General features: G+C 49.4%; 3 protein-coding genes and 1 non-coding gene across 5 annotated transcripts; 3 read left to right on the top strand and 1 right to left on the bottom strand.

Annotated features, from left to right (window-relative positions):
- The first annotated feature begins 5763 nt into the window (after nt 1-5763).
- KRT84 (keratin 84) lies at nt 5764-13954 on the top strand. The gene is made up of 9 exons (XM_012450253.2): nt 5764-6367; nt 7603-7811; nt 8344-8404; nt 9104-9199; nt 10107-10271; nt 10430-10555; nt 11053-11273; nt 11744-11775; nt 13389-13954. The coding sequence occupies exons 1-9, from the start codon at nt 5831-5833 to the stop codon at nt 13733-13735; spliced, it is 1794 nt and encodes a 597-aa protein (XP_012305676.2). The 5' UTR covers nt 5764-5830; the 3' UTR covers nt 13736-13954.
- Nucleotides 13955-23753: 9799 nt separating this feature from the next.
- LOC105715825 (keratin, type II cuticular Hb5) lies at nt 23754-31521 on the top strand. Of its 2 annotated transcripts, XM_012450250.2 has the most exons (9): nt 23754-24249; nt 26413-26621; nt 27188-27248; nt 27391-27486; nt 28134-28298; nt 28560-28685; nt 29069-29289; nt 30047-30078; nt 30505-31521. In XM_012450250.2, the coding sequence occupies exons 1-9, from the start codon at nt 23830-23832 to the stop codon at nt 30696-30698; spliced, it is 1524 nt and encodes a 507-aa protein (XP_012305673.1). In that variant the 5' UTR covers nt 23754-23829; the 3' UTR covers nt 30699-31521. The 2 variants fall into 2 exon arrangements, with proteins under 2 accessions (XP_012305673.1, XP_021521744.1); XM_021666069.2 differs by lacking the exons at nt 23754-24249; nt 26413-26621; nt 27188-27248 and adding an exon at nt 26937-27187.
- Nucleotides 31522-35173: 3652 nt separating this feature from the next.
- On the bottom strand, nt 35174-50622 carry LOC110567225 (keratin, type II cuticular Hb5-like). The gene is given in 13 exon segments (XM_064376787.1): nt 35174-35398; nt 35493-35744; nt 35862-35925; nt 37493-37625; nt 38340-38371; nt 41129-41349; nt 43223-43348; nt 43570-43734; nt 44364-44459; nt 45821-45881; nt 47414-47622; nt 50199-50405; nt 50407-50622. Coding segments are annotated over 13 exon segments (2007 nt in total).
- Nucleotides 46214-46320, top strand: LOC135275454 (U6 spliceosomal RNA). Its single transcript, XR_010343087.1, has one exon. It is a non-coding gene; the product is annotated as a U6 spliceosomal RNA (small nuclear RNA).
- Nucleotides 50623-63858: the final 13236 nt, after the last annotated feature.

Here is a 63858-nt window from a genome sequence, read left to right as displayed (position 1 = left end):
GTGCCGGCCCCCTGATGAGTGTCTGCTGGGCAGGGAGGCTGCCTGGAGCCATCCCATAAGCACTGCTCATCCCAGGAGTGCTCGCCCCCACTCCGCCCTGGATGTGAGCACAGAGACCAGGGCACCCCCTCCAGGACACCCACCAGGGACTCTCCAGTGTTGTACAGCTGTGTCCCCACCCTGCTTTCTCCCCAGGAGAGGAGTATTTCAAAACAGGCAGGACACAAGTGCCTCCTGGCGGTGGCTGGGACGTCTGCATTCCATTCAACTCAGCAAACGCCTCCTGTCTTCTGGGGCCAGCCCTGTGCTGGGTGCTGGGATACAGTTGGAACAGGCCCTGGCCCCCTGCCCTGGGCGAGGAAGAGAACAGTCTGCATGAAGCCAGAGCTTCACTGCACTCGGTTCTGCCTGGAGTCTCCTAACCCCAGCCCTTTCAGAGTGTGCCAGCGAGGACAGGATGGGGAGCAGCCCAGAGCAGCCTAGGGAGACTGTGGGGACATGGAATGGAGCTCTGTGTTTCTGTGTCTGTCTCCACAGAATGTCGTCTCCCATTTCTCTGCCCTCTTCCTCCCAAAGCTCTCAAGTGCTCACCAGAGTTTCTCTCCCTCCCACACAGCCCCTCCTTGCTCCCCTGGCCCCTCCCTTCGGTGACTCTGCCCCCAATGGCCCTTCCTCACAACAGTCACATCTGTGGCCCTAGGTCCACCCACGACTGCCACTCTCCAGCCGGGGTCACCAAGTACCCAGAAAGAATCCTAGCAGGGGCTTGAATTAGGGAAAGAATCCTGTCAGGGGCTTGAAATCTAGAAATGGCACTATGAGCAGAGGAGGGGGAGCTTAGGGTCACTGAACCTGGAAGAGGCTGTCCCAGCCATCCTAGCACTAAGTTCAATGCCAGGCACACATTAGCAACCAATAAAGGTGTGTTAAGCAAACTGAACTAGACATCTACCACTAGAAACGTTTTCACTCTGGACAGGTGACAGCTGTGTGGGCAATGTGAGACATTGAATTAAACCTGAAAAATCATCCTTTCTGGAAGAAGTGTTAGGGGTGGATAGAAAACAAGAAGGGAGTACTTTATCTCCCCTGGGGAGGTGTGTTCACTCATCTGAGAGGGGAGAGAGGAGGGGGTACTGGCAAGGGGGGACCTAGCCTCTCACACACGCCCCTGCCCCCCGCCCCGCCCCTGCTGGGGGGGGTCTCTGGAGCTTCCTTTCCCAGCAGGAGCAGGTCTCAGCATGAAAACCTCCCCAGCCGGTGCCTTTCTCCAGCTCAAACTCGTCCCTAGGTGAAACAGAAGCCCTCTGAAGCCTTCGCAGCCTCTGGGCTTCCCCTAACATCCCCCTTCCCACACACACACACCCAGCCACAGTGCAAACAGGATTCCCAGAACCTCCATGCCCAACCAGGATGTCTTCCCTCCCTCACGCAGCCCTTCCCCTCCCTTTCCTCTGCTCAGCGTTTCTGCCTCCTCCCTGCTCCACAGATAGCATCCTGATGACCCAGCAGCCAGGCACAGTAACGCAGCCGTGGAACCTGGGCTTAGCCCGCAGGTCTCTGGAGTGACCCTCAGGCTGACTGACAACAGCAAGAAGAAACTGTTGCAACAGCAAAACCTCCCGCCCAGAGTTGCCAGGGCAACTCCACCCCCTCTCCCCACCTGCCACCCCCTAAAAAATGACTGAGGGCTGTGTTATGCATCGTCTGGTGAAATAATGCTTCCAAACTGCAAACTGCTGATGGCGACAGCTCATCACAGAGCAGGCGTTATGCTCGACTGGTCCCAAGTGCAATTATCCCCACCCCATCCAGCCTGATCAGGGTTGAGGGAAGCTGGGACACAGGACAGGAATGGCTAATGGGGTATGAGTGCATCTGTCACTGGAGTGGGAAGGAGGTGGGTGTGGATGGGAACAGGGATGACCTTGTAGAAGTGAAGGGAGGATTGTGCAAAAGAGAGAAGGAAAGGAACGGAGGAAAGAGCAAGGGAAAGGAATGGAGAATAGTAGCAGCTGCCAGGCACTGCACGGTGCACATCCCAGGCACTTCCCATTTAATCCTCATCATACTATGAAGCAGGGAATATTCCACATTACACATGAGGAAACTGAGGCTTAGAGGTTGAACAATTTCCCCAAGGTCATTGGTATACCATAGGGGTGGAAGGGACGACCGGCATTATTTAGAATGGCCAATGCATGTTGAAAATTGTTAATGAGCTGGTTGTATTTAGTTTTAAAGTTCTCTGCAGATAAGTTTCCCCTAGTGCCTGCCACCCTGCCCTTGGTATAGCGCTATCCAAAATCATACTGCTGGTCAGTGACAAAACTGAGTTTACCCAGGTCCATCCGACTCTAAAATCAATATCCAGTCTTTTGGGTCCTCACCACGGTTCTCTAGGCAGGCCATGTCTCCCACTCCCTTCCCCTTTCACCTCCACCAGGCAGCCTCTGGTCCCCCTGCCCCAATCTCCTGGAACCCCTTGCCTGGCCTCAGAGGAGTGGGATGCTCCATCAAGAAGCCTGGCTCAAACCCCAAGAGGCTCGAGCTGGAGGGCAAACTGGATTGGTTCTCCTGTGAACTATTGAGTTTCTGCACCACCATCCCCTCCAGGGCCATTCCTGTCCATTTGGGAACTTGGAGTCTCTTTTTCCTGAAATATCTGCAAAACCAAATGCCCAAATTCCTCTTCTTTATACTCCCTGTTCCTTTCTCCTCCTGCTTTTAATCTTTGCAACCTCTTCCATTCACTCAACGAAACTATACAGAACGCCCCCCCATGTGCCCCACTCTACTGAGCCCTGAGGACCCCGAGGAGAGCAAAATGCACAGTGGTGTCTGCCTCCTAAAGCTTTGCTCCAGCCAGGGCAAATCAACAGTAACAGGCAATTCCACACAGGAGAGGACCTCCGATGGTTTTAAGTACTGAAGAGAGAAGGAAGCCAGTCAGGCGGGCAGGGAGGACAGGGAGCTTCCAATAGAAGCTGAGAGGATGACATATGAACAAAGCGCTGGAAGAGTGTGCAGGTATTTGAGGAAAAAGTTGCCAGCAGAGAAAACAGCAAGGGGTAAGCGTCTGAGGCAGGAGTCATTCTGTCTGTTTAATGGACAGCCAGGATGCCCAAGTGGCTGGAGCAGAGTGGGCAGCAGGACAGGTGGAGGGGATGAGGTCAGGGAAGCGGGAGGCACGCTGCATAGTGTCTTACAGAGCATTGACTCTGAGTGGGTGGGAAACCATGGGAGGAGTTTGAGCATGGAAATGGCATGATCTGACATGTTTTTAAAGGATCGCTCGTGGTGCTAAGAAACGTCTGAAGGGGCAAGGGAGGAAGCTGGGAGACGAGCTGGGAGTGTAGTTCAGAAGATCCTGTGGGAAGAGATGGGCCTGGGCCAGCATGGGAGCGGCGGGGTGGTGAGAAGAAGTAGGAATCTGGATGTATTTTGAAGGGAGAATTTGCCAATAAACTGAATGTGGGAAAAGAAAAAAAAATACAAAGAGGACAAAAGGATGACTCCGATTTCTGGCCTGACCTATTGCAGAGATAGTGAGGTTGGCAAGTGGAACATACTTAGTAGGAACAATTAGGAGAACAGTTTTGGTCATAAAGTCAGCCCTCTGTATCTGTGGGCTCCATATCTGTGGATTCAACCAACTGCTGACTGAAACTATTCCAAAAAAAATTGCATCTGTGCTGAACAAGTACAGACTTTTTTCTTGTCAATAGAGTATAACAACTATTTACATAGCATTTATATTGCATTAGATATATCATCCAGAGATGATTTCAAGTATGCAGGAGGATGTGTGTGGGTTACATGCAAATACTACACCATTCTATATCAGAGGCTCAATGAGCATCCATGGATTTTGGTATCCACAAGTGGTCCTGGAAACAATTCCCTGGGGATACCAAGGGATGACTGTATTAAGTTTGAGATGCCTAAATGATATCCAAATAGAGATGTTGGTTAAAATATATGTGCAGACTTAGGGGTAGGGAGTCTGGTGTAGAGATATGCCTTGGCACTTATGAATGAATAGATGGTATTTAAAGTTGCGAATCTGTATAATATCACCAAGGCAATGAGTCTACAGAAGAGAACAGACACACAAGGATTGAGCCCAGGGACTCTGCAGCATCTAGAGGCTGGGGATATAAGGAGGAACTGGCTAAGAAGACTGAAAAGAGTAGCAAGAAATCAAGAGAGTAAAGTGTCTCAAAATCAAAAGAAGAATGTGTTTCAAGAGAAAGGGCATGGTCAGCTATGTGAAATGCTGCTGGTAAGTCAAGTGAAGTGAGAGCTGAGGACAGACCATTGAATTTAACATGGAGGCAGTGGTCTTGACGGGAAGTACACACTTGTTATTTTTTTCTGCTTCATTTCTCCCTTAGACATACAAATGATAGCTGGAAAAAGAAAATACTGCACAAATGAGCTGGATGCTTCTGGTCAAAAGCACACATCCCCTTCCAAGTAGAATTCCAAGCATCCCAAAGAATCTCAAGCATCCAGTCAAACATGCATTTCCCTGGGCACAGGACACACTAGAATAGAAAAGGCAGACACCAGCCTGGCTCAGGGTCCTAAGAGAGCTGCAATATTGGTAACAATGATAATACTTAGCTGCTGGATGTTATCTTTTGCTGGAATGAACTTTTCATTTTTTATCCAGATGCATATTGTGTCTCTCTGTCCTAACCAAAGATTCATCAATAATTCAAGGAACCTAAATGAACAGGCCTATAAATCTGCCCTATGGTATATTTGGGGGCTAAAAATCATGTAGTTAACTTTCCACACATAAACTTTCCAATGCTTTGGGCTCAAATCATGCCACAAACTGCTGACTGCTGGAAGTCCTCAAAATAAATCTTCTACTGGGCATGGTGGTGCACGCCTGCAGTCCCTGCTACTCGGGAGGTGGAAGCAGGAGGGATCACTTGAGCCCAGGAGTTCAAGACCAGCCTGGGCAACATAGACTCTGTCACTTAAAAAAAAAAGATAAGATAAATTGTTCACTACTACCATGAAGATAGAGATGGTCTTTTTCATCTCTGTACCCTAAGCACCAAGCACACTGCTGGATACACAGTAGGCACTCGAAAACTGTTGAATGAATGAATATCTCTGAGTGTCTCAAGTCACAGATGTGTCTACACTAGCCCAAATGAGCTTTACTGTAGATTCAACTCTTGCATAAACAGCCATATCGGATAAAACATAGCAGAAGGCTTTTTGGTTATTTAATTGATCTACAGAAATGCAACAAGCTGTATTTTCTCCGTATCACGTCCCACTTTGAGATGTGCAGACCACGTCTCTCTTTTGCACACACCCGACCCCTGTAGAGGGTGATGTCTTCACAGATGCATCCCTTGTGAGCCTCTTGCTGGAGCTCTCACCATCCTAACTTTCTGGTGGTTAGCCACACTTACAGTGAAAAAGCCTATTGCATTTATGACCAAACCAAATTAATGTCCCAATAATGGCAATTGTGGTGGACTTACGGGGAAAAATAGGACTATAATGTTTATGTGTTTATGTGTTTTTAATATTTATTGGTTTGCTGTTACAGCCCTCATCCTGATGAGACTAGGTGTGTCTGAGTTAACTCACCGTCAAGGAGGTTATAGGCATGAAGAGTTTCTGCTAAGTACCCAAGCTCATAAATGCCTGCAAATGGCTTTTCTCATTTTTATGGGGCCAAGCCTCAGATCACCACACACATAAAAGGGGTGCACGGGATCCACTAGCCTCAGAGGGACTCCCAGCTCCAGCTCGTCCTTTCTAAGCTCACTCTTTCGCTCCCAACCAGGAAGCCACCATGTCTTGCCGCTCCTACCGAGTCAGCTCTGGTCACCGGGTGGGCAACTTCAGCTCTTGCTCAGCAATGCCACCGCAGAACCTGAACCGCTTCCGGGCCAGCTCCGTCTCCTGCAGGAGTGGGCCTGGCTTCCGGGGCCTTGGCAGCTTTGGTAGTCGGAGCGTCGTCACCTTTGGATCGTACCCACCCCGGATAGCACCAGCAGGCCCTCGGCCCGTCCGCTGTGGAGTCGGCTTCAGTGCTGGCTGTGGGATGGGTTTTGGTGATGGGAGAGGTGTTGGTCTGGGGCCTGGGGCTGGCAGCTGCATTGGCCTGGGGTTTGGAGCTGGCAGTGGCATTGGCTACGGCTTTGGCGGCCCTGGCTTTGGCTACAGAGTTGGAGTCCCAGCAGCCCCATCCATCACAGCAGTGACTGTGAACCAGAGCCTGCTGACCCCCCTCAACCTGGAGATTGACCCCAATGCCCAAAGGGTGAAGAAAGATGAGAAGGAGCAAATCAAGACCCTCAACAACAAGTTTGCCTCCTTCATTGACAAGGTACCTATGATAGCTGAATCTCAGGGTCTAGGAATATTACAGCCAAAATGCACTAGAATGCTCTTTCCCTTAAAAAGAACTGGCTAAGTTCTAGGAATTGACCCTGGCCCCAGATCTTTCAAGTGTCTACCTAAGGCATTGTGGTGTGCTTTCTGGGTTGCTCTGCTGCAGAGCAAGGACAAGCCAGAGGCCATGTTGCATGGTAGGATAGACTCAGACAGTGATGACATCTTCTGGAAGACAGAGGAACCTCCAGCCAAACTCGAGGGCATCTGGACACGTGTTCCATCTGGTCACTTAGAAATGTCTCTGAAATAGGCTGGAAACATTGGAACTTTAGCCAGGTGTTGGCTGATACATGTTTAAGAGGTTTTATTCTTTGAGATCCTTTTGTTCCTTATGAAGTTTTCATACTTTCTGAGGCTGAGTGACCTCATCTGTCCAAGCTTAGAAAAGTAGAGAATGGAGTTGAGTAATTAAAAAGAAAAAGGAATTCATACCCCCCAGATGGGGTATCAAAATTCGGCCAAGTTGCCTAGATTCAGGGAAACTGTAGGGAGTGACTGCTGGTACTCACTGGTCTCCAGGCAGGTGAGTGGGAACAGTGATGTGGATCACACAAAAGAACTGACATCCCACTCACCATGTCTATGTGGAGATGGAATGACTGCATCTGAGAATGGAAGAGAAACTCTGTAAGTTTTGGTTTCTTCCTCTCTAAAATGAGGGGCTGGAGTAAAGGGTCTGTAAGTTCTCTTCCAGCTCTATACATCTCAGCCAATGGAATATCTGAGATGTTGGATAGCACTTACAATCAGAATTCCCACCTCTTAGTACCATATCCCACCCCAAATGTAGTTTACTCTGCTCCTCATTCTCTGCCAGGGATTGCTGGCATCAATTTTCAGATACAGGCAAACCCCAGTTTAAACAGAATCAACCCTTCCACCTTCCTGATGAACCAGTGTACACCTTTTTTAGAGGGTAGATAAATGAATAGTATTGAAGTGTTGTGGTTCAAAAGCCCATATTGGTAACTAGGCATAGCTGAGCACAAGGAGGGAGTTGCAACCCGCCCTTCCAGATTCTGCTGAGTTAGAGGAGAAATGAAACTCAGCAGAGGAGAGAACGCTGTGGACACGTGGTCGAGTCATAGCTGGCCATCTCAAGAACTTGATTGAGGTGTGAACCCTCTCAAGCACTTCAAATGCCATTTCTGTGCCCTGTGTGTTTAGGTGCGGTTCCTAGAGCAGCAGAATAAGCTCCTAGAGACCAAGTGGAGCTTCCTCCAAGAGCAGAAATGTGTCAGGAGCAATCTGGAGCCGCTCTTCGAGAGCTACATCACCAACCTGCGGAGGCAGTTGGAGGCGCTGGTCAGTGACCAGGCCCGGCTCCAGGCTGAGAGGAATCATCTGCAGGATGTCCTTGAGGGCTTCAAGAAGAAGTGAGTGACATTTGAGCCGCACAGACCAACGACAGGCCTGGGCTGACCCCAGGTCCCAGAATCCACCACCAAGCTCAGATGAGAGCAGCTGGAAGGATCAGGGTTGAATGCTGGTCGTCACATCAAGCCTGGGGTCAGGGGTGGCAGGTAGTGATATGTGAACAGAGAGGAGGAGGCCCTCCTGAAGAAAAGGTGCCCACGTTCAGCATGTTTTTCAGCTGGGTCCTGCTTGCTCATAGTCAAGCGCAACGATCCTAAGTCATTTCTATCAGAGGAACATAGCAATAGACCAGGGTTTCAGATCCTAAACCCATGTTAAGAAAGTGGAAGAGATTTGGAGAAACCAAGAGGTGCTGGCTTATGAAAGGTCGTGAAGATGCGACAGAGGGGATGATGTTATATCATGCAGATAGCAACAGGATCCCATGCTCCTGCATGGACTGAGAGGTCTCGAGAGGTTCACTGGGGAATTGGGAGTAACTGGCTCTCAGTTCAGAGTAAGAACTTGCCCTCTTAACTTTTATCATCCCAGGTATGAAGAGGAGGTGGTATGTCGGGCCGATGCTGAGAACGAGTTTGTGGCTCTGAAGAAGGTAAGGGGGAACCACAAGCCAGGCCAACTTTTCCTCTGGACTGGCAAATGTTCCCAAGACTCCCAAGGAAACTAACCAGACATCCCTGTGGAGTCTGGGACTACTCACACCAAGACAGCGGAACCCCAGAGATCACAAGAAATTTCCTACAAAGTCCAGGTTCAGCCTCAGATTCTTTAGGATTGGGTCACATGAAAGGAGAGGTGCCCATGTTCAGCATCTTTTCTAGCTGGGTCCTACTTGCTCTATAGTCAAGTACAACAATCCTGAGTCATTTCTATCAGAGGAACATAGCAATAGACCAGGTTTTCAGATCCCAAACCCACATTAAGAAAGTGAAAGCCTCCTCTGGAACTCTCTTTGCAGGCCAGTTCCAAGCCCCTTGGTTCTTCTATAAGGACTTTGGATATAGGAATTCCTAGACCACCATGTGCTAAAATGGTATCTTGGATGACCGAAGTATCTTGGATTATCTAGATTTTCCTTGTCTCTAACTGAACATCAGAAAATCCAGCAGCCCCTAGGGAGATGTTGACATTGTAACAGGGAGAAGAGCAAATGTCACTGAGCTTTGCTTCTACCCAGCGACTTTAACCATCTGTGGGAAATGCCTGCATCTTTGCATCCATCTCCAAACCCAGGTGGGAAGGTGAAGCAGTGCCTAGGCAATGAGCATTTATCCTTCTCTCTTTTATACAGGATGTGGATGCAGCTTTCATGCAAAAGTCTGATCTCGAGGCCAACGTGGATGCCCTAACTCAGGAAATTGACTTTCTAAAAACCCTTTACATGGAGGTGAGGGCTCATCTTCTCTAGGGCATCCAAGGGGATCCGTGCTTGGCCTGGGCTCCCTGAGGGCTTAGTCTGGGCTAGCATATTTTCAAACATTTGCTATCATATATCTTTCCTCCCACTCAAATCTGTACGCCCTATATGCCAATATATCTTCCAATGGGGCGGGAAGGTGAGAGGCTTTTCAGCAGCCTGATGCAGGTCAAACTCTTTGGCTCTATGATACAAATCCTTACTGGCCAATCTAAAGACTAGGATCTTAAAAACATCACTTCCTGTGTACTGACCAGAAGACTGAAAATTTGATTTTTCAGGACAGGTAAGAAAAAAATGTGTTTGACCTAATTAGCCAAACCAGCTGTCTTTTGCTTCATAAGCAATCTGTCCAGTGTGGTATAGACCCAGCCAGAGCTGAATTGCTAGCTCTAAGCAAAAAAGGTGAGGAAAACCTCCTCTGAAACTCTCTTTGTAGGCCAGTCCCAAGCCCCTTGGTTCTTCTATTAAGGACTTTGGATATAGGAATTCCTAGACCACCCTGTGCTAAAATATTGTCAGATCTCAATGGTCTGTGACCAGCACAGCCACTCTGTGGATAATCTAAGAAAAGTTTAAGCCCTAGAGTGGCTCCCACATTCTTCCATCATGTTCTTAGGTCCCCATGGTTTCAATGCTCACTGAGCAAAGTCGTGGGTTAAAGGGATGTCTCTAAGTACATCACAAGAGTTCTAAAGTCAGCCTGAGATGGTTTTCAGACATGTCTTTTGCTTTATCCTCAGTTCGATGGTCTTGCTCTTTTATGAACCAATGAGTGATGATCTCTGCCCTGACTCCACTTCCTGGGCACCCTGTGGCAGAGTCCCAGCTACTAAATGAGACTGAGCACATCTGTCTCCCCAATCCTCCAACACAGGAAATCCGGTTACTGCAGTCGCATATCTCAGAGACATCTGTCATTGTGAAGATGGACAACAGCCGTGACCTGAACCTTGATGGGATCATCGCTGAGGTCAAGGCCCAGTATGAAGAGGTGGCCAGGCGTAGCCGGGCTGATGCTGAGGCCTGGTACCAGACCAAGGTGGGCAGTGGAGGCTGGGGAAGGGAGGTAGGCAGCTCTGTGGGGTAAGACTCATATACAACAGAGCAGGCCCAGGGAGGTCTCAGCCCCCCAGCTCAGTGGGGGCTGTGATCTTGACCTGACCTTTGAACCCTCAAAATACCATCTTCTCTCCCCAGTATGAAGAGATGCAGGTGACAGCTGGCCAACACTGTGACAACCTGCGCAACACACGGAACGAGATCAATGAACTGACCCGCCTGATCCAGCGGCTGAAGGCAGAGATCGAGCACGCCAAGGCTCAGGTGGGCAAAGGAAAGGAGGGAAAGCCTCAGATTAGGGAGAAGCAGGGTTTCAGGCTTCGGGAACTCCCAAGTCTAATGAGGTGAGGAAGACCATCAAGACCCAGAAACAGAGGAATGGAGGCATCAGTCCAGGAAGGCTTCCTGGGGAGAAAACTATGGAAGGGAAGAAAAGCTTCCCACATAGAAGGAAAGGGCTAGGGCAGACCCAGCCTGAAAGGTGGTGCAGAAAGAATAAGTTTACCCTCTAGATGCCATAGCTCTGGGGCAGCTGAAATCAGAAGTGGCAAAGTCAGTGGAGATGGAAGAAAGAAAAGCAACGCCCCACCTCATAGTGACATCAAACTACAGGATCTCTGATGCCTGGGAAAGCAGCCACCATGGGGTCCATCCCTGCCTTGGCCCCAGACTATGTTCCTAATAAGAGGGACACTATTTCTGACCCAACCTGGGGATGCCTGGCACAGCCAAAGCCCCCCTGCAAACTGCCTTCCCTGCAGCGTGCCAAATTGGAGGCTGCAGTGGCCGAGGCCGAGCAGCAGGGTGAGGCGACCCTCAGCGACGCCAAATGCAAGCTGGCAGATCTGGAGTGTGCCCTGCAGCAGGCCAAGCAGGACATGGCACGGCAGCTGCGTGAGTACCAGGAGCTGATGAATGTCAAGCTGGCTCTGGACATTGAGATCGCCACCTACAGGCACCTGCTGGAAGGCGAGGAGAGTCGGTGAGTGCTCTCAGTTTGACAGGAGAGTAGAGTCAGAGACTTGGGCATCTAGAAAAACTAAGTGAGAGGAGGGGACAGTGAAGAACTGAGGAAATACGCAGTCTCTAGAGGTGACGATACCTTCTCTGCAAGCATTAGTTGCATTACCCTTGTCAGGGAATTGGAAGAACGCTCTAGATCTGGACTCTCAAATGCAAGTCTAGACAAGCTGCACCAGAATCATTGGGAGTTCTGCTTGGCTGGTTAGTTTGCTAAAATTACTACTGATACATTTCTTTAAATATTTTAATTTAATGGTTTTGGGGTAGGGTCTAGAACGTGTAGCTTTTCAACGCTCCCCAGATGTGTGTATAATCAGGGGTGAGAACCACTGGTCCACAGGTCTACTCAGACAAGAAAGCCTTTCATGGCAAATAGGTTTTCAGGAAACAACAGTGCATGTGAAATGACTGGTTTCTTTCCCTTTCCAGGCTCTGTGAAGGTGTTGGACCAGTAAACATATGTAAGAAACTTGTTTTTTTCTTCTCTCCACACATTTGTCTCCTCTTCAAACTTCCTTTAAACTCAGTCCACACTGGGGTCAGGAGCCTTCCAGGATGGCCGGTCTGGTCATGACAGTCAGGGGAGCTGGGACCATATGGCCCTGGACTGGGAGCACCTCCTCAGCTGAGGTCTGAGATCTCCCCAGAGCCTGCCTTCCCCAGAGCAAAACATTCACAAAGGTTTGCAAGGCCTCCACGGTGGAGGACAGTTAGTCCTTTTGCTTTGAGCGGACTTGTCTTTCAAGGGAACCATCCAGGGGACTTAGAAGGAGTGGGAAGGCCTCTGCCAGGGGAGGCTGTCATCCCCTGATGGCAGGAAATGCAGCAAGGCCTAACGGAAGTCTCCCTGCTGCTGCAGCTGAAGCATGGGTTGTATCCAAAGCATGCAGGGCAGTGTGCCAGACATGGTATGCTGGGGGCACTAGCAAGGCAGACCCAGCCCCTGCTCTCTAGAAATAGAATCTTCTTGAGATGATGAGTCCTAGCCACCATCAACCTAACCCTGGAAGGATCCCGGAGAAAAGAGCAGATATTGGCATCCCTGTTTCACCCACCCAGAGAAAATACATGATTTACCAGAACTCACAATGCAAACCAGAATTCAAACCCAGATTTCTGACTCTGAAAACACAAATGAACACTGGCATGTGGTGGAACCAAGTGCTAAACTGGGTAGGTCAGACAGTCAGAGGGAGAAGAGTGTCCCTCCCCACTCCCATGGAGGCGGTGAATGGGCAGGGGAAGCCATAGGCAATGGCTTTCTGCAGGAGTCAAGCTTGAGTGAACATCATGGATGGCAAGAAGGATTCTGGGTAAGACAAAAGGGCAGAAAAGAGTGTCTCTCCATGGATAGGGCTGGGCTAGCAAGGTTTAGTTGGATTAGAGTCCTGGGTCATGGAGGTATGTCCAGGGGAGAGAAGAGGGCTACAGGAGCAGAGCCACCAGTCGGTCAGGAGAGAGGTGACAGAGACTAGTGTTAGAGGGGGTTTCCATTTGCTGGGCTAGGGGAAGTGTGGGGACCACCAAGGGGCAAAATACAATTGGAAGAGGAAAGGCCTGCCATGGCTTTATGGAAGCTACTGCTCTAGCTATCTCGATAATCCAGCTCACAACCCTACTGGACTTTTGCCATATGTAAATGACAGTCAACCTATGGATGTATACAAACATCTGGGGAATGGGCTGAATTTGTCATTTTAATCTGGATGTTTGGTTTTTTTATTTGTTTGTTTGAGACAGAGTCTTGCTCTGTCGCCAGGCTGGAGTGCAGTGACACGATCTCGGCTCACTGCAACCTCCAACTCCTTGGTTCAAGCAATTCTCCTGCCTCAGCCTCCTGAGTAGCTCGGATTACAGGCATGTGCCACCATGCTCAGCTAATTTTTGTAATTTTAGTAGAGATGGGGTTTCACCACATTAGCCAGGATGGTCTCGATCTCCTGACCTCAAGCGATCCACCCACTTTGGCCTCCCAAGTGCTGGAATTACAGGGAGGTGCAAAGCAGGGGTAGCATGGAGATGGAGGACTGGGCCCCGGTGTCAGCAGCCTCCCTGATGCTTTCTTCCTCCACAGCTGTCAGCAGCTCCCGGGGCGGCCTGGTGTGCGGCCCTGAGCCTTTGGTTGCCGGCTCTACCCTCTGCCGTGGCGGGGTCACCTTCTCAACCAGCAGCAGCGTCTGTGCCACCAGCGGAGTCCTGACTTCCTGCAGCCCGAGCCCTGGGGGGGCCCGGGTCTCCCCGGCCACTGGGGACCTGCTGAGCACTGGCACCAGGAGTGGCTCCGTGCTTGTTGGTGAGCGCTGTGCCCTCAGTGTCCCCTGCCCCCTGCCCACAGAGCGGGGCTTCAGCAGCTGCAGTGGCGGCCGCAGCTCCAGTGTCCGCTTGGTGTCCACCACCACCTCCCGCCGGACCAAGTACTGAGAGCCCAGCCCCAGACCCGCTGCCCAGAGAAGAACCAGCTCCACGGCTCCTGCTTCTGCCCCCAGGGTGTGTGGGCTCTGGGCCTGAGGGTCTCCAGCTCCCCTTCCTGCCAGGAAGCCACCCCGCAGCTCTCCCCCTGCTATTCTACCTGGCCCCACGTCCTCTCCGAGGATTTTTCACTGTGTAGTTGCTCCATTGGCAGTTCCAGCCAAGCTGACTTCTCCCTGACTCCCAATTTCTTTCCTTTGGATCACTCCTCTCTCTGTCAGCAACAGTGTGGAGAAATGGCTCATTCACTGCAGTAACAACAATCAGTCTGGTGCCCTCACCACCTGTGACTACTGGTTAATTTGGAGAATGGAGCTGACTGTCCACACTGCAGGCATCCTTAAGTCCACATCCTTCACTTCCTTCCTCTTCCTTACCCTAGCAGGAGAAGGTTCTTTCCTTCTCTCTCTGATTGATTCAGAGGATCCCAGTCCTTGGTGGCCCCGGGCTCCCTAAGTCCCGAGGTGGCTCTTCTCCCAGTGCCTTCTGTCCTGCTGTTTCTCTTCCTGGGTTATTGGTATAACTCAGGCATGTGAGTCCACGAGGTGGGGTGCAGGCGGAGAGACGGGCTCTGCAACGCTCCCCGTACTCCTGCCCCTGCTCTTGGTGTGAGGCCCAGCCCTGTCCGCTGCAGGGTTGTGTCTACAAGCTCCAAGGAGGCCTGGGGGCCAGGTGGGGTGGGGTGCCTGTGTGCACTGCTCTTTGTGTTTCTGGGTTTTCAATAAACTTGCCAAGCTCATTTCACAGGGACTCTGGCCTCTCCTTCCGGATCACATTGGGGCTGGGGTAGCTGCCTCTTAGACTCCACCAGATCACAACTTGCCCAGCTGAGGAGGGGCAGAGACTGGTGTCCTGGGCACAGGGGAGGCACTGAGGAAAGAGGGCCCAGGCCCTTCCCTGGAGGGTCTCACAGTTCTGCAGGGCATAGGAGAGGTAGCAAAGGCGCCAAAAACAAGTGCCAGCCAGCCCACTGCCTACTTCCCCCCACCACTGGGAGTAGCCTTGTGCTCACAGGCACCCTCCCCTGACCAAAGTGAGCCCTTCCATCTATTGTTCCCCAGGTCTCACCCAACCTCCGTTCCTCCAGGATCCTTATAGGTCCTTCCTGGTCTTTCTGTCCCCAGTCTTGTCTCCATCCAACTCATTCATCACGATGCTGTTAGAAAGGCCTTTCTCACATAAAAAACTGACTGTGATTCCCCCCTGCTCATATCCCTCAGTAGCTCCCCACTGCCTTCCAGAAATAGCCCAAGCTCCTTAACACGACATACAAGCCCTGTGTGATCTGCCCGTAGACTCCCACCCCCAGCCATCCCCTCCATACAGCTCACTTCCCGCCTCTCATCTTTTTATCTATTCATCCAACAAACATTTGATAAGTGCCTACCACATACCAGGCATGATACTGGGAAAATGATAATGGACAAAATTCAATCCCGGCCCTCGAAGAGCTTACTGTCCTGTCTGATAGATGGACAAGTGCACAGGCACTTGACTCAACATGCCAAGCACTGTATTAAGAGTAGAACTCATGCTGTACTACACAGACAAGACGCCTAGCCCAGACTTGGGGCATCATTAAATGCTTCCTGAAGGATGTCATGTCCCAGCAGAGATGCGAAGGATGGTGAATTAGCCATATTAAGAAGGAAGAAGTGTCCTAAGCAGAGGCAACAGCATGTGCAAAAACCAAGACACTGGAGAGAGCAGAAGTCTGAGGATTTGCCTGGAGTTGAAACGGACCATGACAATACTACAGAGTGCAAAACATAGCATCAGGTGGGGACAGGAGTCAGCCAGGGCACAGTCATGAACAGCACCCTGGGCACAGCTCCACTGGGACACAAGTCTCATAGTGGGAATGGTTTGCTGGTCGGCCTCACTCAAAGTCAGTTCTTCCAAGGGAGCAGGAAGCACATCTCTCATGTTTATATGTTCTGCATTGCCAAGACCCCTGCCAGCACCCTGAGGACCTACAGGTTGCCCTGCTCACAGCCTCAGGCCTTGCCTGATGGTGGGTCCACCAGCCACCGGCCCTCCTGTTTCCAGGGGCTCATGACGTTCCACCTTATCTTCTATATGCAAAGTCACACACACCTCTTGGGAACAATTTTAATATTTGAAATTTAAAAAGTCATCGATGGGCCCATAACAAAAAGGAGTAGACAAAGGAGATTCAATAACTCGAAGACAGATCAGTAGAAATTTTCCAATCTGAAGAATAAAGAGAAAATAAGATTTAAAAAGTTTTTTTAAGCTAGAGAAAAATAACACATTACATATAGGAGAATTACAGTTCAAATTATCACAGATTTCTCATCAGAAACCATGAAAGACAGAAGACAGGGGCACATCACCTTTAAAGTGCCAGGGGCTGGGGTGGGGAAGAACTGTAAACACAGAATTCTATAGCCAGCTAAAGTATCCTTCAGAAGCAAAGGCAAAAAGAAAACAAAACCTACAAAGAAACAAAAGACATTTCAGATGAAAAAAAACTAAGAGAATTTGCCAACTGCAGACTTGCTCTAAAAGGAAACAGTATCAGAGGGAAACATAATTTTTGGGAATGAAGGAAGAACAACAGAAATTCTAAATATCTGGGTAAATATAAAATGTATTTTTGTTTCTTTTATATTCTTTAAAATACATATGACTATTGAAAATAAAAACGGGAACTATTGGTGGGGTTTTAATTTATATAGATGAACTATCTATGATGACTATCACATAAAGGGAGGAAGGTCAATGTAAGTGATAAAATATTACCTCTAAGTAGACTGTGAAAGAGTAGATTACGTACATTGTATCTCTAGAGTAGCCACTAAAATGTAATGCAAAGAGATATACTCAAAAATCAATAGAGGTCAGGCAAGGTGGCTCATGCCGGTAGTCCAACACTGTAGGAGGCTGAGGCAGGAGGATCACTTGAGCACAGAAGTTCAAAACCAGCCTAGGTAATATGAGGAGACCCTGTCTCTGCAAAACAATAATAATAAATAATAATTAATAAATAAGTGTTTTAAGTCATAGAAAAAAGAAAAAATCTTAATATCTAAATAATCCAAAGATAAAAAGGAAGAAATAGAGAAACAAACGTCAGAAGGGCCAAAAAGAAAGCAAATAATAAAATCACAGACCTTAAATAAAACAATATGAATAATTACATAGAACATAAATGGTCAAAACACAATGTCAGGGATAAAAATCTTTCTTTTACCCATTTAGCTTTAGTGCTTGGAGTCTGTGAATTAAACTGACAAAAGAAAGATTAACAGAAGGAAAGTTTAATGGCTACTGTCTCTGTCTTTGGTAATTTATGTCACTATTAACCTCATTTAATTGACATTATAGAGCACACCACGCCAAACAGAAAAATATACATTCTTTTCAAGTGACAACAGGGAACATTCACCCTGATAGATCTTGAAAATTATGTAGCCAGTCCTGCCTGAGTAGCTCTGTATCTACTAAGTATGCACTGAATGTACAGTTTTAAACTTTCCCACAAAGAAGAATTCAGACCTATGTATTTTCACTGGTGAATTCTATCAAACATTTAAGGAAGAATTCAACCCAGACTCTTTCAGAAAACATAAGAGGAGGGAAAAGCTCTCAATTCCTTTTGAGACCAGCATTACCCTGATACCAAAACCAAGTGACATTATAAGAAAAGAAAGCTTCATGAACAGAAATGAAAAAGATCCTCAGCAAGGTATTAGTAAAGCAAGCACGGTAACAAATGAAAGGACAATACGACACAATCAATGAGAGTTTAGCCTGGGAATGCAAGGCTGGTTCAACTTTCAAAAGTCTATTAATGTAATTTATGATATCAACAGACTAAATAGGAGAAGCAATATAATTATCTTGATAGAGGCAGAAAAAGCATTTGAAAAAATTTAACATCCACTCTTGGCTTAAAAAAGACAACTCTCAGCAAACTAGAAATTGAAGGGAATCATTTCCAATAATACCATTTAATTCCAAAGGATGCATACTTAGGCATAAAACTTTAAAAAGTATATGAGGATCTGTATGCTGAAAACCACAAAACATTAATGAAAGAAATCAAAGAATATTTAAATAAATGGAGACATATACTGTGCTCATGAACTGGAAGACTCAATATTATTAATATGTCAGTTCTCTCCCAAAGATGGCATGGGGGGGAACTACAGACCAGGGCACAGGCAGACCTGAGTTCAGTCCCAGGTCTTCCACTTACTGGCTGTGTGACCAAAGGTAATGAGAGGTAACAATAATACCTAACATATATTGAACTGAGTAGTGTTCCAAGTAATTCTCATAGGTTAACTCATTTTATCCTTTCAATAGCCTTAGGTGGTAGGAACTTTTATTATTTTCCATTTGACAGATGACAAAACTGAGGCTCAGAGCAGTTAAATAAGTGGTGAAACAGAGGAGCTCTGACTCCTGAGCTCAGGCTCACCACCACCGTGCTGTTCTGCCCGTCATGTCATCTCAATACGCTTCTTGCCTCATTTGTAAAATGGAAAAATACATCCTACCTCAAAGAGTTGTGGGGATGACACGCAATGGCAATCCAAGGTGCTTAGCACTGAACCTGGCACACGGTGGGGGCTCGATTGCTTCAGTTTGGTGGTGGGCTTGGTGTCTGTTTATCAATGAACAGTAGCTTTGTCAGCAGTTCAGCCACTCCAGAACCAACCACAGGTGGATGCAGGAGCATCAGGGACTGTCTCCAGCTTCCAAAGCTCTGGAAACCAGAGCCAGCCACAGGCAGATCCCTGGCCTTTTCTGCTTCTGCCACAACTGAACTGCTGCCAGGCTAGTTGTGGGAATTTGCTGCCCTCTTCTGGCCACCAACTTCGGACAAGAAGGCACAGGAGATGTTCAAAGCAGGCTACCAGCAGGATTGGCTTGTGCGATACGGCGAGGGGAGGAGGGAACTTAGAGTCTTGTGAAACCGTTTTGTTTTCCTCCAAATTTGTAATTAGGACACAAACATACAAACAATAAATAACAGCTTTTAAAAAGAAGTCCATGTCCTTTCTCACCAACCCAACACAGCCGTTTTCACTGTGCTGTGCTGTTTGTCTCCATGGGTGTTCAGAAAACCATAGCCTTTAAAGCAGGAAAGAGCCAGGGAGGGGGCTTAGCCCTGCGGCTTTAAACTGCGTGCACTCTTCAGGGCTCAAGGTCCGGGGCTTCCCACAAGCTGTCATTTTCTGCCAAACCTCAAATATCTAAAGTATCCGAGATATCCATTCATTTATACATTCATCAAACAACAATATTTACTAAGCACTTACTGTATTCCAAGCACCGTTCTAGGTGAACAAAATAAACAAAACAGATAAAATCTCTGCTCCCAGGGAGTTTACTTTGCGGTGAGGGGAGAAACAGACAATAATCCATAAATAGAATAAATAAGTAAATTCTGGAGTGTGTATCAGAGCAAGATAAGCCGGATGGAGAGTGCCCTGGGGTGGAGAGTGGGTTGCCATTTTTTTTAAAGAGTCAGAGAGATGGTATTGAGGAAAAGCCCTGCAGGAGGTGATGGGCAAGCCACATGGATGAGAGGAGAGCATTTGGGCGGAAGGGACAGCAGGGCACAGGCCCTGAGTCAGGAGTGTACCCCGTCCTGATGCTCCAGGAGCACAGGGAGACCAGTGACAAACGCCACAATATGGACAGGCAGTGCAGGGCCCTATTGCCATCGTTGGAACTCCAAGTGAAATGGGGAGTTTGGGCATTTGAACAGGGGAGTGACATGATCCAACTTATGTTTTATGGGGCTCACTCTTCTGTGTTGAGAATGGAGATGGGAGGCCAGGGGCAAACAGGAAGACCAGCATGTCAATCTTATCTATTCTATAACTAAATAAGTAGATACACAGCTTTATATAGCTGTTCTCCTCCTAGGATTTAGGAAGATGGCTCTACTGCCAAAAAGAAAAGAAAAAATTTCAAAATCATTCATGCACTCCAATAGGAAGGCATGCAGACAGAGTTCAGGAGGAGAGTGGTTTCTTGGAGTTCCTGTGGAGCAGGCCAGGGAGCAGCTGTGTCAGCTGTGCACAGAACCCTACCATGACACACTGGAGAACGTCAAGTGGCTCCGGCCTCCCTTCTCTCACTCAGGATTTCTGAATCATGCCCAAGTCCTGTGAAAGCCAAAGAGAGGTAAAGATGGCTAGGAAGATCCTTCAATAGCTGCATTTCAGCACCAGCAGTGGCATAGCCTTGGATGCATAATAAAAGTGTGGCCAGCAGAGGCAAAGAGCGGTGCCCAACTTAAACCAGCTGTGCAGGCCTTGTCCATGGGCAGCCCATCAGGATTGACTGAGGAGGACCAGCCCGCTAGAAGAGATAGGAAGACAACCCACAAGAGCCCAGGCAGACACAAACACAAAACTGGGAGGATAGACAGGCAGCCCTAAGGACAGTCAGTGCAGGACGGGGGAAGGTGCCAGTGCCCTCCTGTCTTTGGACAAATTCAGGAAGTCTTCCTAAAAGCAGGGGATTTTAGCACAGTAGAAAAAGCAGAAGGGAAGGGAGGCAGTGGGCCTCTGGGATGGGGGAGAGCCAGCTGCCCCAGGTAGCATCCCAGCTCAGTCAAAAAGCACTGCCTGAAGGTAGGGCTGAGGTGGGAGCAGGGAGGCCTCTGAGAAAACCCGAGAGTCTGTACTCTGGAGTGGGGCAGATCACAGGGGGTCTCAGATGTTGCCTGGGGCTCCAGGGTAGGGTAAAGAACTTCTCTCCCCAAGTAGTTCTTGAAGGCTTTCTGAAAAAAGCAGCCTCTTGGGAGCACTTTACGGCTGGGTTGTGGACTCTTGAGATTTCTGGAACTGGATGGGGCCTTCAAAAGGTGCCGGGAACAAGAGGGGACAGGGCTAAGGGAGGTGATGAGTGACAGCCCTTAGGACAAGAGGGTGTGGAAGAGGATAATTGGGGTTACCTGGAGAGCCCCAGAGAGGGCATTTATGAGACAGAGGGAGGAGAAATCACAGCCTCCCTCTAATGAGCTTACAAAGGCTTCCTGGAAGAGGCAGCTGTTCTCAGACATTCCAGGCCAAGGTGTGACAGGGAGAAGGTTGATGGAAGGGAGCGGGATGTGATGGGGCACAGGCGAACGAGGGCACAGTGAATGAGGATGAGACACTGAAAGGAGATGGGGCTTCCAGCCCCACAAAGATCCTGACTCTCAGGGCAACGACTTGGGTTCCACTGAGCAGAGTGTTTGAGTGATGGCTAGAGAGGCTACATGCTCTCTGAGTCCCCCTGGGTAGGACCATAAGCAAAGGCCCAGGTCTTTTCAGGACAGCTGTGCCAGATCCACCTGCCCTGACTTGCTCACTGCCCCTGGAACACCTGGGACCAGACCAGTGAGGAATCAGCTCCCCTCGACACTTTGCTCTCAGCCCAGTTCCTCCAATCTGAAGCTCCACCTGGACAGCATCCGGGGTAGCCTCCCAAGCCCTGGGCTCAGCACTGCCATCAGCAGTGATGCAAGCTTCACCCAGCACACATGAGCAGGGTGGGCAGGGTGGGCCGTTGCAGGGGCTTGTACCCTTGGGCTGCATAGACCTGATGGTCCTGGAGAGGTATCTTAGTTCTGGAAACAATGGGCTACCCCCAGTCTCCTGAATCCCCTGGCCCACCTTCCCTTCCCAATTTAGGGTGGAGGGTTAGATGGAGTGTGTGTTGGGTCCAAGAGAAAGCAAATGAAACAGGAGCCTCCCTCCAGGACAAAACCTCCTGCCCCCAAGGAGGAACAGAAATGCCTCTGGTCCCATCATCTTTAACACCTGGAGGAGGGCAGAGGCTTAAGGGAGTTGTGGAGAGGGGGAGGTATTTATGGACTTTCAGGCCCCTCCACCTCCCACGCTCAGGACTCCCTCTTGGCCCACACCACACCAGCTCCAGGTCTACACAGCAGCCAGTCAGTGAACTCACCGTCCAAATTTATAGCCCCTAGTTATCCCAAGGTTGAGCTCTCTGATCCTTTTGACATTCCTGGTCCCCGGCAACAGGCACTGAGCAGTGGGGGCTGGGGAATCACCATCCCCTGTGGTCTCCCACAGAGCCTCATCTCTGTCCCCAGACTCCACCCAGAATTGTTATACAAGTGAAATCAGACTAAAGAAAACATTAAAAGCAACCTTGAAAGGGTAAAGGAGTCATAAACATGCAGAGGAGGTGAAGACCATGGCAGGGCAAGGAGCAGGCCCTCTCTGCTGGGCAAGGCAGATGGGAATGTTTCTCATGGGAAGCAATAGGCCCTTTCGTTACCCAGAGCCTTCCCGTCCCAACCGCACATTCTCATGTATTATGCATTTCACCCTTGAAACAGCCCTGGAATTTAAGGATGAATCCCACATTACATTTAGGGAAACAGAGGCTCAGAGAAGTTAAGAACTTCCCCAAAGCCATACAGCTAGTAAGGATCCAAACTGGACCTTGAACTAGGTCTTCCAGCTTTGATTCCATTGCCGGGTTGTCAAACCTAGTTGCTTTTCCATGGATGATTATGACCTGGATATATTCTAGGGGCAGCTGGTGAGACCACCTGCTCTTCCCCCACCAGCTGCCAAGCTCTCTCTACCCTGCCCTGAAGAACAATGTGGAATGTGGAGGTGAGACAGGAATCGATCAGCCTGATCCTGGGTGAAGGTCCTGGGGGAGGTCGGCTGGCTGTGGAGATGAGGGCAGATGCAGGACAGAGTGTAGGGCATTTCATGAAGGACTTATGGGAACAGCAGCACAGTGGCAGAGTTTGGTTACGGAAGGCTTCCTGGAGGAGTCACCCTCTGAGGAAGCTCATCAGGTCTTCTTCCTTAAGTTCCTGACACTTGGGTGTCTGACTAACCTCCCTGGGGGCAGACCGACATCCCCAAGGTTTATACTCCGTAAACATTAAAAGAATAGCACTCATTATCCTAATAAGTGGCCCAAGGACACCAGGGAAGCAGAAACCAGAAGGATGGGGTTCCCAGAACCCTAGGAGCCAGAAACCATGGCAACCTCGGACAAGAATAAGCCACCATCCCACTTCCAGCTTTGTGCAATGCGGTCTCCTCTAGGGATGACAATTCTGGGGCTGGCCAACAGAAGGAATACCTCCTGCAGCTGGTGGTCCGGGAAGGGAGACTCACATGACCTCTTTCTTCTTAAAGAGCAACGGAAAGATGCCCACAGCAAATTTACAGCCCCCAGGTTATCCCAAGGTTGAGTTCTCCAATCCTTTTGGCCAAATGGAAGAAAGTGTCTAGAGGGAGTCTCCCTATAATCCACAAGTGGCCATTATTGTGGCCACTGAGAGTTGTGTGGTTTGCACTTTTGCTGGATGAGAAATGAAAGCTCTGGACCAGCGCCTTCTGGGCTGGAATCCAGAAGGTTCTAAGAGACCATCTGCCCCAGCCCTCCATCCTGGCATGGGCACGGTCAGGTGGTCCTGAACCACCTTCCAAGCAATGCTGCCTGGGTGGGGTGGGACTCACCTGACCTGTTGGTCCCTGAAGTGCAGTGATTTACTTGAGAATGTGTCCTCTGTGGAACCAGGCAGAAGGATGCAATGACCGCCCCCCCAGTCTCATCTAACCTACGACCCTACAACCTCTCCCTTGAGACAATGGCCCCTGCCTGCATCCCAAACCCAGCCACCCCCAGGCTGTTGTGCAGTTCAAATCCGTCTCCGAGTGTGGGTTGAGGCCATCTCACAGAGAGACTGTGAGAAAATTAATTACTTAATGTATGTAAACGAGCTTTGAAGATGAAAAGTGCAAACGCAGTATCCTTAATAACATCTTCAAGACTTCACGGAGCCCCAGAGTCGCTGCTGAGCTCACCTTTAAGATGAGTCCGTGGGGAGTTGCTGGCAAACTCCCCAAGCCCATAAACAACATAAAATGGCTTTTCACTCCTTTTATGCAGCCAACCCCAGCTCTCCCCACAAATAAAAGGACCAGGGAGGATCAGAGAGACCAGAAGGATCCTGAGCCTCGCACTCTGCCGCCCGCACCGCCGTCCGCTGCCTCTCAGACTCTGCTCAGCCTCACACCATGTCGTGCCGCTCCTACAGGATCAGCTCAGGATGCGGGGTCACCAGGAACTTCAGCTCCTGCTCAGCTGTGGCCCCCAAAACCGGCAACCGCTGCTGCATCAGCGCCCCCACCTACCGAGGGGTGTCCTGCTACCGGGGGCTGACGGGCTTCGGCAGCCGCAGCCTCTGCAACCTGGGCTCCTGCGGACCCCGCATAGCCGTGGGTGGCTTCCGCGCCGGCTCCTGCGGACGCAGCTTCGGCTACCGCTCCGGGGGCGTGTGCGGGCCCAGCCCCCCATGCATCACCACCGTGTCGGTCAACGAGAGTCTCCTCACGCCCCTAAACCTGGAGATCGACCCCAACGCGCAGTGCGTGAAGCAGGAGGAAAAGGAGCAGATCAAGTGCCTCAACAGCAGGTTCGCGGCCTTCATCGACAAGGTGGGTGAGGCCTGAGACTGTCCAGAGAAGCCCCCAGCCCTGCCCTCCCTCCGGGAGGTCCCAATCTGCTGAGGAGACAGAATGGCTGCGGGTTTGAGGCAGCAGAGGGAATGACCTGCAGACCCACATAGGCGGAAGGGGCAGTTTCCATCATTTAACTCCCGCAGCATTTAATGAGGTCTGGGTGTGGTCTAGACATTGAGCCGGTGGTCCAAAGTGTGTGTATGTGTGTTTGTGCATGTGTATGTGTGTAGCGGTATGTGTGCGTGTATGTGTGTGTGCATGTGTGTGTACGTGTGTGCATATATATGTGTGTAGCGGTATGTGTGCGTGTATGTGTGTTAGTGTGTGTATATGTGAGCGTGTGTATGTGTGTGCATGTGTGTGTGCATGTGAATGTGTGCATGTGTGTGCATGTGTGTGTGCATGTGTATGTATGTAGCGGTATGTATGTGTGTCTGTGTTACTGTGTGTGTGAAAGTGTGTATATGTGAGCATGTGTATGTGTGTACATGCAAGTGTGTGTGCAGGTGTATGTGTGTAGCAGTATGTGTGTGTGTATGTGTGTGTGCATGTGTGTGTACGTGTGTGTGTGCATGTGTGTACGTGTGTGCATGTGTATGTGTGTAGCGGTATGTGTGCGTGTGTTAGTGTGTATATGTGTGTGTATGTGTGTGAGTATATGTGTGTGTGTGCATGTGAGTGTGTGTACCTGTGTGAGCATGTGTGTCTTTCTTGAGCCAAGACGACATAGAACTATCAGAACTGTGTCTGAAAACCCGGACTGGGCAGCAGGTGCTGGAAGAGTGGGAGATAACGGGAAGACCAAAAGGCCTTGTGTCTCCTAGCCAGGCAGCCTGTGAAGGGGCTGGGAATGCCCAGAGCCACACCGCCTCCCCCAAGCCCTTGCTGCATCACTCAGCAGTGTGAGACCCCAGGCAGGTTACTCAGCTGAATAACAGGAGCTGCCTCATCCACTTGTGAGGGTCAATGAGTCCACGCATGAAACATGATGGCAAATAGCCCTCAGTACATGTCAGCTGTTATTATCATTACTTTCCAAGAACGGTGGTGGGTGAAGAGGTGTGACAGTTAGCCAATCCAGGCTTGGCAGCCCCTTCTTGAGGGAGGGCTGGAATGCAGACGGAGAGGTGGCCAGGCTGGCAGGAGGAGGCCTCCTAATGTACCCAGAGCATGGAGAACGCTGCATAGCTGTGAGGCTGCCTCTCAAGGAAGTTTTGTGGTGGGAGGCTGGGAGCCTCCTTCACAGGCTCCTCCTGTGTCCACAGACCTCTAGCAGAGCAGAAGGACCAGGCTTGGGGGCCTAGGATCAGGGTTTAGCGGGCAGAGGCAGTGACCTTCCTGTTTTCACTTTTTCTTCAGTGATCCAAGTTCATCTTCACAGTGAGCGGTTGGGATGGGTATCAGCCTCTCCACTTTTGAGACAGCAACTTGGGGCTGAGGGGGTGTATATGAGCAGCTCAGACATGCTGTGGGGGCAGGCAGAGCATGCCTAGCTCGTGGCAAGACTATCGCTTACCATGAGCTGGCTATTTCACACCTTGGGGTCTCTCCCCATGTGTAACATGGGGTAAAGTCTACATCCCACAGGGCTGTGATAATTGGATGGAATGTAGAGATAGATGATATGGACAGACACAGACATTTGACATGAATGTGTAAATCTTAGCACAGGCCTTGGCACTACGTAGTAAATATTTAATAAGTGTTTGTTGCATAAATGAGTAGGTGAAGGACAACTGGTAATTATAATAATAGTTAAATAGACTGAGCATTTACTGCATGTCAGGGACTGTTCCAAGCACTTGATATGCATTAACTTGTTCAATCTTCACAACAGTGCTAAGATAGGCACTATTCTCCGCTCCATTTTGGAGGGGAGAAAACTGAGCCCCAAGAGGTGAAACAATTTGCCCTTTAAATTATCAAAGCCGGGGCTTGAAGCAGACTTTGGTTAGCCAGGTTGCCTTCCTTCACACCCACAACTGTCTCCCTGGGGATCTGGGAATGGGTCCCTTGAGTTGCAGACACTCAGCTTTATGGCTCAGTCCATTCAGCCAGCACCCAAGGGCAGAGAGAGCTGTGGGGAACCAGGCACCTCCCCGCAGGCTTCCTCTGACCCTCTTCTCTCCGGAATGGCAGGTGCGCTTCCTGGAGCAACAGAACAAGCTGCTGGAGACCAAGTGGCAGTTCTACCAGAACCAGCGCTGCTGCGAGAGCAACCTAGAGCCGCTGTTCAGTGGCTACATTGAGACTCTGCGGCGGGAGGCTGAGTGCGTGGAGGCGGACAGTGGGAGGCTGGCCTCAGAGCTCAACCACGTGCAGGAGGTGCTGGAGGGCTTCAAGAAGAAGTGAGTGCAGCAAGCTGGGGGGACTCAGGGGAAACTCAGAGAGAACGCTGGGAGGCTCTGCCCATAGCCCTCTTCTTTCAGATTCCTCTAGCAGGCTGCCTGAAACCCAGAGCAGGGATCCAGTGGGGCCTAGATTTCTTCAGATTCCTGGGATCCACCTCTAAAACTCTAGAGCTACTTCTGGGGGAGTGAGAAGAGGCAATCCAGTGGGATTCTAGCACTCTCTATGTCCCCTGCCCTTCACAGCTTACCTTTATGACATGGGCTCTGTGATCTCCCTGCCAATGGGACCAGCTCTTTGAGATCTAGGATGCCCAGATGATTTTAGACTTGGGGGAAGGAATGTGCATTCCCGACCCCATCTCAGGCAGAAGGACTGCGGTGGAATGAAGCCAGGCTGGGACAAGGGCTAGCCATGAATAATACACAAAATAGATCCTGGAGGGGCCAAGACAACATCTGGAGGGGATTAATCCCTTTTCAATCCCTGGAAGAACTTGCTCAGGAGTTGGGATGGTATTCAACTCCCATTTCTCAGCTCCAGCCCTTCTCTCTCACACACCCAGGTATGAAGAGGAGGTGGCCCTGAGAGCCACCGCAGAGAACGAGTTTGTGGTTCTAAAGAAGGTGAGGAGCTGGTCATGGAGCAAGGAGGAGGGGGCCCATCGGTGCAAACTCCAGCGAGTGGCAGGGTCACCACGCTGACCGGAGGCACCTTCCTTTGGTCTTCTCTCACATGCACATCCCCTCCTCTCTGTCCCACTGCCAGGACGTGGACTGTGCCTACCTGCGGAAATCAGACCTGGAGGCCAACGTGGAGGCCCTGGTGGAGGAGTCTAGCTTCCTAAGGCGCCTCTATGAAGAGGTGAGGGGGCACCTGCCACCCAGCCAGGATAGGTGGAGGGGTGTTTTGGAGACGAGGGAGCAGCGGGGCAAGGGTACATGTGTGTGCCTATGTTTGCCAATGTGCAATGTAAGTGTGAAAAGAGCTTGCACACACATGCCAGGGGCCCACAATACAGAGGCCACGTCCACGTTCACGTGTGTGAGGAGCATGGAGTGTTCATGTCCTTGGGCTGCTCTGAGTCTGTGACTTCTGCATGTTGGTGTGCTGCGTGTGTGCTGCGTGTGTGAGTGCCAGACTAGACATGGACATGAGAGTGTGCATGTGTGGTGGGGGGCCAGGATGGTTTCGCACATAGGGCATGGTCCTCATTAATGGACTAATCACTCATCCTGGCATCCAAACCCCAGCTCCCCTGCTGGGTGACTTTGGATAAGAACTTTTTCACCCTCTGGGCCTCAGTTTTCCCACTTTTAAGGCAGACACTGTTCCCAGGCGGCCACTACAGCCCCCTTGTTGTTTGTAAGGAGCCTGTGTATGTATGAAGGTGGTGGGAGCAGGAGTCATGTAAGCTTCATGACCAGTGCCCCTCTAGGGAGTAGACATTGCCCCCTGGGGTGGCGCAGCTCAGGGACCAGAAGCAAATGCACTGGCTGTCGGCCCCACAGGAGATCCGCGTTCTCCAAGCTCACATCTCAGACACCTCAGTCATAGTCAAGATGGACAACAGCCGGGACCTGAACATGGACTGCATCGTCGCTGAGATCAAGGCTCAGTATGACGATGTTGCCAGCCGCAGCCGGGCTGAGGCCGAGTCCTGGTACCGCAGCAAGGTGAGTGGCACAGAACACCTGCCTGCTAGACATAGCAGTGGGAGGGATGTGTAGTAGCTATTAAATAGACTTCCTTTTCTGGGGATTCTGATCCCTATGGGTGAGAAGAGAAGGGCTGTCTCTCTGAGGCTGGGGTGGCAGGGCAGGATGGCCACGTGTGGTTGCACAGGCTGAGCACTGCACAACCGCACAACCATCCGTGGTGCCCTGAATGGATGGGAGTTCCCGCCCTGAGCCTCATGAGCATCTCTACTTCCCCAGTGCGAGGAGATGAAGGCCACGGTGATCAGGCACGGGGAGACCCTGCGCCGCACCAAGGAGGAGATCAACGAGCTGAACCGCATGATCCAGAGGCTGACGGCCGAGATTGAGAATGCCAAGTGCCAGGTGGGGTCTCTGGAGGATTCAAATATGCAGCACAGACAGGCTTCAGCACCTGGCCCTAATCAGGCTTCATGGTGTGCCCATGAGGAAGCAGGGACCCAGAGGGAGGGCAGGAGCTCTATCATATCTCACAGCACTCAGGCCATGTCACTGACTTCCAAAGGAAGACCCAGCCCCTTCCGTGGCCACCCTGTGACCACCATCAAGGAGAGATGGTGAAAAGCCCACCCATCTCCTCCCTCATGTTCACAGCCCTATTAGCTACCTGGCCATGGGCCAATCTTCTCTCTAGGACCCTCCTCTCCCTGCCCTAGCTCCATCAGCTTGGGTGAGCCAAGCTGTGCCTTCTCTCTCTCATCCTGACCCTCACATCTCCACCCCGATAGCGTGCCAAGCTGGAGGCCGCTGTGGCCGAGGCAGAGCAGCAGGGTGAGGCGGCCCTCGCCGATGCCCGCTGCAAGCTGGCTGAGCTGGAGGCCGCACTGCAGAAAGCCAAGCAGGACATGGCCTGCCTGCTCAAGGAGTACCAGGAGGTGATGAACTCCAAGCTGGGCCTGGACATCGAGATTGCCACCTACAGGCGCCTCCTGGAGGGCGAGGAACACAGGTGGGGCTAAGAGGACTTTGTGGTGTTTCAGAGGTGGAGGCTGTGGTTCTCCAGGAGTGAATTTCCTTGGGCTAGGTGTGAGCTACAACTCTGACCACAGTTAGTACAACAGCTTCAATAATGATGTTAACTTGTTGAATCCTTCCGTGCTAGACCTGTGCTGAATGCTTCTTTTATAATCCTCGCAATCCAATAAGATAAGTGTGGTTTTTCCCAGCTAAAGATAAAGAAGTAGGCTCGGAATTCAGTGCCTTTATCATAGCTACGCAGTTAATAAGCAGAAAAGCTGGGACCTGCACCCAAGTCTCATGCCTGCCAAATCCATCCTTGTTAAATAGCTTCCTCCTGAAGCTGCTGCGTGGCCTGCCACTCAGGCCTGTGTGTTATAATGATGATGTGCTTCTATATGCATTTAGCTCTTCATCACTCACAAAGCCCTTTCACATTCTGGTGCATCAGATTCAACTCTCCTTCCTGTGAGCTTGATTAGCACCATCCAGGGTAGGCCACCATCACTCAAACTAGGGGCACTATGTGTGTTCATAATCTCACCCACTGCTGCTGAAAGTCAGGAGGCCTTGTCTTCACAGTTAGAACCATCAAAGAAAGAAAGCATTTAGTGCAGATTTCAGGGAGCCCTTCCTGCCTCTCAGAGGTAGACTCTGCACACAGGATGACCCTCTCTTTCTCAAGCAACCATTGGACTCAAGGAATCCAGCTCAGTGTCTGCAACTAACAGAGTTTTCCTTTTCCCTAGGCTGTGTGAAGGTGTGGGCTCCGTGAATGTCTGTGAGTATCTGCCTGAAATTCTCCTAGAAAAATGGCTTTTTTTGGTGGAAAAACTGAACTCGTTGGCCTAACCCATGGAGTCTCGAGTGCTCCCCCAACTGTTTCACCCTCCCCTGGCTCCTCAGTGGGGGCCATGACAGTGTTAGAGAAAGCAGAGCTGAATGCTCGTCACTGGTTTAGGCAGTGAGCTGTCGGCCATGGTCCTGCAGCCTGGCAGCTTTGACCCCCTGGGCCCAGGGCTCCTCACTTCCTTCCTGCCCCAGCCCCCTACATGGACTGTGCATCTGAGAAACAGGGCCTGCATTGTTGACCACCAGCTCCTTGGAGAGGGAGGCAGCTTCTGCCATGCCGGTGCCCTGGGGCCTGTCATAGGGTGGGTGAGATCGCAGCAAGCCGCTCACCCTACCACGTCTCCTCTCTCCACAGGTGTCAGCAGCTCCCGTGGTGGAGTCTCCTGTGGGGGCCTCTCCTACAGCACTACCCCAGGGCGCCAGATCACTTCTGGTCCCTCGGCCATAGGGGGCAGCATCACGGTGATGGCCCCTGACTCCTGTGCCCCCTGCCAGCCTCGCTCCTCCAGCTTCAGCTGCGGGAGCAGCAGGTCGGTCCGCTTTGCGTAGTAGAATCTCGGAGCCAGGGCTTCCTGCCAAGCGCCTGCCTGCCTGCGTCACTGCACTGAATGGCATGTGAATGGAAAATGTGTGCTTGCTTCCAGAATCTTCCGGATGTTCCTACAGAGGGAAAGACCCCTGGGCTGCTCCCCTCTGCCTTCTCATGCTAGGGAGATGCGTCCTAGTTCTTATCCTGGCAGCAGTTTACAGAGGTGTTCCCAGCCCTTCGCTTAACTCCAACTTAGCTCCAAAATACCGGTAGCCAATTTGCATCATTCCACAAGCTCTCAGGGACAAGACAGTCCCCCAGCATGACGAGGGACTGGTTGGCATGGAAACTCCACCTCCTGAGTGGAGGTGCCATCCTAACCATCCAGCCAAGCCACCCACAACCTGAGAATCAGGGAGAAAGTCCCTCTCCAGCAGCCCCTCCTCCTGGCTGGGAAGAATGGTCCCCCAGCAAGCACTTCCCATTCCCGTTTTGCTTCTCTCAGACTGCCTTCCTGCTTCTGGGCTAACCTGTCCCAGCCAGGCTCCCCATGTGGCCTCGCAGCCAAGAGGCCCATTACTGTGGGGCATCCTGTTGCCTACAGCCCCTGGTTAGGGGACTTTGGACAGGTTTGCTATTCAGTGAACTTTTGTACATTTCAAAGTAGACTCCATGGCTGCTCCAGATGCCCCCTTGCTGGGTGCAGGTGGGGAATGTCCAATGCAGAGATACTGGGACAGAGAGTTAGGCCACTTCCTGGGTCTCCCTCTTATGACTGTCTACGGGTGCACTGCCTTCTGGGTTGTCTCAATCTGTGTTTCAATAAATGCCGCTGCGATGCAAGGGTGTGTGGTCTTGTAAACGACAACGTCTCCACAATGTCTCCACTCCCTTCCCGCCCCATCTCCAGTGACCAATGCCAGCCCGGCCCCATGCAGTGTTTCTAGTCACCCCCGTAACTCTGCTGCGTCCTGTCCACTTCCACAGTCTGATTCCACTCGTTCCCCCTCAGTCTGCTCAGGCCTGGACCACAGCCCAGCTCCCCGATGATGACTTCTTTCTCCTCCACCCACCCCGCACACTCCCAGCAGCCAGACTCCATCCCAAACCCACTGCTCTCACCACTTCCTGCCTGGTTCAAGTCACTTGCTCACATGTGTGAGCTTCTTATGCCAAATGCAGGCTCCCTTCATCACCTCCTTCCCCAGCTACTCCTCAGCCCTGTCTGACCCTCTACCCAGCACTCTTCCTCCCAGACATGGAATCCACCCCAAGGAGACAAGTCTACCCTCTGAGGCAGCCCAGAGTCACTCTCTCTCCTACATATCCCTGTGGACACACAGGCCATCCCACATCCCTCCTCCCATTTGCCTTTGCTCAGGGTCCTCCTCTGCTCCCCATGCCTACCACTCTCACCCCCACACCTCCACCCCTCCCCACCCCACCCCCATCACACAGCGTCTGGAACCCTGAGAATCTTTTGTCTCTGTGGATCTGGGCCAGGAATGTCAATGGGTGTGTCTGGAGACTGGATCAAGCTGGAAGTTCCGTGAGGGCAGGAAGTGTCCCCTCCTGGCTCTGACCTTCCACTAAGTCCCAGGATGGGCCTCCAAGAAATGCCAGGCCTGGGATGTGCTGGATGAACGCAGGCAGCTGGTGCAGCAGGAGGTAGAGACATCCAGTCCTCTTGCCCTCAGCTCCAGCTCCCTATTAGCCATCACTGTCATCAGGCAGGCATCTACCAGCCCCACTGCTGCCCTGTCCCCCAGCCTCTTTCCCTGAGAGGAGATGCTAAGGCCTTGTGCATCCTCACTTCAGGCCCAAAGGGCTGTAGCCTCACTGGAGGCTGCTGGCTGCTTCTGAGTGCTCAGCCTGCTGCTGTGACACCTGGCGGGCCTCCTCCACATCTCTTGCCTGCCGCCTCTTTTCTCCCAGTTCTTTGGGCCCTGAGGGCATGGTGACAATCACAATAGACCAACTTTCAATTTAGGGGACATCATTCACCCACAGAAAATGTTAAATCCAAGGGGCTGAAACATCAGGAGATGGAAATTTGAGCCCCAATGCTCCCAAGACTGCCAGGTCTCAGTGAGTCCTTGGGCAGAAAGTGGCTTCCATGCTTTGTGCATCAGTCTGGGGTTGTGAGATGAGTGGGTAGAGTCTTTCCAGGTCTGCTACCTCCTGCAGTTTTGAGATTCTACAGTGAGTCTAAACTTGGGAAAAAAAGCTTGATGTTACCATGAATCTGGGCTGAGCAAAACTAAAATACCAAATATGATACCCAAAAAATAATGGTGCCATGGATTGAAAATTCAAACAGCCAGAACCTGGGAGATATGAATAAACTTTTTAATACATTTCTGTGCTTTGTGTGCAAAGACCATTCAACAGATTCAACCGGCCAGGGGTGCCTTTTGCATATGAGGAGGTAAGCCTCTGCCCAGCTTTCCTTGCAGCCAACAGCAAAAACCCACAGCAAGCTCTTCTGGCTCAAAGGATGCTGCGGCTCCCGCAGCTCTCTCCTGATCAAAGAACTATTCCCCACAGAAGGCAAAGGGTACAGTCCAAGGGTAACTAGGTGTTGACATTTTATTAGAAAGAAAAAATTCAAGTCAAGTGATTTGAAATTGAGAGATCGAAGAAAAGCCAGCAGTGCAAGAGGCCCAAACAATAAAGCAGCCATGGGGGTGATCCCAGCTCTCTGCCCTGGGCTCCCTCCTCCTTAGAAACATCACAAACCAAGCTAACACCAGCATCAGAGAAAATCAGACCTGCTGTGTGTATTCAATTCTTATGTAAATATTCAGTGATAGCCTCCCCGACAAACACACAAAGCTTCCAAAGAAAGAAGTATGGCCGGTGCGGTGGCTCATGCCTATAATCCTAGAATTTTGGGAGGCCAAGGTGGGCGGATCACCTGAGGTCCGGAGTTTGAGACCAGCCTGACCAACATGCTGAAACTCCATCTCTAGTAAAAATACAAAATTAGCTGGATGTGGTAGCACATGTCTGTAATCCCAGCTACTCAGGAGGCTGAGGCAGGAGAATCACTTGAACTGGGGAGGCAGAGGTTGCCGTGAGCCAAGATGGTGCCATTGCACTCCAGCCTGGGTAACAAGATTGAAACTCTGTCTCAAAAAAAAAAAAAAGTATGGATAATAATCCTTTCAAATAAACAGATACACTTGGGATTTGTCTTTTCCTTTCTCCTGAGACCGCTAACACTCCTCCACCAATTCTCAACCCACTCTGCTTCAGGCCATCCTCACAAACACCTATGCCCAAGACAGTTCCTTCTCCCAGCCCATGTCTCTAACTGTCTGTTCCCTGCTTTAATCTTTGGGATCTCAGAAAATAGAACTTTGCATTATTACTCACCTTAGCCGAGCATAGTGAGGAACACAAATCAACCACATTATCAAGAAAATTACCACGTGTGTTCTGTGTAGACACGGACATGACCATATGGGAATTATTGTCCCCTTGTCTGGGTTATTCACACCCCTGCCTCTCTCTGGAAACACAGGCATTAGGAGATGCCTGTACTAAATGCTTTGCTCATTGAAGATTAAAGCAACAAGGACATGGTCACTAAGCACCACCCTCCTTGGGTGTAGGGACTCACCAGGCAGAACAAGCAATGGGAGAGGCTTACTTCACAGCACCTCAGGCCACATTCCTTTCTCTCCCAACCGCCAACCTATGTATGCCTGGAAATCCCTGCTCATTTCTGCTTTGTTCAAATACCAAGGGCTCCCCCATGTTGGAAGGGGAGCAGCCAGGGAGTGGAGTGAGGCGGAGACAGCCTCACTCATTTTTAAGCTTGTGCATTAAAAATGAACTAAGGTAGGTCATGGTGGCTCACACCTGTAATCCCAGCACTTTGGGAGGCTGAGGCAGGTGGATTATGAGGTCAGGAGTTCGAGACCAGCCTGGTCCAGATGGTGAAACCCCATCTCTACTAAAAATACAAAAATTAGCTGGTGCCTGTAATCCCAGCTATTCAGGAGGCTGAGGCAGGAGAATCCCTTGAACCTGGGAGGTGGAGGTTGCAGTGAGCCACGATTGTGCCATTGCACTCTAGCCTGAGCAGCAGAGCACGACTCCCTCTCAAAAGAAAAAGAAAAGAAAATACCCAAGGCACTCATAGGTAAATAGCCACCCTCCACCACCATCGAAAAGGAAACACAGACCCTTCCCCAGTCCACATTCCCATGCCCCAGGGCAGCAAATGCCCCCTGACACCCTGTTTCCTCCTCAGAGACACCCTGGTGACCCTTTTAACCTAATTTTACCGCTGCTCAAACTTGGTGGGATCGGGACAGTGATGGGCAGGAGCCTGCAAGACCCTTTGGTTCAGGAGACAGAGACCAGGGGAGCACCGCTCTACTAAGACAGACCTCGGACCACCCAGGTCAAGTCACTGCCTGGCCACTGTGGCCCCTGGGACACAGCCTGAAGGCATCGGAAGGACTGCGTGGCCGGGGAGAACCGTTCAAAGGTTCTTCTCTGTTACGGCAGCGGTGCAGTCCTGGCCCTCTGGGTGCGAGAGAGTCGGAATCAGAAGGCAAGTCACAGTCTTGGACAGCGGGACCTCCCCAGCCTCGGTGTTCCGCAGACCCCCCGGGTAGGGACAGTTTACAGCGTAACAAGGGGGCTGCAGGTCCTCCCTGCCGGTCCCCACTTTGGTCCCGTCTCCCGTGGAGACCACCGTTGCCCCCTACCTCCCCACCCACAAGAGTCAGGGGCCGCACCCCCTCCTACCCCCACCCTCGCTTGCCTCGTGGGTCGCCCCGTGCCCTGCCCTGCCCTGCCCCCCGTCGCGTCCGGCCCCCAGGCGCCCTGGGCGCATCTCCAGATGCACGGCGCACGGCGGCCCTCTTAGAGCCCCTGGGATCATGTCCGCAGGGGCCTTGGGTCCTTGGCTCACGCGGGGTTTCCGCCTCGGCGCCTCTGGCACTGGACGGGTGCCCGAATCTTCTGCCGTCCGCCGGGATCCCGTCACCCCCACCGCTCTCAAACACGCCCGCCCTCCAGGCCTGGGCCCTGGCTGCCCTCCTTTGCCCCTACCCGAGAGTGCCCCGCGTCCCGCCCTTAGCACCCAACCCCAATGGTGAGGGGCCTGGGGCCCGGGGCTGGGAGGGACGAGGGACGAGAGGGGGAGCTGGGCACCACCCGCCCACCGTTTTGGGGTAGTGGGCGGGGCATTTGGGGGTTGTTGGCTGCTCAGGGCTGCCCAGGACATGCCTGTAGCACCGAGGCCGGGGTCAGCGCCCTCCTCTCCACAGTCTGGGTGCCTAGTTCGTCCTGGTGGCGCAGAGGTTTTTAAAAGACCCTCGGGGGTCTCCCGCCTGTAGTGAGTAGGATGTGGGAAGCAAACCCGCGGGGAGTCAAAAGGCCCAGCCCTGCTCCCCGAGACTCCACCCCTAGGCCAGGGTGCCAGCCATTGCCTTGGCTGGTCTGGAGCTGGTACCAGGAGGTCTGGTAGTGCGCCTGCGCTCCTTGGAAAAGAAAAGAAAAACAACAATCAAACAAAACACCTTTTAAAGGCTTTTCTATGTCATGAAATCAGATATGCATTCTTGCAGCAAAATGTTTCCTACCCAGTCAGGCTTTAAAAAAAAACCTTAAAAACAAAAAGTTCCAAATAAAATAAGGTGGGAGAAATAGTTCTTCCTGTACAACAAGGGAAAGAAAGTTGACCCTCCCTTCCTCACCCCTTTTGTACCTTTGCCCCCACCTGCTCTGGTGTGTGTGGGGGTCTGATCTTTTAGCATAGACAAAGCAGAAATGCAAAGGGACTAGACTAATCCATGAGAATCAGAGGAAAAGTCACTTCATGGCCATAATTATCTGACCCTCCTCTTTCCTCTGCTCACATAAATCTGTGGTTCTCAAACGTTAGTTCTTCTAGGAATCACCTGGAAGCTTGTTAAAATACAGATTCCTGAGCTCATCCCTAGAACTTTGGATGGAGAGTTCTGGCTGGAGCCCAGGATCTGCACATTTAGCAACTACCCCACAGGGATCCTGATGCAGGTGGTGGTCTGGTGCATTGTGAGATGCATCAAAACAGTCAGAGTTTTGGGTGGGTTGGGAAGACAATGAAGGAGGCAGGTATTAACTTGGTTACTAAGAAAAAGCCTTTTGCTATTGATGTTTAATCAAGCGCACTAAGAGAAAGAAGGAGCCATACAGGAATCATGTAAATACAATGAACTTCCAGAAAACCAATGGTATAAACCCAGCTGATTAGCTCTGTCAGCCTTTCAATCTGGATATATGAATAGTTGGGGGACTCTGGGGATATATAATCTCTCAGAGCAAGTGAGGAGCCCAGCTCTGCACCCCCACTGCCCCTCCATGGTGAGACAGTATCTGGAGTCCCTCTCATCCAAGGGCAAAACACAGAGATGTTCCCACACACTGCACATCCTCTAGCTGGCTCCTTTCCAAGAGGGTCCGGCACACAGTCAGGACTTAGTAAACATCTGCTAGCCTGAAGTTAACTAGGGAAGACAATGACTGAGCAATTTATATCAAAAAACCTTTCTATTTCTTTCCTGGACCACAGGAAGGGGGAGAAGCAATGGAAGTGAAAACAATGTCAAACCCAGGGTTTACACCAGAAGAGTAAATTGTTAACTCCAATAAGAAGGAAACAGGAGAGTTAGTTCTGGGTTCTCTGCAAGGGGAAATTACTAAGCTGACATTTGGGCATGTAAGAGAAAAGATTTCCACTCCCCAACCCACACTGCCCCCATCAGAACACGTCGGTCCGGAGTCCCACCCCCTCTATACAAACTGCACAGACCGGGCACTGGAGCAGGCCCCCACCACAGAGGGGGACCACAGTGCACCGCTGCTGATGGCCACGCCCCCTGAGCCACAGTAGACAGTGGAGTCCATGTCCCCGCAGACCATGCCACCCTGGGAATGGCTCACACCTGTGGACAGAGACACAGGTAAGAATTCTCTTCCATCTCAGACATGTTATGACCAAGAATCCTTTAGAATCAATGATTAATTCTCTTCCTACTCTGAAGAACCACCAACATGAGTCTTTTTAAACTACAGGCAAACCTAAATCCATTGCCATCTGCTTATTCAGGAATGTGATTAGCAAATTGCACATCTAACTCTACTTGGACCAGGCTGATGTTGAGATGTGTTCATACAATCTTTGAGCAAAAACTGATAGATCACACTAAAGGAGTCATCTAGAAATATGGTAGCTAGAGAGGTGAGGGGAATCAGACACCTGGCCCAGGGGCTGTCTATATACTGGATTATTAGAGATTTACAAGTTGCCTCAGAGACCCAGATGATCAGAATATAAACCCAGCATTTTTTTCTGGCTAGAACATGCTACCACTTGAGAAGTATTCTGTGTGTAACTAAAAGGCTTGAGCTATTTTTGCAGAACCAAATAGGTATTCAGAATTTGCCACATTCATTAACTTAGACTTTATGGATGTTCCAGATGGATCCATGTGGAGGTCAAATATTTGAGGTCATCAGTTTGTCTGGATCCCAGAGACATCAGCTCCAGAGTCCCTTGTCTACCACTCCATAGACGGAGGCTTGGTCATCAGTTAGATGCACTCTATCTTAAGATTACTGACACCCCAAAGAGCCATGCCCACATACAGCCAACTTACAGATATTGACTGAGCCCACGCCTTCACACGGCCTGCAGGGAGAGGAGAGGGTATACAGTTAGTGCTGAGTTCCTCTGCTTTTGCACCAAACCTATTCTCCTCCATGCTGAAGGAAGGAAGGGGCCCTAAGAGGCAGAGGAAGGATACCACCTGCTACAGACAGCATCGGTGCCGGCCCTGCTTGCTGGAATCCCAAAAGGACAGGAGCACATTAGGCTACAGGATCCAAAAGGTCATTTTATTATGTTTGCCTTTTGGACATGGAAATTTGGTAAACTGAGAAGTAGAGATGAGGTGGGCATTCTCCTTGTCCCTTGGCTGGGAATTCCAGCACAGCCAAAGTGGTGATGGAAGCTGCTGCCTCCCAGCTAGATGTCTCTGAGCAGGAAAAAGCTTGCCCACTACTCAAATGCATTCGTTTTTATCCCATGATTTTAAATGCTACCCTAGACATCTACCTGATTTCATTCAACGCAGAGGGAGGCTGGACAGTATGGTGTGGTTAAGAGCCTGGACTTAAATCTGGCTGTGCCACTTACTAGCTGGGTGACCTTGGGCAGGTCACTTAGCCTTTCTGTGCCTCAATTTCTCCAGCATAAAATGGGGATGATAACATCCGCCTGCAAGGATTGTCGTAAGGTTTGATTAAGTTCTACATGGAAAGTGCCTAAAATGGAGACTGGCACATAAGGAAATCCGATATGTTTGCTACCAACATTATAAACAACTCATTTCTGTAATCCCAGCAACTTGGGAGTCCAAGGCAGTTGGATCGCTTGAGCCCAGGAGTTGGAGACTAGCCTGGCCAACGTGATGAAATCCTCTTTCTACTAAAAATACAAAAATTAGCTGGGCATGGTGACACACATTTGTAGTCCCAGCTACTCGGGAGGCTGAGATAGGAGAATCACTCGAACTTGGGAGGAGGAGGTTGCAATGAGCTGAGATCGTACCCCTGCACTCCAGCCTGGGCGACAGGCTCTGTCTCAAAAAATATGTATATATTATTTATGATGAGACATTTATACCACTATAGTGGGCTTTTTATAAACACCCCCTTCTCCCTCACACCTACCTGCACTTTCTGCTCTGTCTCCCCATTTGTAGCTCCCCACTTCAAATCTTTTTCCCCAGGAAAGCTCTACTCTGCTTCATTCTGCCCAACTCAAAATACTCCTTTGCTCCTCTTTGGAGTGAGGACGTACGCATCTGGGTCGCTTTCCTGCCACTCAGTCTGGCATTGCCACAGCCTTCAGATTGTGCCCTTTCAAGGAAGCCACGATGCCCATCGTGGTGCCTATAGAACCACAATGCTGGCAACAGCTATCTCTGAGTTGAGTGGTTCTGGCCACTTTTGTTTTCTTATTTTCTGTATTGGCAGCACTGAGCATTACTTATGTAATTAAATTAAATATTTTAAATGCCAAGAGGAGGCAGTCTATATAATGTCAATGGTCATAGTACACAAAGAACAATGTGCTAAGTCAACTTTAAAATCACATGCATTAGGGATGTGTACCAGTAATTCCATAATTGAGTTATTCATCCATTAGTATCATAATGAAAATAAGTGCACGTCCCAGCTGCCCACTGAATGTTAGTGAGTGGGGTGGAGGGCTTCAGGATCTGAAGGCTTCAGTATCCACGGCTTCACCCAAAGCCTGAGGAAACTGACAGAAAAGTGTGTGTGCTTGAGTCAAGCACGGAGCAAGTCCAGCCACGTGGCCTGGCTGCCCTCAGTGTCACTTCATGGAAGCTTTCTAAAGCCAACCAGGCCTCTGAGTTCCCTCTCCATGGGTGCTGCCCTGCCTAGCCATCAACTCATGACTATCACTTCTCCCCATTGGGGCTTACTATGTTCCATTAAAACTCACTTATCCTGCAATAGCCTTATGAGGTGGATTTTGTGATTATCTCTGTTTTACAGCTGAAGACACTGAGGTATAAAGAGTTCACAAACTAGTAAGTAGTGGAGCTGGGATTTGAACCCAGAGTGGGCTCATGGCCTGTGCTCTTCACCTCTATACTTGCTAGTCTAGTCTCCTTGCCCTGAAGGGACCCAGCTAGAAGCTCTAATGATGTGGCCGTCCCAAGTCTAGAGGCCCATGCAACCATCCCAAGTGTAAATACACATCCCTCTGCCCTGCACAGGCTTCACCTGCCCTCAATTCTTGGTTCAAATTGTCAGCATAGCTTGGAGTGTCCTGTCTCTTTCCTGCCTCCTCAGCTGTTGAGAAGGCAGCCTCCTTCTCTGACAGATTCCCTGGGCCACTGACTCCAGGCCCTGGAGGACGGATGTATGTCTGCCCTGTCCTCTTTTGCAAGGACGGAACTCGCGCTACTCATTTCTACTCCCCAGTCCTGAACACCAGGCTGTCCAGGTTGATTCTCTGCACATCCCAAATCAAATGGCCTTTAACTAATATTCTGAGTGATTTCAGCTTTAAGAACCCACTGAAGCTAATTGCAGAAACATTCTTTCAGCCAAGACGGTAAAGTAGTGGCCTTGGAAGGGGCTTCGGGTTCCAGCCTGAGGGGCTGTGCAGGAGGGAGAAGCGCATTGGCAGCCAGCCAGGAGACTGGTGCATTTTAGCTGAGCCATTAACTGGCTGTGCTCTTGAGCAAGCCCCTTCCCCTCTCTGGTCTCAGTTTCCCTATCTGCAAAATGGGGACATGGTTGGAGTCCATTATTTTCCAGAGTCTTTCCCAATTTGAACATTATCTGCCTAGAGGATTTCAGTCCAGCTCTGAGTAGGGATGTGAAGGGACCCTGGAACCCCCATCCTCACCGGATCTCCTCACCCTCCAGCAGTTTGCGATAAGCAGCAATTTCCACGTCCAGGCCCAGCTTGGAGTTCACCACCACCTGGTACTCCTTGAGCAGGCAGGCTATGTCCTGCTTGGCCTTCTGCAGGGCACCCTCCAGCTCAGCCAGCTTGCAGCGGGCATCGCTGAGGGCCACCTCACCCTGCTGCTCAGACTGGGCCACCGCGGCCTCCAGCTTACAGCGCTGTGGGGACGGACAGAAGGGAAGGAGTTTGAAAAGGGTGCAGGTTGTGGGGACTCTGGTGCGTCTCCAGTGGCCTGGGTCATCCTATTTTATCTCCTTCCAAAATGGTTAACTTTTGAACTTGATACTATTTAAAAGAAATACATCAATGTCCCTAAATTAACTAGGCAGGGACATTTGGATCTTTTTTTCCTTCATTTTTGTATGCTTTATCATAAAACTGACTTGAGTTTGGCAGGTGAGCCATTGGAGGGAGGAAATGTTAGCACGGAAATAGGAATGGTCATTATTACTGACATCACCTTAGACTTATTGTTCCTTTACAAGGCACTTTCATAGATGTTATCTTATTTGACCTTGGAAGTTATTCTTCCAGCTTGTCACAACAGGCAGTATTATTCCCATTATGCAAATGAAGAAATTAAGATTCTGAGAGGCTGTGACTTGCCCTAAGCTATCCAATTAATTAGTGCCCAGCCAGGTATTGAAAAGCCATGGTGCAGGGTCTCACTCTTTGGCCCGCTGCGATCAGCATACTGAAAGAAGCTCCCATGCACAACTCCCAGCACACAAACCACAGCCGCTCCCTTCACCCCACTCAAGAAAGCATGTCAGAAGGAAAATGAACAAAAGCAATGTTATTACAGGGACAACTTCGAATCTTCTCTAATTTCATATCTAAAAAGTAAGCATGTGCATATGTCATTACTCCGCTCTTAACTGTGACAAATTACTAGTGACACATCCTGCACCGTGATGAAGAACAGCAACACAGATGGGAGAGGACGCATGGAGCCAGGCATGTGTGGGAGCTCGCTGTTATGATGCAGGTAGTATTACAAATCACTGGGGAAAGAATAGATTACATACTTTCTTACGATATGTAGAAAAATTAACTTAGAACCCTACTCACTGTGTATACCAAAAATAAAGTTCAGGTGGATTACAGACCTTTGCAAGAGGTAAAACTATAAAATTAATGGGGAAAAAATTTAAGAGCTACCTCTGTTACCTCAAAACTCGCTAAGTATAAACCATTAAAGGAAGAACTTAAGATGGATTTGGGCACATTCAGGTTAAATATTTGGGTTCAGGCCAGGTGCGGTGGCCCATGCCTGTAATCGCAGCACTTTGGAAGGCCAAGGTGAGCAGATCACCTGAGGTCAGGAGTTCAAGACCAACCTGGCCAACATGGTGAAACCCCATCTCTACTAAAAATACAAATAGGAACCAGGCCTGGTAGTGTACACCTGTGGCCCCAGCTACTGGGGGGCTAAGGCAGGAGAATTGCTTAAACCTGGGAGGCGGAGGTTGCAGTGAGCCGAGATGGCGCCATTGCACTCTAGCCTGGGCTAAAGAGCGAGACTCTGTCTCAAAAAACAAAAAAAAATGGTTCAATAAAGGACAAACGACAACTGATAGACTGAGAGAAAGTTAATTGCAACATGTGTAACTGACAAAGGCTTACAATCCAGATAGAATGACCAAGAAATACTGCAAATCACCATGCAAAAAGAAGGGAACCACAGTAGAAAAATGGGCGGATGTATGAGTGGACAGTTCTTAGAAGGGAAATACAAATAACTAGTAAGTGTATGAGGAAACATTTCATATCACTAGTTAACCAAAGAAATAAAAATTAAAATAACAATTAGGTGCCAGTTTATATCTAGCAGATCCACAAACATTAAAGTTTGATAATAGCAAGTGTTGGAACAGGAGCCCTCGTGTGCTGATTGTAGGAGAGTACTCCGGCACAATTCAAATACACCCCTCTCCAAAGATGATAGCAGTCCCTGAAGATAGGAGGGAAGCAGCAACCAGACAAGAAGTGGCAGGTGTACTACGGAGTGGGGTCTGGGCGCCCCTCCACATGCTGCTTCGCATTCTTCACCTCTGCTGTCAGTCTCTGGATCCTGCGGTTCAGCTCACTGAGCTCATCTTTGGTTCTTTGGAGGCTCTCACCCTGCTGGGTCACTGTGGCCTTCACCTCCTCAGACTGCAGGTTGAGAGGCAAACATGCAGAAACAATGGCTGGAGGCTGCTGTCCCCGGCCCCATCAGCCAGCCCACTGTTCCGCAGCTCTCCCGCCTCCTGACCCTGCTCTGCCCAGGACCTCAGCTGCAGCCCCTCTAGAGTGCAGGAGTGTGTTTCCCAGAGAAACTTGAGGCTCACAGCTGTCCCCCTGGCTCAGTGGGGCAGCCCTGCCCTCCAGACTACCTTGGTTTGGTACCAGGTCTCAGCCCCTGCCTGGCTGCGACTGGCCATATTGTCATACTGAGCCTTGATCTCGGCCACAACCAAGTCCATCTTGAGCTCCCTGCTGTTGTCCATCTTCACCACCACGGAGGTGTCAGAGATTTGTGATTGAAGGAGGCGGATTTCCTGTAGGAGATAGCAACCAGCAAAATCCCCTTCTGATCTCATCTCCTCAGAAAAATTTTTTTAAAAATCCCAACTCTGAAATTAGAAAACTACCAGCAAGTCAGGAAAATTTAAAACCTGTAGCTGTAAGAGGAAAAGGCTGGAATTGGGACTGTGGCCTCAAAGCCATGAGTAACGTGGAATTCTACTAACACAGGCATCCACAGAGCTGGATTGATGTGTATGCCTGGGTCTCCCCACCATGGGGCCTGGATGATCCAGATCAGCTGTAGCTTTATGCACAAATCTAATCAACCAAATTGTGGCCAGAGGTAGAGGTCTGGATTATCTGCTTGGGTTTTTATACTACCCAAATTAATAAATTGTCAGATCTCCACTTCATGATGTAGGAATTAACCACATTCTTTCAAATCATCTTAGAGGAAGGGCGTCACCCACTTCCATTTTGAAAGGAAGCCCGAACAAGAGAAAAATCCCCTCTGATCACAGAAGAAAAACATCCAGGCCTTAGGAGAGTCGAGAATGCACGGCTTTCCCCAGAACCTAGGAACCAGGACAAGCCATACTCCAAGAAAACCCTCCTCTGCCTCCTCTCTTACTTGCTCTTCCGGAGATGGGGAGAGATTTACCTCCTCGTAGAGGGACCACAGGAAGACTGACTCCTCCCTCAGTGGCTCCACATTGGCCTCCAGGTCTGCCTTATGCAGATAGGCGCAGTCCACATCCTGGTAGAGATAGACACAAGAGGATGGGGAGTGGCCTTGGTCCCCTCACTGTGCCCTGAGCCTCAGCACTCCCCAATGGGCCCTTAAGCCACCTCCTGACCCACCTCTCTGCCTCTAGCCTGCTCCTGCCCAGCCACCTTGCACTTACAGGTCTAACCTAGACTTCTCATCTTCGCCTTCAGGGCCCCACTAGAAGGGGAGAGCCTTTGTTATCTGCCAGTGAGTTACCTCCCATTGCATAAATGAGACCACCTGGAGAAAGGAAGTGGAGAGAGGTCTGACCCCTTCCAGAGCTGAGGACCTTGCCAAAGAAGGAAGCCTGACGTCACAGCCCAGAATGTCAGACTGCTGCCTCCCAGCCAGGCTGACCCACAGAGCACAAGCATGTGACAGTCACAGAGCCTCTCTGGAGGTTGTCCTCAGAGCCCAGTTAAGGAAACACCCAGAATCCAAATAGCTGATTCTCCTGCCTGAGACCCAGGCCAAGCCTCTATTGGCAGATCTGTCACCAGCCCTCTCTCCACTCTGTGATGCTCACAAATAAGGAGGCTGGCAAGCAAGCACATTACTTGTTAAAGAACATTCACAGCTGGACGTGGTGGCTCACACCTGTAATCCCAGCATTTTAGGAGGCCGAGACAGGTGAATGACCTGAGGTCGGGAGTTCAATACCAGCCTGACCAACATGGAGAAACCCCATCTCTACTAAAAACACAAAATTGAAAAATAAATTAGCCGGGCATGGTGGTGCATGCCTGTAATCCCAGCTACTCGGGAGGCTAAGGCAGGAGAATCGCTTGAACCCAGGAAACAGAGGTTGCGGTGAGCCAAGCCAAGATAGCGCCATTGCACTCCAGCCTGGGCAACGAGAGTGGAACTCCGTCTCAAAAAAAAAAAAAAAAGATCATTCACATGTACTTTCACTCACCAAGATGAAACAAAAGGGAAATCATTTGCGGTTTTACTCCTCTGGGTTTTTCATCATCACCAATTGCACTGAGTAACGGCCACACTTTGAAATCATCAACAAGCTGAGAACCAACCCCCAGTCTGGGATAACAGGAGAAGGCAATACCCACGTGACAGAATTAAAATTGAACATTTCAGCCAATCCAGTAGTTTAAAAGGAGTCGAGCAGTAGCATGGTGAGGTTTTCTTTTCACGAAGCCTCCGTCGGCACCACCTGGGTTCCTACATGGGCTCCCCAATGGCTTCTGCAGCCAACATAACCCACCTTTTTGTGCCAGGGGCTCCAGTGCCTTCCCACCAACAATTGCACTGATGGAACATGTCAGGGCCTAGAGCATCAGAGCGTCCAGTGCCCAGGATTTAATTCTTCCCATGTGAGAACAGTGACTCACCTTCTTCAGCAGCACGAACTCATTCTCAGCTGTGGCCCTGGGAGCCAACTCTTCTTCGTACCTGAGGAGAGACAACCCAGGTGGAAAGTCCCCTGGGACTGAGGACCTAGCCGGTCCAGAGCCCAGGTGTGCTAAACTCCCTGGTTTTCTCCTTTCTCTGTGCCTTTGGAGCAGAGGCTTGGCCTCTCTGGACTTCTATTTCCCAGCCACAAAGAACCCATTGGAAGGACACTGGACTTGGAGTCCACATCCCTGGTATCTGGTCCCAGCTTAGACTGAAGTTGCTGCAAAACCTGGGGCAAGTCATTTAATCTCTTTGGATCTTGGGCTGAATCACAAGGTGTGCAGTGAGGCACTCAGTAAATATTTGTGGGATAAGTTAAAAACAGATGTGTGCTCGCTTCGGCAGCACATATACTAAAATAGGAACGATACAGAGAAGATTAGCATGGCCCCTGCACAAGGATGACAGGCAAATTCGTGAAGCGTTCCATATTAAAAAAAAAAAAAAAACAGACAGATGTTCCACGGAGCCTTTAAATTCTGCCTTGTACAAAACATAAAGCTCTATGAAGCCACCCATGCGGTTTTATTCCCCCTGCCCCAATATCCAAGGACTTGAATTCCTAGAAGCAACCCTTGTTCAGGGCATTCCCTCTTTCACCAGCCCGGCCCTCTTCCCCCTGCCTGTGAGACCATATCCCCGGAGCAGCCCTGCCCCCACAAGGAAGACCAGAGTTTCCAGAGCATAGTTTTCATCACTTTTTAATTACACAGTCATTTTGGGCTGCACTCAGCTCTGTAATTACCGGCCTGCACACCCCCAGAGTGGGAGACAGACCTTGACGCCTGCACACTGAGGATTGTGTCTATATTTGCTTCACTCTAAGGGAAGTGAGGACCCACTGCTGGGCCCAGCCGGATGGTAAAACCTGAACCTCCAAGAATCCCAAGAAGGGTTGGAATTACCAGGACTGATTACAGTCAAAATCACCCTTCCCTCTGTCTGTTTCTATAAGGTAAGTACAGTGACACAGTGAGTTTAGACTAAGTAATGGACAAACTAAACAACTCAGGAAAAACCAGATTTACATTGGAATTTGAATTGTGGCGCCTCGGAGAATGAGAGCGTGATGATTTATCTGCAGAATAAATAAAGGTATAATCCAGGTTCATCAGATACTTGGAATGGCATCAGCCAGTTCATTTTCAGATACCTCTCCAGGGCCTTTCCCTTCCCCCCATCCTAGCTCTAACGGCTCCAGGCTCCTGCTCTTCAGTCCTGCTGGCCTTGCTCCTCCTGTTTCATTTGTTTCCTGTCTCTTCATCTCTGCATCAGTCTGTGCCCTGGATGTGTGTCCCATCCCTCCCAGACTGGGAGCTCTTCTTCACTACAAATCTTTCCCCAGCCCCCAGCACAGGACTGCAAGAGCTGGGAGCTGACACAAGACAAAGCAGACTGGTAAGACAAAGTGTCTGACAGCTCATCAGGGCAACCCTGACCTTCCGCAATCTCTGCTTCTGGAGGAGTTGTGTGATCTCAGCTAGGACAGACTCCACTCCCTAGAACCATCCCAGCCCTGACATGCTCACTTCTTCTTGTAGCCCTCCAGCACCTCCTGCGTGCAGTTGAGCTCCGAGGCCAGCCTCCCGCTGTCGGCCTCCATGCACTCGCCCTCCCGCCGCAGAGTTGCAATGTAGCCCTGGAACAGGGGCTCGAGGTTGCTCTCGCAGCACTTGCGGTTCTGGTAGAACTGCAGCTTGGTCTCCAGAAGCTTGTTCTGCTGCTCCAGGAAGCGCACCTGTCATTCAGGAAGGAGGAAAGAGACTTGAGGGGGAAGCCTGAGGGTGGGGGTTGCCTGGTCCCCCAGAGCTCTCACTGCCCTTGAGGATGGCCCCTGCCCTGCAGAAACCTGTCACCTTCCCCAGGAGGCCAAATCACTGGCAAAGTCTGAAAGTGCAGGTCACAAGTAGTCCCCAAGTAACTTCACTCCACCCACCCTGCCTCCCAGAAAGAGCACACTATTTATAACAATTTGTTTATTCTACACAGAAAGAAATAACATCTGATCCTGCAGAGATATTTCACACTCTGTGTAGTAGGCAAATAATAATCCCCCCAAAAGTGTCTGCACCAGAAAGATTTGAAACATGAGAAGGACTCAACCCATTATTCCTAGCTTTGAAGTTAGAGGAAGTCGGGGCCACAAGGCAAGGAATGTAGAAGACCTCTGGAAGCTGAGAACAACCTCCAGCAGCCAGCCAGCAAGAAACAGAGACCTCAGTCCTGCAACCATAAGGATCTCAATTCTGCCAAAAGCCTGAATGTCCCTGGAAATGGATTCTTCCCCGAGGCCTCCAAAAAGAAATGCAGCCCTGCCAACATCTTAACATCAGACTCTTGAGGTAGTAAAATTGTGTTTTAAGGTGCTAAGTTTGTGGGCATTTGTACAGCAGCAATTTTAAAATGTATGAACCATGACTCTTCCTTACTCTGATGCTGGGGTGCTGAAGCCCAGGAGTGGGGATCCCAGATCAGGAATTAGGAGATATCTCATTCTAACTCCATCACCAACCAGACCACTTCACCTCATTCTCGCTGTACTTCATTGTAAAACAAGACAGGAGAAAGACATTTGCAGTGATACACTGGCGGCTCCAGGCCCTATCAGGCCCACAGGCATGCTTTACTTGGCCTGCACACTGTTTTATAGATATCTGATTAGTTGCCAACACTTAATAATTGAGTGGTTTCAAGTAAGAATCTGGATCTCTCTGACCCTGTTGACATGCCAGAAGTTCTGGCAAGGGTAGGTAGGCCTGTGACTGGAGTGAACAGCAGCTGCTGCCCCTCTACGTGAGCATACCTCTCAGTTTGGCTTCATTCATGTGACCTGCCAAGCCCATGTTGAAGTTTCCAGTTACCAGCCTAAAGCAGGTGATTTCTTCTCCAACCTTAATGTCTTGGGAGCACAAGCCTGGTACAAACAACCCTCAACTGCCTGACTATCCATGCTTGTGGGAAAAGGAACCAAAGCTCTGATTATCAAAAGGCATCTGACCTGGGTTTTGACATGCAGACCCAGGCCATGGGACAGCCCTCTGGCAGGATTAAAGCCACCATGTCAATGCACTTTGTAGTCTGTAGCACAATGCAGTTTGGAGCCTGCAGGAAGAATGCTGCAGCCTGCAGGAAGAATTCCAGCCTGGTGCAATGGTATAACTTCCTCTCTCCAGACCCGGAACTGACACCTCTCAACAGAGAGATCAGCGTTCATGGGTGATGCCCAAAAGGACACATGCAAAAACCCTTTTGAGCCTGCACTCTCAGGGCTCTCACTGTGCTTTTGAGCAAATTATGAAAAGATGCCTCCAGCCCCCTGCCAGGGCACACAGCTCAGCAAGCAAAGCCTGGGCTGGATTTCAACCTCCCCTGCTCTTGGTAGTTGACCTCGTGCAAAGAATAGCCTGCATAATCTACCGTCAGCTTCCTTTGTGCCGATGGAAGGGAAGAGTAATCTGGACAGCTAGCAGTATGTTAACAATGGATGCCCAGCACCTCTGTGTGCAGATATGCCCATTTCTGATGTGGCGTTGGTCTGACAGCAGAGCTCCCACCTACCATCACCCTGGTTTGTGCCTTCTTATGCAGACCCAGGGTGTAGATACGCACACCATTCAGCCCTGGAAGACAAGCTTCTCCTCCCTTAAACTTTGGTGGCTGTCTTCCCTCAAAGACTATGAGCTCCTAGAGAGGACATCATTAGGTTAAAGGAAACCAGAGCTATACACTTAACTGGGAGGACTCAGAAAATGCAATTCAACAGCCGCTCTCCAGATCATGCCTTAAGTTTCTCAACTCTCTGCCTTTAATCTATGCATGTGCCGCAGGGTATAAAGTGCCTTGGGCAGTCCCAAGAATTCACAGCCTTCCTGTGATGTCCCCACCAAAAAGGAGCAGGAAAGGAGCCTCTGACTCCTCTTTATCCTGGCTTCTGCTCCATGCTGGGGCTGGCAGCATCTAACGGGGAGGTCAGACACGCCTAAGCGGAGCTGTGCGCTCTGCCCACACCTTCCTACTGTGAGCCAGTGAAATCCAGAAGATGGACCACACACACACACACACACACACACACACCGTGCTTGCTGCTTGCCTGTGAGCAACAGCAGCAAACCCTCCTGTTTTGTCTGGTGGTTTCAGATCCATTATTGCATTTGACTTTCATGGCAACATTTGAAAATCAAGATCCTGATTCAGCCACATTCTCAAGGCCACATGCTAGTCAGTGGCAGGAGAATTTGAACCACCCTGTCATCACATTCAAAGTCCCTTTCTCCTTCCTAAACTACAGTCCCAGGGAACAGCACACAGACCCACCTTGTCAATGAAGGCAGCAAACTTGTTGTTGAGACACTTGATCTGCTCCTTCTCCTCGTGCTTCACACACTGGGCATTGGGGTCGATCTCTAGGTTGAGGGGTGTGAGGAGGCTCTCATTGATGGTCACAGATGTGATGCAGGGGAGGCTGGGCCTGCAAAGGCCCCCTGCCCGGTAGCCAAACCTGCCACTGGTGTGTAGGGGGCCATCCACAACTCCCCGTAATCCGGGGAGACCCCACCGTACACAGGCTCCGACTGCCAAAGCCTCCGAGGTGCCTGTAGCCTAGCCCCCTGGGACTGCCCCCATGATGGGCCATGGCACTGACACAGCGGCAATCCCCAGGCTTGGGCACAATGGCAGAGTGTGAGCTAAAGTTCCTCACCCTGCAACCAGAGCTGATATGGTAGGATTGGCTCGCCATGCCTCTGCTCTGCAGGACAGTCCCCTGGACTGAGGATTGAAGGACACAGTCTCACACTGGAGACCTGTTATTGCTCCTACCTTTTATTGGGCAGAGGATAGGCCTCCTGACAACATAAAAGGCAGAGAATGTTATTAATGCCATTTATGAATGTGGGAATCTCCCGCTAGGCAGACCACAAGGGCAGCTGAAACCTGCCTCTTTTAATAGGCTTATCAAAGAGACCCTGCATCCCAATAAACCTGCCCTTGCTGTTCCAAACTCACAAGCCTAGACACATCTATGGATCCCCTAATTCCTCTCCAACCTGTGAGAGAACCAGGACTTATCATCCCACCAGGCAAGTTGAGGCTTGGGCCAGCACATTCTTGAGACTCCAAGGGTCCCATGTCCCACAAAGTTCCCACCCAGCCCAACCTTTCAGGTAGGCACTTGTGGAGCAAGCCCTTCAAGTCTTTCCCTGTGACTGCTGTTGGCTACATTTCGTCTTATAGGGTAGTCACTGGACTCTGTGTTGTCCCCCTTGAAGGCAGAAGTCGTGTCTATTCACCTTTATATCCCCTCTGGCAACTAGTATATACCAAGTCCCCAGGCAGCCTTGGTTGAAATGAATGAACTGGACTCAGCAGGGAGAAGCCGATATCTGCAGAGTGTCTTTATCTAGTCCATAAACACTGACTGACCTTCTGCTGTGTGCCAGGCCCAGTACCTGGCCTCAGGAGCTGGCCTGGAGCAGGTGCCTTCATTGGGCAGGCAAGGTCCCACCAGAACAGGCTCTCACCTACAGGATGGGGGAGATAAAACTAGGTGGACAGTTTGCCTTTGAAAAACCTGACCTCACTGGGAGACAGAGGCAGGGAAGAGCCACAGCCAGAGAAGGAAATATGACCAGGTAAGGGGCACAGATCATATGCTTTTAGCCTTCCTAGGAAGGTCACTCACAGCTGGCCAGAGGGTCACAGAGGAGGCAAGATCGAAGCCAGGTCCCAGAGGATGGCAACATCTTCAGGGAGAGCAGAAAGTAGAAAAGTTCCTCTTTAAAGTTTCCTTTCTTGTTAAAGAATAAATCACAAGTGTGCTAATAACACAGCAGTGAGGACAACCCCAAATGCATTAGGGATAAATATGTCTGCTTTTCCTTTCTCCATTGTATTCTCGTGGCCAGATGGCTAGCGAGGGTAATCTTCCTGCAGTACAAGAAGAGAAAAAGTAAAAATTGCTGTGCTGAGAGACCTGTTGTCTCAGTGCTAATTTTTCTTTGAGGCACCGAGCATCTGTTTTCAACAGAAGGTCACTCATAGCTGGCCAGAGAGTCACAGAGGAGGCAAGACCGAAGCCAGGTCCCAGAGGAAGGCAACATCTTCAGGGAGAACAGAGGTGGGGGTGCAGAGTCTCCAGGCAGAGCACAAACCTAATTCCTAGAGAAATTAATCAGTGCATGAGATCCTTCACAAAGCAGGGTCCTTGGCCAGGGACCAAGGCCTGCCCCTGCCTCCCACACCATCCTACATGGCACCTTCTGTGTCACACCCAGAATGGGATGGAAATGGGACTTAATGGAGAACATGCCTGCCTTTTTATACAGCGCAGCAGCAGTCTGGAGGCACTTACGCCAACCCGTCTCAACCCCAGGCCCTTGAGTAGAGCTCTCTGTGCCTGAAGACAAGAATAAAAAATAATCTTCTGGAACTCTCTCTCAGAGATACAGGCTCTGCGAAGGGGCACAAGAAAAGAGCCAAACACCACAGGAGAGAGTAGGGGTCTTCCTGGTCTCTTTCTCTCACATGCGTACACATGCATACACATATACATACACGCATATGCACACATGCACACACACACATGCACACATCCCTCACAAGAGAAAGACACAGAGGACAGTCACCTGCTGGGAGCAGAGTGTAAGGATGGACGCAGAGGGAGCAGTTTCTGGCCCAGCCCCAGGAAGCACCAGTCTGAGATGAGGACCTTATTTCTGCATCTGCAGGACAGAGCTCCAAGGGAAACCAAGACAGCAGAGGGGGCCTGGGGAGGCACCTTAAAATTGAATTCTATAAGAAATCAACATCCTCCAGCCATTTGTTCTTGTGGCCACATGGCTACCTCACCACTTGCAGGCCACAGAAGGACAACTCCACACTAACTCTAACCCATGGGAAAGAGCTTAGTGTGTCTGAAGGTGACAGGTCTCCTCCATGGTAGACATGCTAAACAAGGGAAGCAAAATAGAAACTGGAATTCAAAGCTGATGCTCTGGAGGAGCCAGTCTCGTGCTGGTCTCTATTTGTTTCTTTCAGTCAACCAGCATTTGCTGAGCACCTGCTATATGCCAGGCACCTTTAGATGAGCTGGGAATATACCAGTAAATAAAACACACAAAAACACATACTTTTGTGGGTTCACGTTATAGTGGGAGAGATGAATGATAAGCTTAGATGAATAAATTATATGTTAGATTGTGATAAGTGTTATTACAGAAAGAAGAAAGAAACAAGTTAAGGGGAGTCAGGAGAGCTGGGAGAAAGAGTGGGTACAACTTTGGCTGTGGTTAGAGTAAGCTCCACTGACAAGGGACATTTGGACCAAGGTTTTGAAGAGGTAAGTGCAAGTCATGTGGGCCAAGGAAAGAGCTTGTGCGAAGACCCATGGTGGGAACAAATAGGCCTGGAGTGTTCCCATCAAGAGCAAGGAGGCTGATACAGCTTGTGCAGTGAGAGTGAGGGAGTGAGTATGGGCATGGTCAGAGAGATACAGTGATGAGAGGTCTCCACACAGGTCACGGAAGGCCTGTGAGCTGTTGTGAGGACATCTGCTCCCACACAGAGTGCAGTGTAGAGCTTTGGAAGGTTTTGTGCATAGGACTGATGTGACTTGACTTGTTCAAATGATCGCTCTGACAGCTGCCTGGGAAACAGACTGTAGGCAACGTGACAGTGAAAGGAGGGAGAAGAGTCAATCCCAGGAGATGACAGAGGCTCCTGCCAGGGAGGATAGTATGAGAACCCCTGGAGGGCATGAGAGGTGGCCAGTTATGGATAGAATTTGAGGAAAGAGCCAACTGGATTTCTCGACCTGCTGGATTTTATATGTGAGACGAGGGGAGGAGTCAAGAACACCTCCACACTTTCTGGTAGGTTAAACTTGTCTCTGCAACAAAGATAAGCAGTAGCACAGTGAGATAAATGCCAAGGTGAGTACCCCAAATGCTCATCGTGGCTTTGCTGGCTCATGCAGCCTGGCACAAGTCACCTACCCTCTCTGGTCCCCAGTGTTCTCAACTGTACAAGCAAGGGTTGGACCGGCTGACTTTCAACATTTCCTAAGGAAGCCACATGGTCTCCTTTTTGTTGGAAATTCTTGAGAGTCACCTTGGCATTTGTCCTCTTCCAGGCTTGAGAATCAAGACATCACAATCTATTAAACTCAGAGCTCCCTTCTTGTTCCCTAAGTACCAAGATTTCTTTTTTGTTTTATTTGGGGTGTGTGTGTGTGTGTGTGTGTTTTTACATTTTTAACCCAGTCTAATTGAGTAATAATTGTCATACAAAAAGTTATACACATTTACTGTGTACAACTTGATGAGTTTGGAGATGTGTACACACCAGTGAAATAGTCACCATAATCTATGTGATAAACCTATCCATGACTTCCAAAAGTTTCCTCCTACCCTCTTTATTTGTTTGTTTATTATGTGATAAGAACACTTAACATAAGATCTACTCACTGAGCAAATTTTTAAGTTTGTAATACAATATTTTTAACTATAGGCACTATGCTGTACAGCAGATCTCTAGGACTTATTCATCTCGTAGAACCAAAACTTCTTATAGTTATACTGGTCTGTTTTGAGCTGATACCTTCAATCACATGCAAACACTCTATACTTGTGCTACCTCTCCCTATCACTTTACGTCAGAACTCACCTCTTTTTATATTGTGTATCCATTAACCAATTTTGTTGTCATAGGTTATTCCTCATACTTTTGTCTTTTAACTTTTATGCTAGAGTTAAAAGTGATTTACATACTACCAATACAGTATTATTTTATTCTGCATTTGATTATATATTTATCTTTACCAGTAAGATTTGTATTTCTCTACGCTTTCACATTGCTGTTTAGCATCCTCTTCTTTCAATTTAAAGAACTCCCTTTAGCACTTACAAGGCAGGGTTAGTGGTAACAAACTCCCTCATCTTTTGTTTGTCTGGGAAAGAATTTATCTTTTCTTTATTTTTAAAAGACAATTTTGCCAAGTATAGTACTTTTTGTGCAAACTAAAAACTTTGCACACTTTGATAACATCCCACTCTTTCTAGCTTGCAAGATTTCTTGGGCAGTGGGGAGGAAAGTTCCCTTGAAAGTGATGAGTTCTTTTTCTTCTACTGTTTTCAAAACTCTCTTTTTGCCTTTGACTTTTGACAATTTAATTATAATGTGTCTTAGTGTAGACCTCTCTAGGTTCTACTGTTTAGGGTCCTTTGGACTTCATGAATCTGGATGTCCATTTCCCTCCCCACATTTGGAAAATTTTCGGCCATCATTTATTTAAATAAATCTTTTGTACATTTTCTCATTTCCTTCTAAAACTCCTATGATGCATACATTAATTTGCTTACAGTGTCCTGTAAATCCCACAGTTTTTGTCACTATTTTTTTTTTTTTTTCCTTTTTCTTTCATTCCTTTGACTGGCTAATTTCAAATGACCTGTCTTTGAGTTTGTTGATTCCTTCTTCTGCTTTATTGGGTATGTTGTCAAAGCTGTCTACTGAATTATTCAGTTCAGTGACTGTGTTCTTCAGCTCCAGAAATCGTTTGGTCATTTTTTGTGGTTTCTGTCTCTTTGTTGAACTACTCACTTTATTCATGTGTTGCTTTCCTAATTTTGCTTCATTGTCCATCTGTGTACTCTTGTCATTCACTGAACTTCTTTAAAACTATTATTTTGAATTCTTTGTCAGGGAGATCATAGATCTTCATTTCATCAGGATTAGTTACTGGAGCTTTATTTTGTTCCTTTGGTGGCTTCATGTTTCTTGATTTTTCATTATCTTTGTAGCCTTACATTGGTGTCTGTGCATTTGAAGAAGCAGCCACTTCTTCCAGTCTTTACAGACTGACTTTGGCAGGGAAAGCCCCTCAGCAGTCACCCCAGTCAGCGATCTAGGTGGGCCTGGTGCCAGAGTCTGAAGGAGAGTGTGCTCAGTGCCAGGGTCTTCAGGCAAGTGGGCCTGGTGCGGGTCTGGGATCCGTAAACAGGAATAGTGATGGGGTCCTCAGGTAGGGCTGGTGCTGGGGTCCACAGGCTCGCAGGTTTAGTGTCAAGGTCCATAGGTAGGGCCAATGCCAGGGTTTGTGGGCAGATAGGCCTGGTGCCAGTATCTGCAGCTGAGTAAACCTGGTGCCAGGATCTAGGATCCTCAGTTGAGTCTGGTGCCAGGGTCTACAGATGGGCCTAATGCCAGGGGCCAGAGTCTATGGGTACATGGGCCTAGTGCTAGCGTTTGTGGCAAAGTTAGAAATTCACTTTCCTTTTCTTTCACAGTAGAACTCCCAGGCTGAGAGGATCTTTCTCTCTCTCTCTCTCTCTCTCTCTCTCTTCCCACCCTCTCTCTGCATTGTGCTATGTAAGCTTGGGGGAGGGTGACCTGGGTAAAAAGAAGCTGTCCTTCTTACCCTTTTCAATACATCTTACATCTTTTCTCATTGCTTTGCACTGCACAGGTGCTATAACCTCTCACCTGGATTCTGGAGCTCTCATAAAGATATTTTTGTCCATAGAATGTTGTTAAACTGATATTTCTCGGGGAGGTCAAGGCTGGAACCCTCTATTCCACTGCCTTGCTGACATCACACCCCCAAGATTTCTGGTAGTTGTTCTCTATCATTTCTACACATTTTTTGGTCCCCCTGAATGTGATATTATCTGTGCCCTAGGCCTCTAGACATCAAGATGCAGCCTCAATATCATTTGACCTCTAGCTCACCACATGACTTTCTTCTTTTCAAGAGTGACTGTTTTCACTCTGATGAGGAAGAAGGAAGCAAATCAGGCTCTGAGGGCTTTCCTTTGCTTCTTTCATTTGCTAATGTCACACTCTCTTCCCCAATCAATGGACCCTTTCCTCGCCTTGTGCCCCATTCCTTACCTGTGCATCCCTGACCTGCTTCTGGTTTCAAAAATTACTTGGAGAAAATAAAAGCCAACTTACTTTGCTGTCTTTAAAATTGATAATTATGTAGCCTGCCTTCAGACTGTTGTAAAGGTAACCTTTTAAAAATCTGTGTTCAAATATCTCTCTCTTTAGCAACATTGATGTCTTTACATACCTACCTCGTTCCTTTTTCATTAAAATCATTTATGAAAATACCTGCAGAATTTTATTTTATATTTCTTCTTAGGTTCTCTATGTGTCATACCATTAATTTCTTGAAATTTAATTGTAAAACATACTTTTCTAGAGTCATGGCAAATATTCACATGTCCAAAAAATGTTCTTCCATTGCTGTGATGGAAAAGCAAGGAACAAGGTCTCTTTCTCCTAGGTTTATTTATTGTCAGATCAGCCATTAGAGCTTTCTGGACTGGAAAGCACTGAGCCTCATGGATTCCTCTGCCCTCTGGGAGATAAAACTGTTGGAGAGGAACCTCAAGAATTGCAGGTCCTCTGTTCCTAACATCTCTGTTCAGGTATCTGGCATGTATTCTGATACATGAAATTCTTCATTCAACAATAGTAAAGCCTTACAGTCTGCAGTTTTTAAAACATCATCTCTATTCTCTGGTGAGGTAGTTTTCTATGCAGTTTTTCTGCTTTTTCTCTTTCCCGTTATCTTCACTTAAATACTTCCTTACTCCATAGGGTTTTCAAATGCCTTCTGCATAGTCTCTCTTTAAGTCATGAATTCCACCCCAACACCCTATGAATTTACAATTATCTCTTTTTGCTAACATTCCATGTTTACCTGTTAATTCCCTATATTCATCATGCTTTTTTAAGATTCAGGAAAGACCTATGTCTCAGCAATTTAGATGGTGGGGGAATATGATGAGGCTAACTGAGGACATTAGGGAGAAAAGACATCTATCTCAGCAGTAGCATCACGTTTCTTCTCCAAGGTGTGCAAAGACCGATGGAAGAAGGCTTATCATCTATCAGTATCAACAGCATCTCCAGCAGCCCATGTGGGGTGTCACCTTCTCAGGATCAACTTCCCACTGCTTTTTCTGAGGGGGCTGTGGTTGTATGTTCTCAAACATAGAAAACTGGGTCAGGCTAGTTCATCTGCATCCCATATGCAACACCCCTGTTAGGCAGAGTCTCCCATCAAGACTGGCTTGCTTCCTGATATCCATGCTGTTCATGGTTACCTCTGGCCCAGTTTCTGGCCTAATCTTGCTAATCTTGTATCCAGGGTCACACAGCACAAAGCATGGCAGCTTTGTAGAGAGATAAGCATCTGGGAGCACTTTCCCCAGAAGGGCGTAAGTGCAGGGCAGGCAGAACGTCCTGGATTACCAAATGCATTATCGTATTCATGTAGTGTAAACAAAGCCAGCTGCTGTTTAAAAAAAAAAAATGTGTAATAGCCCAGGTGACAAATTATCAAAGGGGAATGGAGGTTGGAAGCAGTCTGCTCTGAGGGGGAAGAATTTCTTATCATTGACATTGTTTAGAATTGCTGGTGATTGGTGATAATAAAGACTAATTTTTAGTCTATTTTATCATTGTTTTTAAATTCTGTACAAAAAACTCCTTATGCCCTGTACCTAGGGTGGAACAGTCCCACTGCCCCTGCACACAGACCTGTACACCAAATGGCTCAGACACAATAAAAGTTTATTCTTGGCTCACTGAACACTACAGACAATGCACAGTTATCAGTAGGGCAGCTCTCTTCCAAGCAGTCATTCAGGAACCAAGTTTTGATGTTGCAATTCTTCACCTCACCTTGCAAGATAGAACAAGCCTTTGAGCTGCAGGATGCTGGACAAATTGCCAAAGAAAAGCTAAGAGTCTTCTATTCTAGGGACTGGGAGAGCAGAAGAATGCACTACATGACCTTTCTCTTTTGCCTCCAGCTTAAGGATAATTGGATTTCTTACTGACATCGGCAACATTATGAGGGTGTCCAAAAAACAAAAACAAAAAACTCAGATGGGAATATCTCAGTTTGGAACTTCGGATATGCTCAGCTCCTGAAGGAAAGCTGGCAATTTTTGGCCATACTCCCCAGATGGGAAACCACTAGGACTGGAGGTCCCTGTTAACAGAGAACAAAGCTATAAAGGGAGCCCCATTCATGGCTCACCCAAGCTGCCTTGTCTGGCATTCATCTTTGGCAGCCAGCTTTTACTTAGCACCTGAATGTGCCTGGCGATGGTATCACGGCCATGCAAGCTGGTGTTCTGTGGCCTGTAGGGGTGACATAGTGGTCACTGAGTGCCTATCTTCCTCCTCGTCCGTGAGTCCTTGGCCCGACCTCATCCACTCATCAATCCATTCAATCCATATTACTTATCCAATGCCTATTTGTCACAATACTAGACACTGGTGACACCAAGATGGACCACAGCCAGTCCCTGCCCTCATGTGTCTCACAGTTACTGGACTAGATGGAAAATCAAGCTGGGTGCAGTGGCTCATGCCTGTAATCCCAGCACTTTGGGAGGCCGAGGTGGGCTGATAATGAGGTCAGGAGATCGAGACCATCCTGGTTAACATAGTGAAACCCCGTCACTAATAAAAATACAAAAAATTAGCCGGGTGTGGTGGCATGCATCTGTAGTCCCAGCTACTTGGGAGGCTGAGGCAGGAGAAACACTTGAAACCAGGAGGTGGAGGTTGCAGGAGCCGAGATAGTGCCACTGTATTCCAGCCTGGGCGACGGAGTGAGGCACTGTCTCAAAAAAAAAAAAAAAAGATGGAAAATCAAACATTTGCAGTACAGTGTGATGAATACGGTAACATCTTAATAGAGATGTGCAAAGATGCCTGGCTCTGTTGAAAGGAAATGGCCCCTGAACCACTTCTTGAGTTTCCAGATCCAGGGAAGAATGCCTGCAGAGATAGAGAGGCATGATTAAGAATGACCCCCAGAGAAGCGCAGTTGGACATAGTTGGAACAGAGTGTTTCCCTGCAGGGTGATGAGAAGTGAGGCTGGAAACAGGCCAGGCCAGGACACAGGTGCCTGTGTGCCACCCTTAGGAGTTTGGACTTTCTCCTGTCAACAGTGAAGAAATTTCAGTTGATAGTGACACACAGAGGTGGGTGGATCTGGATGAATGAATTCATGGATGGATGGGAGGAAGGAGAGACTAGATGCATGGCCAGATCAACTCAGTAGTGGGGTGAAGAAGAGATTGTGAAGCATAATAAATTAAGCAGGAAATCCAGCTAGCAAGCCAACACATGAAATGAAATGAGAAATTACATAGGCCTGAGCTAAGACAGTGTTGGAGGAGACTGAAAGAACCACAAGGTATCTAGAAGGCACATCAATGTATTGGATGTCGGGGGTAGAAAAGGAGTGGTCCAGATGATGTTGTCAAATTCTCACGGGAGAGAGACTGTAAGGTGGTGCAATTTCACTGCATGGGAAGCAGGAGGAAGTGCAGGCATGGTATTTGTGGGTGAGTGTCCGAGCTCAGTTTTGAGTATGCTGAGGTTGAAATGCCCATGGGACATTAGATTGAGAAAAACAGAAAACGCTAACTTGTAACAGGTGGGTGTGTGTAATGGGCAGAGTGTGCTCAGTGCTTTCCGGGTATCTGCTCATTTAATCTTCCCCAAACCCAATGTGGGAGGGCGTCAGCTCGGATAAGCTAGGCTGTTTAGCAGCAACAAATAGCCCAAAAATCTCAGTGGCTTAAAACAACAGTGCTTCGCTTCTAACAAATCCTCCACATCCTCCATGATTGCCTAAGGGCTTTGCTTCTTAATAAACTTACTCTAGGACATTGGAACAGCCATGATGGAGCAAACACTCCCTGGAATTTTTCCAGTTGCTGTGGCAGAGGAACAGAGAGGTCCGGGGCATCACACAGACAAAGCAGCATCAGGACTGGAAGAGCCTAGGACAAGCTAGGCTATTTATCACTTTTGCTCATGCTTCACTGGTTGAAGCCAGTCACACCAAAGGGCAGGGAAAGGCAATTCTACCACATGCCTGGAAACTGGGAGACCTAGAACTATCTGGTGGCCAGATTAATGACAGTCTCCAGAAGATGTAGTATTCTCATTCCAGAGGTCACTAAGGATCAGCTAAATGGATTGTACTGAGAGCAGGTCAGTATAAGAGCTGGTTCATCTGGTGCACAAGGCCAGACTCCTAAACCCCACATCACTCTGACTGACTATCCAGAGGAAGCTGGATGTGAGAGCATGTCACCTGGGCAGAAAGGAGTCCTTGGTTGCCACTGTTCTCCATTTAATGACAAGCACTCAACACACCTCCCCACAACAAGGACAATGGTTGGCATTTGGAACACCTCTGCAAAATGCTTTTCAACTCAGCACTTGGTATTAAGTGAACTCTGCTTCCCTGTAAGTTGAACTTAAAGCCATCTTGCTGTCTGTATTAGTCCATTCTCATGCTTCTATGAAGAAATATCTGAGACTGGGTAATCTATGAAGAAAAGACGTTTAATTTACTCACAGTTCTGCATGGCTGGGGAGGCCTCAGGAAACTTACAATGATGGCAGAAGGTACCTCTTCACAGGGTGGCAGGAAAGAGAATGAGGGCTAGCAGGGCAAATGCCAGACGCTCATAAAACCATCAGATCTCGTGATAACTCACTCTTATCACGAAAACAGTGTTGGGGAAATTGCCCCCATGATTCAATTACCTCCCATCGGGTTCCTCCCACAACATGTGGAGATTATGGGAACTACAATTCAAGATGAGATTTGGGTGGGGACACAGCCAAACCATATCACCATCCAAGGCACAGTTTTGCATCAGAAATAAGCAAATAACACAACAGAATGGCAAACACAAGCCAACTGCCCTTCTCTGGGCAGTATACCCAATATCAGGCCCTCCCTGTATACAGTATAAGTCAATTAAAAGCATCAAGATTGACCACAGCCCTGCCTGAGCTGGTTGAGAGGATTAAATGAGATAGCCATGCAGGGTATTTAGCACAGTGAGCAACACATACTATACTGCAGGCTCAGTAAATGGTAACTTCTACTGTTATCTCCACTTTAGGGTCTCACAGGCATCTCGAGCCAATGTGAACTTGAAAATAGCACAGACCATGGGGTCCTTTAGTGTGGCTACAAATTATTCTACACATACCACTATCTCTGGTTTTCAGTACAAACTCAAGGTCATTGTGCAGGCCAGATGCAAAACGTCATCATCAGTGAAGTGCTGCACCGCAGTCACTATCCGGCTGGCTGATGCGACGATGAGGCAGTGACACAGCAAGGACAGAGTGCTGGGCTCACAACAGGAGCCTGGAGCTCTCATGCATCTCAGCCTTGGGCTAGCTTGTTGTGTAGGACAGCCATGTCCCCGCTCTCTGAGCCATTCCCAGTCCATAAAAGGAGAAGTTTGCACAGGGTGGTCCCTGAGAGCCCGTGGGGCTGCACCATGGTCCCTGTGACCCTGAGCCTCCAAGTAAACTTCACATTGTGTCCAATGCATTTAATGCAGCCTGAAAGCCAGTGATTTACTTTAGAAATATTTTGGCTCCCACAGAAGAGTTTGAGACAAATTTCCCATAAGAGTTTTGACCCAGGACAAGAAGGGAGAGGGCACAGCTACACCTGAGGCAGCATGGAGGCAGAAGCAGTGTTTCTGGGGTACAGAGGTCTCAGAAGAGATTGTACATGACCTGGCTGAAGAACGGGGGTGTCTGAAGGAGAAATTGGAGTCTCCTGCATCTGATGGGGAAGGGAGAGACAGGCTCTTTCTAAGAGAGCTGCACACTGGACCCAGTCACCACCCGTCATAGCCACAAGCCCAAAAGATGGTCTCAGAGGACAGCTGAGATGGAAGGGCCATCAGCAGCATGGACAGCAAGATGTGGCCAAACGCTGCAAGGCAGCACCGGGGTAGGGTACCTCGTGGAATCAACCCCCCAACAACAGGCTTATGGGCCGCCACCCAAATTTAGAGGAAGCCACGGAGCCTGCTGCCCTAACAAGCTATCACCTAGCCAGAGAGCCCTATCACCTAGGCAGGGAGCCCTGCCTGACAGTTTCTCCCCTGACTCAATACATGCTGCAAATCTCAAAAGAGAAGGAAGGTGGAAGTGTGTGATGAAAAGACCCCCACCACGCCAGGCCATGAGAGTCTTAAATGGGCTAGCTTGGGCACGTGGGGAGGCGGCTCAGTGGGGGGACACAGAAGAAGTTTGAATAGAGCTTAACACTGAAACCTTACAATGAGCTTCAGTTATCTTAATTTCTGGGATAAGATGATGAAAGTACTCAAGAATGGTTGCAAATTATGGAATCCAGGTAAGAGTCTTTTCCACATACTACAGCAGTTACTGAGCCCCTAAATGTACTGGCTTTAGCAACCAAATTTGTCTTACTCGGGAGCTGCAGTCCAAGCAGGGACAGCTCACTGTATCTGTTCTAAGGAGCTCCTGCACCCTCAGGCAGCACCCACACACTCAGCACCCGGAGCAGTGACCACCCTGTCCCTGCTGCTCAGACCCCGAGAGGGGAAGAGTGGCCAGCCCGAGCCCCTCACTACTTCCAGAGGACACTGCTGGCCCAGATAGCACCCAGAGGGGCGTCCCACTTACCCAGGTCCCTGAAAGCCTGCCCCGTGAGGGCTCCTGAGTACAGGAGGCTGGGTGTGCATCTCAGGGGAGTGGGTAGGGTACAGGGTGGAGAGGACTTGGGAGGTGCGGGGTAAGGCTGTTGGAGTACCAGGCTAATATGTGGGGCATAGCCAGAGAGGCAGAGGGGGACCAACAGGCTCAAGCGCAGGGCTCGGCTTTGGGTTCCACATAAGGCCCACTTCAGATTGCCCAGCCTGGCTAGAGCCTCCCTGGCCCTGGAGGACCCAGCAGGAGTGGCACAGCGTGGAGGGTAGGGTGGGACACGACTCCAGAGCTACCCCTCCAGTCGTTCAGAAGGCTTGCTGGAGGAGTGTCAGAGACAAGCAGGAAGAAAACCTTGGCCCAGAAACTCCTGTCATTACCCTGGAGCTGGAGCTGGCCCAGCTGCACCACACCTCCGTGACGTGCATCCATTTCACAGACCAAAGT

The sequence above is a fragment of the Aotus nancymaae genome, unplaced genomic scaffold, assembly GCF_030222135.1.
Source record: "Aotus nancymaae isolate 86718 unplaced genomic scaffold, 86718_ANA_hifiasm-v0.15.2.pri h1tg000016l, whole genome shotgun sequence".
Taxonomy (NCBI): domain Eukaryota; kingdom Metazoa; phylum Chordata; class Mammalia; order Primates; family Aotidae; genus Aotus; species Aotus nancymaae.
The sequence above is the reverse complement of the archived record's forward strand: the minus strand, read 5'-3'. Positions and strand labels throughout refer to the sequence as shown.

Coding starts and splice junctions, on each gene's coding strand:
- LOC105715825 (XM_012450250.2), top strand. CDS start 23,830: ATGTCGTGCCGCTCCTACAGGATCAGCTCAGGATGCGGGGTCACCAGG. Junction 24,250..26,412: donor TCGCGGCCTTCATCGACAAG/GTGGGTGAGGCC, acceptor CCGGAATGGCAG/GTGCGCTTCCTGGAGCAACA. Junction 27,487..28,133: donor TAAGGCGCCTCTATGAAGAG/GTGAGGGGGCAC, acceptor TCGGCCCCACAG/GAGATCCGCGTTCTCCAAGC.
- KRT84 (XM_012450253.2), top strand. CDS start 5,831: ATGTCTTGCCGCTCCTACCGAGTCAGCTCTGGTCACCGGGTGGGCAAC. Junction 6,368..7,602: donor TTGCCTCCTTCATTGACAAG/GTACCTATGATA, acceptor CTGTGTGTTTAG/GTGCGGTTCCTAGAGCAGCA. Junction 7,812..8,343: donor CTTGAGGGCTTCAAGAAGAA/GTGAGTGACATT, acceptor TTATCATCCCAG/GTATGAAGAGGAGGTGGTAT.